This window comes from Antechinus flavipes, chromosome 4, assembly GCF_016432865.1.
Source record: "Antechinus flavipes isolate AdamAnt ecotype Samford, QLD, Australia chromosome 4, AdamAnt_v2, whole genome shotgun sequence".
Lineage (NCBI taxonomy): Eukaryota > Metazoa > Chordata > Mammalia > Dasyuromorphia > Dasyuridae > Antechinus > Antechinus flavipes.
The window spans coordinates 367,547,078-367,619,166 of record NC_067401.1 but is presented as its reverse complement, the minus strand read 5'-3'; the positions used below and the strand labels follow the sequence as shown (position 1 = coordinate 367,619,166).

The 72,089-nt window shown below is 33.6% G+C and overlaps 1 protein-coding gene across 1 annotated transcript; it reads left to right on the top strand.

Moving 5' to 3' along the window:
- Window positions 1-22,098: 22,098 nt before the first annotated feature.
- RRP15 (ribosomal RNA processing 15 homolog) lies at window positions 22,099-70,950 on the top strand. The gene is made up of 5 exons (XM_051998287.1): window positions 22,099-22,264; window positions 41,710-41,978; window positions 44,909-45,006; window positions 50,422-50,623; window positions 67,547-70,950. The coding sequence occupies exons 1-5, from the start codon at window positions 22,117-22,119 to the stop codon at window positions 67,661-67,663; spliced, it is 834 nt and encodes a 277-aa protein (XP_051854247.1). The 5' UTR covers window positions 22,099-22,116; the 3' UTR covers window positions 67,664-70,950.
- The last annotated feature ends 1,139 nt before the right edge of the window (window positions 70,951-72,089 follow it).

The window sequence follows — 72,089 nt, the reverse complement described above, 5'->3', positions numbered from 1 at the left end:
AAAGTACAACAAAAATGTCTTAAAAGTTACACATGTGGCAGTCTTTTTTGTAGTGGCTAGAAACTGGAAACTGAGTGGATGCCCATCAATTGGAGAATGGTTGGGTAAATTGTGGTATATGAATGTTATGGAATATTATTGTTCTGTAAGAAATGACCAGCACGATGGTTTCAGAAAGGCCTGAAGAGACTTACATTAAATGATGCTGAGTGAAATGAGCAGGACCAGGAGATCATTATATACTTCAAAAACAATACTATATGATGATCAGTTCTGATGAACATGTATCTCTTTAACAATGAGATGAACCAAATCAGTTCCATTTGTTCAATAATGAAGAGAACCAGCTACACCCAGTGAAAGAACTCTGGGAAAAGAGTATGAACCACAATAGAGTATTTCCAATTCCTCTGTTTTTGTCTGCTTGTATTTTTGATCTCCTTCTCAGGCTAATTTTACTTTATTTCTAAGTTTGAGTTTTCTTGTGCAGCAAAATAACTGTATGGATATGGATAATATATATACATATACATACATATATATACATTATATATAGTATTTAATATATAACTTTAACATATTTAATATATATTGGTCTACTTGCCATCTAGGGGAGGGGATGGGGGGAAGGAGGGGAAAAGTTGGAACAGAAGGTTTTGCTGAAGGTCAATGCTGAAAAATTACGCATGCATATATCTTGTAAATAAAAAGCTATAATAATAATAATAATAAAGTTACACATGTTTTAAGCATAACAAAACAAGGCAGAAAATATATAGAATCATTCACTTAGAGCTAAAAAAGAATATTTGACAACATGGCTGAAAACATCATTCTTTCAAAAAGCATGAGAGCAAGTATACAACTTTGTTTCACTCCATTGGTGAATAGGAAAAAGCATTGTCCATTATCCAGCCCTGGGCAAGTATGCCATCATGCAATTGACGTACTATACTAATAAACTTCTCTGGGCAACCAAATTTTGACATAATCTTGTATAAGACTTCACGACTGATGACAGCATCAAAGTCCTTAATCAGATCTATAAATGTATTCAGATCTCTGTTCTGCTCTTGACATTTCTCCTGGAGTTATCAGGAAGTAAACACCATATTAACTGTTTCTTGGCCCTTTTTGAAGCCATACTGTCTCTCAGGTAAATTACCTTTCTCCAGGTATAGGATCAGATTATCTTGCCAACAATGACTAAAAGGACTTCCTCCCCTTCCCCCATGATTGTCATAGGAGAATTTATTCCCTTTATCTTTATAAAGATGGACAACGGAGGCATCCTTGAACTCCTGAGGCATAAACTCTTCTTGCCATATTATCTAGAAAATTTCAGTCAGCTTTTGTATGAGCAATGGACCTTCCCATACACACATACCTTGTAAATCTCACCTGGAGTAGAATCAGTACCTAGTACTTACACAAAAGTAACTTACTAGCACTCAAAAGCTCTTCTTAACTCAGCTACAGCACTGATGGTAAAATTTTCAACTTGAAAAGGCTACAAGCCAAAACTAGAGTGAGTGAATGGAGTGGTGGTGCATGATTTTTTGTTTGCAGATAATTGTATACTCAATTCAGCCTCCAAAGCTGAGATGCAACAAAATATGGATTGATTCTCTGCTGCTTGTGCTAATTTCAGTCTAACAATTAACACTAAGAAAACACAGGTCTCCATCCGTCAGAACACCATCCATATGTGAAACCATCAGTTATAGCAAATGGTGATGTTTTGAATGGTGTGGATAAGTTTTCTAACCTTGGCAGTATGCTTTCCAGGGATGTCCATGTTGATAATGAGATTGACAGACACATTGTCAAAGCTAGCTCAGTGTTTGGGAAACTCCAAAGGAAAGTGTGATAGAAGAGAGATAATTAGATTGAATACTAAACTGAAAGTCTATGGAGCCATTGTGCTGATCTTATTGTTGAATGCCTGTGAAACTTAGGCACTACACCATCACCATGCCAAGAAACTGAATTGCTTCCATTTGAATTGTCTTAGGAAGATTCTGAAAATCACCTGGCAGGATAAGCTTTCAGACACTGAGGACCTTTCTTGAACTAAACCACCAAGCACTCAAACTCTACTGTGGAGAGCACAACTCCACTGGACTGGTCATTTACCAAATGTACGTACTTGCCAAAAAGATTATTTTATGGAGAACTCACACATGGCAAGTGCTTATGAGGTGGTCATAGGGACAATTTGTGTCTGACCAGTGGCAGAGCATTGTAAGTTCCTATTGGTCTGATCAGCCACAGTTGGACACTATAACTTGACTCTAAAGTGGTGATGTCATTTGGGTCTTCTTCAAGAATGAAGGACAACAACCTGACCTGATCTGAATGTGAAAAAAGAGCTCAATCTAGCCCAACCCCTTAATTTTACAATGAAGAAAACTCAGATCTAGAGAGGTTAAGTAAATTTTACAAGGTCACACAAGTAGTAGACCTTACAGATTGGTTCTGGAATGCTCCTGACTAGCCCATTCTCAAGAATTCTTGGAATCAGAGTACCACCTGCCTCAACAAAACATTTTAAATGCATTGTGGGCAGCTAGAACTGGAAAAGACCTTAGATACCATGTCCTAGAAGTCCTTAATCTGAGCATCTATGAATTTGTGTGTGTTTACACATATTCACACATGTACATATATGTATATATAGATATGTATACACATGCACACACACACATATACACATATAACTTTTAGTATAATTAGGTTTTTCTGCTAATTTATGTATTTTATTTTATGCTTACAAAAACATTATTTTGAGATGGGGTTGCAGAGGAAAAACAGGAACCACAATCATTTCAAAACATTTTGATGGATTAATGATATAGAAAGCTTCTGACTAACTAGTGGCCTGATAATGGAAACTGAGGTGAAATAAAATATAACTGTGCAAGGACCTAATAAAATAAATGATCATGTTTGCTATTTGTTTTCATTGTAATGTTGTCTGCTTGTTGTATGGCAAATGTTCCTCCAGAAGCCCTCCCTTTTTCCTTAACTGATTCCTCCCCATACCCAATCCTTCCTCTCCTGTGAAAGTATCTCTGTCCCAAGTTGCTTCATAATGCTGTTGATCAGCTTTTCCTGACAAGTTCTAAAAATCAAATGTGTATTCTAGAAAACTGATACTACCATTGTGATAACTGGATGAGGGGTAATTGATACCTAAGAAATGCAGAACAAGGAAATAAAAACTTATAGAAGGAAAATGTAATGGGGTGGGGACTCAGACTTGCAAATAGAGGGAAATTATAGTCAGAGGTGGGAACTTAAAATAAGAAACAAAATAAGAAATTGTAAAATGTAATTAGAAATGGAGATTTTCTAGTGAAAGGGAATAAGTAATTAAGAATTTATTGGTGGGGGAAGGAAAGATGTAATGATGTAATTGGGGGGGAGACCTGGGAGGGATAAGCAGCATTAGGCACATTGAATAGTCTGTAACCTCTGTAATACTTAGTCAATGGGGAATCAGGGGAGGGATATGTGGTTCAGGATAGGGAATAAAACACTGTGCCTTGTGCTTTAAGTATGCCTATTCTGCAGTTATATAATAAAATGGATTTTTAACTTCACTCTTTCCATAACCAATGGAGTTATTTCTCACATAGTCAATTTCAGCAAAAACAGCCTTCCTTAGCATGCTAATTATTATTATTATTATTATGATTTTGCTTTCAGTTTGGTCTTCTATCTTTGATCCACAATTTTTGGAATCCCTCTCTAACTGACAGGTATGACTCCCAAAGGTCCCATTGCTCTTGGTCAAGAGATTTCCCCACCAGAATTCCTAAACTTCACTTCACCGCCATAAAGAGTCTATAATCTGAAAAAGGTGAAAGAACCCATCAGGGAGATTAACTGATTTGTTCAAATAACTTTTCCACATTGGAGTTGGGATAACTGTTTCATGCTGCCAATTTCAACAGATTATTTTTTAGAGTAATTCTTATCCCTAAACACTAAGAAAGCTTGCATGAGAAAATGCAGTCAAGATTCAATGTTATCTATCTATGAAAAGATGGTGTCGGATTCTCCTTGGGAAGGAGTTTGGAATAGAATGGTGTTGTGAGCTTTTTTTTTTTTTTTTAAATGTTTTTGTTTTTAAATTAAATGTTAATGTGATCCATACTTTCATTGGAATGCATCTATTTTAAGTGATAAGAAGGGGAAAAAATTTGAAAACAAATTAGAAAAACAAGTAGGCTATAAGTTGTAGTTACTTTAGATAGCTTTGCTGTGATATTAGTTCTTTTCCATTTACTATCATTAAATTAGATCAAACACAAGTTCATTCTCATTTTTCTTAAATAAGAGTCTATCTGTCAACTCGGAAAAGTTATATTACTGATAAAACTGACAAGTCTTCTTGTTTTCTTTTAGCTTTCAATAATTACACAAAATGCAGGCCACAAAGTGGGGCAGACTGTTGAACTCTCTGTCCTTTTAAGACACAATGTTGCCAAATCATTTCCCATGTTTTTTGCAACGTTTGCTTCTGCTACTCAAATAACAAGCCTTTCAGAGGAGATCATGGGATTGATACATCTCTGCCTTGTCTTTGACGGCCTCAAGTTCCTTGTTATTACTTGCCTATCTCTCAGTTTTCCTTTCATTGGTATGTTAGAATCTTCAGGCAGAATAGGTCTTGATCTCATAGTATAGGGACCCTAGTCTATACTTAGCTTGTAAAAGCAGAATATTTTACTCTATAAGCATATCAATAACCAAATATGTTTATAAAAATAATCCTTTGAGGCTCAGTGAAATATCCTCCTAAGCTTGGAGAGGAAACAAGTTAGCTTTGACCACCAATTTTCCTGATTTTCCTGAATCCTGAGTCCTCTTATTTCAGATCAGTCCAGAGAGTGAAGGAACAATAGCAGTTGACTGATTATTCGGAAAGTGGATTGCTACCTTAGGAAACAGATATATTCAACTTGAGGCTAATATATGCATTTCAAGCCAAGGATCTTGGCATTAGGGAAAGAAAAGAATAGACTTCCTATGGTATTTAATTTTAATGGCTTCATTGATGTCTTCTTTCATGGCAAAGATAATTACTTTTAACAGAGAAAAGGTGATCAAAGGACTCTGCCCCCACTCTCTCACCACAGAGATTCATCCATCCTCTACTCTCCCACGAAAAAGAAAAAGTTTATTGGTTGGTTGTTGTCCTTCATTCTTGAAGAGGACCAAAATGACATCAATTTGTTCGACTTTGGGTATAACATATATGGCTATGGCTGATCGGACTAACATGAACTCAGAATGCTCTACCACAAGACAGACACAAATAGTCCATATGAATGTTTGGAGGGGAGATGTCTCTAAATTTTGCAGATAGCATGTTTCTTTTGAGCTACTGCAATGCTGCTTCACCCATAGAGTACAATAATTTCATGTTTTTGTATTCTCTTTAGCAAGCTCATCCATTCTCAGCTACTTGTCAGAAATGATTGTTTTAACCTTTGTACCTATACTCTTGGAGCACAGAAATACTACCTGGCACATTGTAGGCACTTAACAAATATGTATTGATTGAGTGATTGAACGATCAAGACAAAAATGAACCCTTTATATTGTAATGAGCACATCTATAGCAGTTTAGTGTACAGATGGTAAACACATAGATAGACATTGCCACTGGGGCCTATATTTAAAAACTTTCCAGCCTGGTTTAACATGTCAGAGTTTGAAATCAACTGATATAGCCTTTAAGAATCCATGACATCAGAATTAGACTTTTCTGAAGGAATAATAAAATAAGCATATGTTTTAATATGTCAAAATTGTAAATGACACATAATTTCTGTATTCTTTTTATTTAATTTTATTGTAAAGAATGTATGCATTTCTTGTATGTTAAGAAAAATGTATTTCTGAGGTATAGCAAACTTGAGATTATGTGGAATGATAGTTGAGAGCATCACAGATATTCCAAAATAGTGAAAAATATGAGCATTCAAAGCCTCTTAGCTTTGAAACATAGAGATGTGTACTCAAATATGTGAATACTTGCTTCATGACTGTGACCAAATAGCTTACCCTCTCTAGATTTCAATTTTCTCAGCTGTAAAATAAGGGATTTAGGTTAATTGACCTTTTGGGTCCCTTCATATTGACATCTATAATTGTATGATCCTATTAACTTCTTGTATATTCTTAGGTTTAAAAAGGGAGAGGGGAGAAACCATAGATATCATATAGCCAAGTTCTTTCATTTTACAAATAAGGAAATCGAGGCTAAGAAAGGTTAGGTGATTAGTTCAAGATGGCACAGGAAATTTAAAAAAAGCAAACTGAGAATTCCAGTCCTGGTCCTCTGATTCTATTCTACCAATTATAATCGACAATGTTAGTACTAGGCACTGGAAATATAAAAATTAAACTAAGATAGAAAAATAGGAAGTTTCAGCCCTTAAAGAATGTATAATACAATACAGATAAAATAAACATATAGTTGTAATACAGCTACCAACTTGATATCCTTAAAACACAAATTTAGCCTTGTTACAACCTTAATAAAAAATATTTAATGACTGTTGTCTCCTGGATAAAATAAAAATCCTCACCTGGCTCTCCACAATATGGTTCCTACTTATCTTTCTAATCTTATTTCAAATTATTCCTTTTCTGCACAATCTTCATTCCTACCAAATTGAATATTTTCCTTGTTTATGACTCTTCACCTTTTACCTCTTTACCTTTGAATATTGTTCCCCCTTGTCTTGATTGCACCCCTTTCTCACACTAGTCTCATAGATTGCTTAGCTCTTTTTGTAGCAAAACTTAATTGTCATGCCGTTACATGAAATAATCAGATAGTCAAATGGTACAATAGATAGAATGCCAGACCTGTAGTTAAGAAAATCCTAAATTCAAATCCTGTTTCTGACACTCAGTAATTGGATGAACCTGAGGGAGTTAACCTCTATTTGCCTCAATACCCTTAATCTGTAAAATGGAGGTAATAATCTATCTCCCAGAGTTGTGAGAATCGAATGAGATATTTTTAAAGCACTTAGCACAGTGCTTATTTTATGATAGGAACACTATAAATGTTAACTATCATAATTGTGGTGATGATGATGATAACTTTTTGATCTCCTCCTCTAACCAAACAGTTCTCTTCTTGAAATTACTGTGTACTATTTTGCATAGATCCTGTTTTATGTATCAATGTTCATGTTATACATTTGTAATTAGTAATACTTTTTGAGAGAAGAGATTGTTTTAATTTTTTGTTTTTGTATTTTCATTGCCTAGTACAGTAACTAGTATATGATAGGCACTTAAATGTTTATTGAATTGAACAAATATAGATAATGTGATATGTGCACAGTAAAGTCCAAATATGAAAATTTTCAGAAAGAAAAGATCCTTTATAGCTGCAGGTCTTATTCAACCCAAATTGGGCCTTGAAGAAAGAAAAACACTTCAAAAGGTGGAGAAGTAAAAAGAAACTATTCCAGGAACTGGAAGGGCATATTAGAACATGGCAAGTGTTCTGATTCAGCTAGAATCTGAATGAAAATCCTGCAAAGGTGGCTCAGAAGAAGAGGTCAGAGAAAAAAAGTAGGAGAACCAGGAAACAATACTGTCATAAAAGCCAGATAGAAGAGAATATCAGTGTCAAGAGAATATTAGATCAAGAGTATCAAAGGTTGTATAGAGATAAAGAGGGATAATGATTGAAAAAAAGGCAATTATATTTTTCGATTAAGAGGTCTTTGGCAAATGAAAAGAATAATACAGTTGATTAGTGAGTTTGGAAGCTAAACAGCATAGAGTCAAGAAGAGAAAGGAAAGAAAGTAGAGATACCCATGACAGATGGCTTTTTTAAGAACATTAGCTACAGAAGACAAGAAAGATAGGGGATGAGAGTAGGTAAGGATTTTTTTAGAAAAAAGGTGAAATGTATTTTTGTAAGCAGTGGAGAAGTCATTAAGTAGACAGGGAGTGACTGAAGAGGGATAAGTAAAAATGGGGATCATGGAAGGAACAATATGCTGCAGAAGAAAAGGATAAGCTACAGTTACCCAGGTTTTTCATCAAAATACCCTTTTTATTTCTTATAATTGCAGAGAGACAGTAAAAGCTTTGCAGTCATGATGTGATCTACTCTCCATTCTTGCAAGATATATAGAGGATCCCTCAAGATGAATGCTTGCATGACTCTGTTGATCTAGTGATTTCTGATCCTGAAGTGTTGGGAACCTTCTTCTTTTGCACTCATGGAAGTCTGCTCACTGCACATGTCTATTTGTATCTCAGTTCTGAAAGTTTGTTTCATCTTGGTGATTTCTAGGAAGCCAGGGATCCTGATTTGGAGTGGATAACAATATTAATACATATAAAAATATATAAAATAATTTCTAAGCAGAGATACTGCTGGAGACATCAGGAAAAGCTTCATTTGGGGTGACATTTGAGCTAAGCATTGAAGGAAGCTGAGGATTCTAGGATGCAGAGGTAAGGGCATATTATATTCCATGTTTATAAAAGGATGGAACACTTAGTAAGGAAAACTCCTCTTCATTATGCAAATTTGCCACTGCTCTGAAGCATTTGCCATTTGCCTGAGGCACTGAGAGGACAGGTAGCAGTCATCTAGCCAGGATGTGTGAAAGATAGGCCAAATTATAATGTAACCATTTGAAAGAGCTGTATAGCAGGATTTGGAAGTTTGAGTTAGAAGGCAAAATTGTTTGGTCCCCAACTTTAGCTTACAAATATCTTTGCTTTCCCTGAACTATACTTTCCACTCCTTACCAGCCAAACGACTCCCTATCATTGCTCCATGGAGCATGCTCAAGAAAGAAAAACAAGGCTTATTTGTACCCATTTCCTTCACCATTCTGTGAATAGTTAATTAGTTTAGCCTGAGGGCATAAAAATCTCCATATTCGAGTTAATTCAGTTTTTTGGAATGTGTGCGTGAGGGGTAAGTTTATCCAAAACATATATCCTCTCATAAATTTTAAGCATAACACTGTAGGAATTCTCACTTAAGTAATCAGATAGAAAAGTTATCTTTTTTTTTTATTTCATATTTATCTTTGATAATGGCCCTTTTATTACACATAAATAAAAAAATAAATGGTATTTCACAAAGAAAAGACCTTCTGGTCATTTTCATGGATTTTAGACATTGTCCATCTTCTTTGAGTTGAATTTCACTTGAAAAGGAATGACTTTTCTTTTTAAAATAAAATTGTAATACAATATCACTATAATGCTTACCATTTCAATGCAGTAGATATTTATTAAGCTCTTTCTACATGGCAAGTATTGTGCAAGACTATGATAATGCCACAGTGAAATTTTTTTAAAGTCTTTATCTTCAAGAAGAGGAGAAAGGGAATAAGCATTTATATCATGTCTACATTGTCATGTCAGTCACTTGTTAAGTACATTACGTATACTATCTTATGTAATTCTCACAAGAAACCTGGAAATTAGATGTAATTATTTTCCCCTTTTTATAGTTAAGGAAACTGAGGCAGGGATTTATGTGACTTGACCAGGATCACATAGCTACTATCTGAGCCCTCTATTTAAAATCAGATCTTGATTTGGAGGGCTCACAAATAGAACAGAAAGAAGGAAATATTTTCCTGAAGTAACAGGACAATACTGTTATAAGAGTGGAAGAGCAAAGAGATTGTTTAAGTTGGAATTAATTGAATTGTGAACAATGAAAAACCAAGGGAGAAAAAGATGATTGTATAGATAGGAACCATCTGATATGGGGAGGGGTTGAGGGAGAAATTGAAAGGGAATAGATGATGGTGGGTGGGCACTCAGTTCACTTCACTTTACTGAAACCACGGAGGTTCTCATAAAACCATTAAAACATAGATTGGACTTTATAGAGAAAGAAACTACATCAGAAAGAAAAATGCAAGGACAGCAAAAACATTTGCAGGAAATCTCAAAAAGAAGGGGCTTGGAAATTTTTGTGGCACAAATCTCTATGACAGTTTTGTGAAATCCAGCGTTTTTAAATGCTTAAAATTGAATACATCAATTTATAAAAGAAATATTGTAATATATTGAAGCAGTTATCAAATAATATTGAAATAGCTATATAGGTGGATGGGTGAGTTCATGGACCCCAGTTTCAGAATACATTTTTAAAAATAACTTTTTATTGACAGAACCCATGCCAGGGTAATTTTTTTATAGCATTATCCCTTGCACTTGCTTCTGTTCCAATTTTTCCCCTCCCTTCCTCCACCCCCTCCCCCAGAGGGCAAGCAGTCCTTTACATGTTGAATAGGTTACAGTATATCCTAGATATAATATATGTGTGCAGAACCGAACAGTTTTCTTGTTGCACAGGGAGAATTGGATTCAGAAGGTATAAATAACCTGGGAAGAAAAACAAAAATGCAAGCAGTTTATATTCATCTCCCAGTGTTCTTTCTTTGGGTGTAGCTGCTTTTGTCCGTCATTTATCATTTGAAACTCAGTTAGGTCTCTTTGTCAAAGAAATCCACTTCCATCTAAATATGTCCTCATACAATATCGTTGTCGAAGTGTATAATGATCTCCTGGTTCTGCTCATTTCACTTAGCATCAGTTCATGTAAGTCTCTCCAAGCCTCTCTGTATTCATCCTGCTGGTCATTCTTTACAGAACAATAATATTCCATAACATTCATATACCACAATTTACCCAACCATTCTCCAATTGATGGGTATCCATTCATTTTCCAGCTTCTAGCCACTACAAACAGGGCTGCCACAAACATTTTGGCACATACAGATCCCATTCCCTTCTTTAGTATCTCTTTGGGGTATAAGCCCAGTAGAAACACTGCTGGATCAAAGGGTATGCACAGTTTGATAACTTTTTGAGCATAGTTCCAAATTGCTCTCCAGAATGGTTGGATGTGTTCACAATTCCACCAACAATGTATCAGTGTCCCTGTTTTCCCATATCCCCTCCAACATTCCGCATAATCTTTTCCTGTCACTCTAGCCAATCGGACAGGTGTGTAGTGGTATCTCAGAGTTGTCTTAATTTGCATTTCTCTGATTAATAATGATTTGGAGAATATTTTCATATGTCAATAAATAGTTTCAATTTCTTCATCTGAGAATTGTCTGTTCATATCCTTTGACCATTTATCGATTGGAGAATGGTTTGATTTCTTATAAATTAGAGTCAGTTCTCTATATATTTTGGAAATGAGGCCTTTATCAGAACCTTTGACTGTAAAAATGTTTTCCTAGTTTATTGTTTCCCTTCTAATCTTGTCTGCATTTGTTTTGTCTGTACAAAAACTTTTCAATTTCATATAATCAAAATTTTCTATTTTGTGGTCAATACTGATTTCTAGTTCTTCTTTGGTCATAAATTCCTCCCTCTTCCACAGGTCTGAGAGGTAAACTATCCTATGCTCTTCCAATTTATTTATAATCTCATTCTTTATGCCTAGGTCATGAACCCATTTTGACCTTATCTTGGTGTTCAGTGTTAAGTGTGGGTCAATGCCTAGTTTCTGCCATACTCATTTCCAATTTTCCCAGCAATTTTTGTCAAATAATGTGTTCTTATCCCCAAAACTGGGGTCTTTGGGTTTGTCAAACACTATATTATTAAAGTTATTGGCTGTTTTGTCCTTTGAACCTAACCTATTCCATTGATCAACTAGTCTATTACTTAGCCAATACCAGATGGTTTTAGTAACTGCTGCTTTATAATAGAATTTTAGATCTGGTACAAGAAAAGTTATCTTTTCACTTATGCAACTGGCTTTTTCTCTTATACTTGCTCTCTACCCCTGCGCTGAACCAAGTTTATAATTAAAGAAATATACAGTTCATAGAGAAGTTATAATTGTAAATTAAATTTGAGCTACCTTAGTGCTTAGTACAATGCCTAACAGTAGTGTAATGTGGGAGAAACTGAGGCAAGAAGAAATTAGGCTCTTAATATTTTAATAGTGGAGAATTTGGACTAGCAAAACCATACTAGCCATAGCCAGCTGGCTAGATTGGACTCTTGTCTCAAAGCATCCAGCATCTAACAATTAATTCCAGAGACTTTTACAGGGCTCCAACTATCAGGGAAACAAAGGCAAAGGACAAAGCAGAGCACTGGGTGAGTGGAAATTCCAGGAAGGACCGTAAATTCTGATAAGTTGAGAGTGAAGAAGGTGGTCAAGCGGGAGACAAGAAGTCTGGGACAGAAAGATAGAGAGTGCCATCTAGGTATTTGAGATAAACCATCTGGAGTTTTATGATCCTTTGGAATTCCAGAGTGGCCAGAGCTCCACAGCCCTAATTATCTCAGGCCTAATGGCCAGGAAGGAGAAGGGGTTGTCACCAGGTAAACTGGGCAGAAAAATTTAGGGAAATTGAGGCAGAACAATTCAGAGAAATCGAGGCATAACAGTAGAAGCTTAATAAATGTTTAGTGATTGATTTTGAAATAGTACATAAATTAGGAAACATGAATAATTTAAAGAGCAAAGGAAAATCTTAGAATAAATGCTTGTCATTTTCAGATAGATAGGAAAGAGAGCTAAAACACTTCACTGAATTTCACAGAGCTCCTGGACCAGCCATATCCCTAATTAGGGGTGTGACTAAGGGATGCAACAAAAATTGAAGTGAACAACACACGGCCTCTATTCTCCAGATTCCAATTGCAAAGCATTTGTTGGGTAGGTTAATTTTTACATCAAAAAGTATTATTATAATTACTATATTTATAGGAAGACTAGGATTTTTGTGCTGACAATAATAGTCAGCATTTTGTTTTTGGTAGATATGCCTCCTGTATCAGGAAACATCATAGAAAGAAGGTGGAAAGGGTCTCATTGTTTTTATCCCCAAAGAATTCTAGACAGGTTGTGTTGAGGGAGTCCGTGAAATGAGATTAAAGAATATAGATTGATGAATCTGGATTCAGCAGAAATTGAAAGAAATTTTCTAGTGCCAATTCAGACAATTGGCTAGGGTCATGGACTTTAAGTATCTAAGGAGTAGAACCCTTCAAAAGAAAAGATTTAATCTTAGTTGGGGGGGGGGAGGGGATTCTTGCCTTTTGCTGTTTATTGGGAGAAGTATGGAGACTCATAGGCCTCAGAAATGAGCTAATAGAATTTAGCTCTGTTTCCAGACTTACTAGGGACTATGTCCCTGGAAGATAGAAGAAAAAAAGTAGCAGATGGTCTCAAACAGGCTAAAGACAAGCAGATGGTATCAGAGTAGAGCTCAACAACCATAACACGGATATTGACAGCCAACAGAAAGCACAGATAGAATGCCAAGGACAGTGATAGTTTTATATTCTCCTTTATTGCTAATATTTGGGGCAGGTAGGTGGTACTGTGGCTAGATAACTAGGTCTAGAATCAAGAAGAGCTGAGTTCAAATCAATCTTTAGATACCAGTTGTGTGACTCTGGTTACTTCTATCTGTCTCAGGGGATAACAACAGAACCTAGTCTCCCTTCCACTGTTGTAAGGATATAATGAGATATTTATAAAGTATTTGCATATCATAAAGTACCATATAAATTCTGATTATTTCCCCAGTATTTGATACAATGCCAGGCCCATAGTAAGTGCTTATACATGTTTGTTAATGAGGCTTAACATTAATATTTATTGCTCTGAAGAAAAGTTTTTACTAGATAATTAGATTTCTTTTCTGGGGTATATGAGGTAATCAGGGAAGATTAGTTCTTCTAGAGGGGGCTTGCCTAACCCTTTTTAGGGATGTTCATTTATCTTTGGTGGTTACTTTTCACCCAAATCTCACCTGTGGCTCCAAGAAATTGTAACATACAGAGGCCACAGCCTGTTAAACCTTATCTCAGCAGATGATCTAAACCAGGATGAGGGTAAACAACAATCCTTAAACCCATTGGTGAGTTAGGGAAATGTCTCCCTCAAACATGTAAAGACTTTCCCCAGTGGAATGGGCAGAATATGGAACCCTTAGAGCTTGGTCAGCCATTGAAGATTCCAAGGCATTTTGGAGCTATGGCTAGTATTCTCGACTTTTGTCCTGCCACTGGACTTTAATGACTCAGGAAGAGAGGTGGAAAATGATAACTTTGTGTAACTCCATCTCACTAAAATCTAATTTGCTGCACAAGTCAAGACATCACCTGTCATTGGGTCATTGGTGTTCTTAAAAAATGAAGGATGAACAAGGATACTGAGAGATTAAGTGCTTTCCTCCAGGGTTACACAGCCAATATTCATGAAAGATAAAGATTTCATTTAGATCTTCCTGGTTCCGAGACTACTTCTCTATTCATTATATCTCATAGAACCCATGCTAAGTCATATGAAAAGAAAAAGAATAAAATTCTAGCATATGAGTTTCTGAGAATCAGGTGGCACAGAGCAGAGTATTAAACCTGGAGACAAGAAGATGTGAGTTTGAATCCAGTCTCAGTCACTTACTAGCCGTGTGAGCTTGGGTAAGTTATTTAACCTCTGTCTGCTTCAGTCTCCTTATCTGTAAAATGGAGCAATAATATATCTATCTGCCTGGGCTTTGTAAACTTTAAACTATCGTATAAATGCTAGCTATTATTATTTATAAATTAATCTTAGCACCATCAAGGAACGTTGTTTGACCTTCACCCAGAAAAGCCTTCACATAAAATAGCCATCTTTGTATGATTCACCTGCCTGAAGATAGGAGACTTGAAGTGGTAATCTCGTGAGATCCTTTCCAACTCTCAAAAATCTAGCCCTGTGGTAAATATGTGAGGTTGGAAAGGCTTATTGAACTACTATAAAAGAAGGGATGGTGGTGGGGAATCAATCAAGGGTAGCTAAGGAAGCTTGTTCTCCCTTAGCACAAATGAGAGTTTGGCGGGATCAAGTTACTCCTCTTTTCTCTTTTGTTTGCTTGATCTTTCTGAAGAGCTGGGCAAATCCTGTCATTCTTGATGAATTCTACCTAAGAGACTTTTAAGTCCCAGAGTGAGGTGAGTTTCTAAATGGAAAGGTTTTATGCAAGGTGGAATATGTCTCCTTGATGCATGATAGTACCTATCTCACTAATGTAGGCTCTGAGACCAGGAGTCCAAGAGTAATTTGTTCAAATGAAATAAAGCCTATTAGTCTTGCCAGCATTCATCTGCTCCTTTGCTTAACACCAGCTAGATGATGTAATCTGTATCTTTCTTGTTTACAGGGGTGTTTTCCGTTTCAAATAGGCAATAAAACCTAGAAGCTGTTGTTAGTTCAAAGGGCACAGTTTGGCCAGGGAAAATGAGGTAACTACCTGGGTTTTAGTTATAAAAGAAGACCAGAGCCCCATGAAAGAGGTAATGATGAAGACAGAAAAGCTGCTTTCTTAAGGAGTGTTCCAGAAAGACTGAGAGGCTTGCACTATCAAGAATGAAGGCTCCGGGATTCAGGACTAGCCTTATGAGAGCCTAAGACATTTTTCCCTCTTGTAAGTTTTATACTTTCCTTCAGAGTACAAAATTACCTTGTCTGTGAGAAAATGACTTTCTGGTGACTTGAGCCTTAATGGATCTCAAAAGCCTTTAGGTGACACACATGAAAGATTATTACAAGCAATTTCTTCTGTCCTAAGGGTTAATATCCAGAGGAGACACAGGACACCATATAGTGTGTCAAAATCCCATAAGTCCTTGTTTCTTTTAAGAAAGGTTATTTGCCAAGTTCAGAGCCATATTATCTAGACAGAATTTAGTTTTCATTTTAATTTCAACATTTTAAAAGTTATGTCTCTCAGGGAAAAAAAAGAGAAATACTATTTTTCTTTTTAAGTCAGATACTTTGAAGTGAATAGGTCTGTGTACTTCACTAAGGCTTAAGAGTGCCTGGCTTTGGAGGAGGTGGGCAACAGTAGAAATGCTTTAGTAATAAAAAGCTGTTGAGTTTATTTATTGTATAGAATCATAGATTTTAGAACTTAGTTTTAAAGATTATTTAGTCTAATATCTCATTTGCAAATGAAGAAACTGAGCCTCAGAGATCTTGAGTTTCTTTTGGGAAATAAGAGAGCTAATTAGCCACAGAGACTGGAGTCTAGGTCTCCCAACACACAGATTCTTGCTCTTTTCATGTCAATCAGAATGGCAGTTACGCCTCACTATTTCATGGAACTGTAATCATTTCACTGACAGAAATCACAACTCCTTTGTACCTCAGCACAGGGCCTTTGAGAACTACTATAATCAAAAGTACTCATCCTTTTTATCCCATAAAAAACTTGCTTTTTATATATTTGTTTGCATGTTGTCTCCTCCATTAGATTATAAGCTCTTTAAGGCAGGGACTATCTTTTGTCTCTTTTTGTATCCTGAGCACTTAGCACACTGCTGGCAAATAACAGGCACTTGATAAGTGTTTATTGATTGATGATTGATTTATCCTGGGACCAGAGTCTCAGAATTGATTTAGGTTAGTTCTCAAATGATTGTTACAGTGTTTTCCAGGTTTGTAGGACATGCCTGAACTTGTTCTTTTTTAGATGAGCCTCTGAGAACCCAGAGAATCTTCCATCCTATTATATGTCTTCAGAGGGAGTGGTGACAGTAATATGCAAGAAATTAGAAAGTAATACCAGAAAAACAAATGGGAAGCAGTGTGGAAAAATCCTGATTTGGAGTCAGAGAATCTGGGTTCAACTTCCAGCTTCCAGCTCTGTTATTTTCCTCTGTATGACTTTATAAATCACTTTACACCTCTTTAAACCTCAAATTCTCATCTACAAAATAAGAGATTTGGGCTAGATGGCCTTCACCTTTAAGTCTTTCACCTCTTTTACCTCTAAGTCTAAGACTTATGATCAGTGAGGTCTTTAATTTTCCCCCTTTCTACTTTATTGCCTTGGTCCCCCAAATTCTAATTGTGCCCCTAGACTTTCTTGAGTTTTTTTTCTTTGAATCCTTCTTTGTTGCCTAAATGGGGATAAATAGTTTAAATTCATTTTTTAGTTTACCTTACTATTCTCATCTGCCAAATTGTGTAGTTTCATATTATATCATATTGCACTTAGTGAAATAGACCTAAATGCATGGAGTTTTCTGATGAATATTATTAGAGAAGTAATATTGCTATTCAAACTTCTATTGAACAGAACTCTATGTTCTAAATCAACCTTTTTTTTCTTTCTAAAAGACAATCATTTTTTTCTTTTATTGATTGCCTTAAAAAAAATTGTTCAGTTATTGCCTTCACTTTTATTTATGTTATTACTAGTATATGGACTATGCTATTTCAGCAACTTGCTTAAAGGATTTCAAATCTGATTTTTAAATGTTAGATTTTTAAGCAGAAAAAAATATGTCTCATCTACCTCCTGTCATTAATAGCTAGAATTCTAATTCTTAGCATTTTAGAATCCCTAATGAGATTTCATATTCTTAAATGTTTAAATGTTATAAAGACATCTTAATATTTTGTTTTTCTGCATGGTTCAAAATCAAGTTTAGGAAACTATTTATTAGGTGCTAACTTATTGTTCTAAAGGCACTCTGTTAGGTGTTGGGGTTACACAGAGTATCCCAAATAGCTAGTTCTTACTTTTAAGGAGGTTACATTATGATGGAAAGGTCAACATGTACACAGATGAGTAAATAGTTACAAGGTTATTTAAAAAAGAAGAGAACACCATTACCTGGAAGGAAGGAGATATAGACCAAGGAAGGCTTGGAAGAACTGAGTCATGAATAATAATAAATATTCTGACAGTTTTTGGTAAGAAGTGAGTATGTTAATGGCATAGAAGAAAATCTTTGTGAATGCATAGATGCAGGAGATTCTTATCAAGTTTGAAGAATATCTAATGGCCTAGTTTGGCTATGATGTAAAGGTGTGAAGAGGATCAGTAAATTGAAATAAAATAAAATAGAAATAAAAACTAGAACCATGTTGTGGAGAGATTTAAATGACCATTTGAAGAGTCTATATCTTACTCCTGAAGCAATAGTGAGCCAATAGATGTTTTCAAGCAAGGGAGTGATATGGTCAAACAAATACCTAAGGGAGTTTATATTAATTGGTATATGGCAGATGAATTGAAGATGGATGGGGAAGAAAACAATTTGGAGGCTTATTCAGTAGTCAAACTGAGTGGTGAGGAGGATCTATACAAGGGTAATTACCTTGTGAATGTAGTGAAGGTGACAAATTTGGAAGTGTATTGGGGAGATAAATTAGTCAAGATTGGAAATGAATTAGATATGGCAATTGAAAGGGGAAGAAGAGTTAAACATGATTCTAAGTTTATGAACTTGGAAAACTGGGAGGAGAGTGTTGCTCTCAGCAGAAATAGGGAAATATTGAGAAGAAGGAGAGACCTGCTAGTGGAAGATGATATCTGAATTTTAGACATACTGAGTGTGGGATGTCTGAGACATTTAAGTAGATGGACAGGTAGATAATGTCATGGGACTGGAATTCAGGAAAGAGACAGATGCTGGAAATGTAGATTTCTGAATTATCTTCATAGACAGGACACTTGTTTTGCATTGTGATGGTAACCAACCCCAGGGTGGCAGAGAGCACACTGTCCCTCAAAACATTTTTGTGCCTCTATACTGATCTTTTGAACATTAGGAGGAGATGACCATTTTTATGACCATTTAAATCACTGACTGTGATAGCTTGCACCATTTTCTTATGCTTAACACAAGGAGAAGCCTATCCATCTTATGTGGAGACATTCCTTGTGTCACCCAACTTGTGACCCTGTTGACATATTGCTTATTTTAGTTTACAAATCACATGCCAATTAATGGAATTATTCTGTATTTGGTATAGCTATTCTGGAATGAATGACCATCTAATCCTATAAAAATAAGGCCATGAAAGGAGAAGGCATTTCAATGCATGAAGAAGATCTGAAGTTCATTTCATTAGAAGGAACATGAATGAACTCTTTAATAGAGTGCCATCAGTTCAGAATTCTGCCTATCCCTTTTATTGTAGGTGAAATAATTTTAATCCCCACAGCAGGAAGGGAATTATTAGACAGAGAAAAATTACAGATGGTGGGCATAATTGATGGGGAAAGCCTCCAGCCAAATGATAGGAAATGGGATTAAAGGCACAAATATGTGGGTTAGTCTGGGGAAACAGAAAGGCTACCTCTTCTTCAGAGTCTAAAACAAAAGAGAAAAACATAGGGAAAGATGAAAGGAATTTTAAAATCAAGAATGGGGAAAATAAGGGAATTTATAAAAAATGGTATTGTTTTACTATTATTATTAAAATAGCATGTAAAAGCTTCAGCTAAGAGACAAGGTGTTGGACATGGCATTGGGATTTTGAGGAAAGAGGATATTTAAAATACATATGTTGGGAAGTAGAGGGGTTTGAAATTAAGAAAACCTTCCTAACCAAGTTGAATGGGCTATCTCAGGAAAGAGAGGATTTTCCCTCATGGTGAAAACCTAAATTCAGGTGAAGGTTAGATGGCTATTTGTTGGATAGTTTTAGAAAGATTTGTTTTTAGGTATAGCTTGGACTAGATGGCCTCTGAATTCCTTTTCTAATCATGAGATTCTAAGATCTTTTAAATCTTATTAATGATAAATCTGGGACAGAACCTAGATCTTTGATTCTAGTAGGCAAACTGTGCATCTGGGTTTAGGTTATTAATATCTAGCTTTTTATCCTTTTTTTGTCATTTATTTAATCAATGTAGAAAGTCCAATGATGAGGGAATTTTGTCCATTTATGTAGATGAACCCCTGATCTCTCACTTATAGTCTTGAGCTTGTTGTTTTTGTTTGTTTGTTTGTTGTCATTTCTGCTCAGAGAATCAAAATAACATCACCATATCAGGATCAAGGTAAAGTGTGTCTGATTGGCTGATTAGATTAATATGAGCTCAGAAGTTCTACCAGAGGTCAGGCATAAATAGTCCATGGGAACATGGTGAACGGATTCTTTAAATACGCACATTGCTTTTTTCTTTTGAGCTACTTCAATTCTGTTTGCTCAGAGAATACAATACCTTTTCTGATGAGGGCACAATGCTATACATATAGCAAAAAATGGCTAGGCATTCTAGGCCATTACTGGAAAAAGTCATTTATTTCATCTAGGCAGGTAGATAGATAGAATAGTAGACTTGGAGTTAGGAAAAACTGAATTCAAATAAAGTCCAACACACTTTAACAAGGTGTGTGATACTATGTAAAGTCACTTTTCTACCTGCCTTTCCTCATCTATAAAATAGGTTTTCTTCTTAATAGAATCTACCTTAAAGAGGTTTTCTGAGGAACAATTGAGATAATCATTGTAACATTCTTTGTGAATCTTAAAGTGTCATATGACTTCTGGATATTAATATTATAAAGTGTATTATGATGGGGAGAAGAGATGAAATGAGAAGTGCTCAACTGTAATAAGGGAAATGGGTGTGTGTGAAGAAAATAAAGGTGGGAGTCTAAGGTGAATAAATAGAGAATGGAGGGAAAAGAGATAAGAATAGAGTGGAGAGATAAGAATAGAGTGGAGAAAAAAGAGAAGGGATAAGAAGTGATTCAGGGGACACAGAGAATAGGAAAGGCAAGCAAAAGAAGAGTGGAATAATAATAGTAATATTAACTACCACAGTATTAAGAGTTTTTATTTGTCTGATCAGCCACAGTCATTCACACTGTAACTTGACCCTAATATAGTGATGTTATTTTGATCCTCTTCAAGAAGGAAGGACAAAACAACCAATAATAACTAGCATTTATGTAGCACTTTAAAGTTTCCAAAACACTTTATATCTCCATGAGGTAGATAATAATTGAAGAAGGTAGAAAGGAGGGAGCCAAGAAAAGAGAATCAGTCATCCAAAAAGCACTTTATCAAGTGCTTGCCACCAACAAAGCATCCTATAGCTTACATTCTAATGGTGGAGAAAATAGGCAAATGATTTTGTATTTACAAGATAGTGTAAAATGGGAAGTAATCACAAAGGAAAGTTACTAGAAGAACTCTTCTTCATTTCCTCTTAAAGTCATAGCCTTCCCTCTGTTGATTATTTCCCATTTAAATATTATGGGTTGCTTCTCCCTTTTGACTGGGAGCTCCTTAAAAGTAGGGCCAGACTTTTTTTTTTTTTTTTTTTTTTTTTTTTAATCGTTCTTTTTGGGCAGCTAGGTAGTATAGTGGATAGAGCACCATCCCTGAAGTTAGGAGGACCTGAGTTCAAATCTTTCCTCTAGACACTTAACACTTCCTGGCTGTGTGATCCTGGGCAAGTCACTTAACCCCAAATGCCTCAGCAAATAAATAAATTGTTCTTTTGCCTTCCTTTATATCCTCAACACTTAACAAGCTCTCCTGGGAACAGTAAGACTTAGTCAATAGTCAAGAAATTTTTGTTAAGAACCTAATATATGCCATGCACTGTGATAATCACTGAGGGTACAAATATGAAGACAGCCTTTGCCTTCATAGACCTTACAATCTAACGGGGGAAGATAACACAACGGAAAAATGACAAGTAGTGGGAAGACAACTCAGTGAAGTCAAGAAAGGACAAAATGCTAAATGAATAAATATATATTTTTACAGAATCATAAAATTACAGAATTTACAGAAAAATATATTTACAGAAATTTACAGAATAAACCACTCCGGGAGATGGATTTATAAATTAAAACTAATAAGCGTTGGCTGACTTAAGTGTTAGTTGACTGATGGGGCAAGGGAAAAGGGAAAAGACCAGGGAAAGGTCTCCAGAATTGGGACAAAATAGAGTAGAGTAATAGGTGAGAAGGTAAGAGATAATAAAAAGAGAGAAGAGATGGTATTATTTGGTGGGATAAATATTCAGTTTGGCGAGAGGGACAAGAACAAGGGGGATGCTGGAGGGCGGGGGGGAGGAGGAGGCGAGGCAGAGGACGTACTCTCGTTTAGCTTCTTAGAGCCACAAATCTTTAAGTTAAAGCAGTGTATTAAGTTGACTTTGGGCGCAGCCGCACTTTTCTCCTTTCCTCCCCGCCGTCTCCGGAACCCAAGTCCTGAAGCCTGAGGTTCCACAGAGTCCGGAACGAGTAATTGCAGGCACTCACTTCCGCCGAGGGGGACTAATTCAAAGGAACTTCCGCTTGGGCAAAAAATGGCGGCTACTGTTTCAGACTCACGTGTTGGTGTTGGGAAGAAGCAGAAAAAGTTACGGAAGAGGAAGAGAATGAAGATGGTAGAGATGCCGTTGTCGTCTGAGTCGGAGCCGGAGCAGGAGGAAGACAGTGTCCCCGGCCGCCGCGGTAACGGGGCGGCTTGAAGGGAGCGGGGACAGGGGTCCGGGATACTGGGCAGAAAAGCTCAAAAGGGAACTATATCTGGGGGTCCCAGGCTTGGGGACCCCCGAAAGTGGAGAAAAGGAATAAGAATAGAAAAAAAAAAGAGGGAGGATAACCTGTTATCTTGGTTGGGAATACCAGCGGGAGGTCCTGGAAGAAATTATTTCGTCAGTTGGGGTAGTCCGACCGCTGTGGACCTGGCATTGGAAAGATCTGAGTTCAAATCCAACCTCAGACGCTTATTAGCTAGGTGACTCCAGAGGAATCGCTTAACCAGTTTCACAGTGTTGTATTTTAAATGGGAATTAATAATAATAGCTCCCGGCCCTAGAATGCATTCTTTCTTTTTTTCTCACAGAGTTCCTCTCTTTAAGGTATGGCTCTTGTGCTTGAAGTAATTTTTGATTTCTCCTCAACTGTGTGCACCTTTTCCCCAAATTATTTTGTATGGTTTTTGTTTGGTTTTTGCATGCAAACTATTTTTCGTGGTTCTTTTTTACATGCTTATATGTATTTCTATAACTAGATTACATTCTAATGGAGATGAGAACAGAAAACTATGTTTTTAAAAAACATTTTGTATGTTTTTACCCCAATCTCCATTATAATGTAATCTAATAGATATTCTATGGGGATGTAAGCACTTTCCTTGTATGTTTCCAGGAAAGTAATGGATACTTAAATACTTATTGATTGATGTTATGTTTAGGTACTTTGAAACCTTTAAGTGCTGTATAAATATTAGTGGTGGTTGTTATTAGCCACTAACACCCAGACAGCTCCTTCTTTATCACATAAGTTTTAACAGGAATATTAAGGGCAACTGAAAAGGATTGATGCTACTTTTAATAGCCTATGTAGGGAAGGATAAAAGCAGAGCCAGGGAAAAAGTTTTGGGCACCAGATAAACTTGTGCACGAGGTGCACACGCGCGTACACACACACACACACACACACACACACTCATATTCTCATATTCCTTTGCTCATGGTGTTCTATTCTTTGCTTATTTATATACTTGAGGTGATTTTTCTGTTATATGTCCTAATCTGAATGTTATGTTTAATGCGCATTTATTTTTATATAGAAAATAGGTGCTTTTATTATCCCCATTTTTACAAAGGAGGAAACCTAGACTGAGAAGTTAAGTGATTTAGCATTTATTAAATACCTTATATATAAAGAACAGTGTATCTAGGTTGTAGAGGGCTGAAACTCTGAATCGGACAAGATGGCACTTCAGGCTACCTATTGGATGTGAGATAAAAGCTCTGTTAGCATATGTTTAGATGATGACTCTCCTCACCATTGGTGCTTGCTGAATGTTTGTTGGTGAGATAATCTTAGTCAAGGATTGGAGGGCAGAGGGAGAGAAGTCAGAGACTTGGCAGCAGGAGGAGGAGGAGAGTGGCTGGAGACTCTGGACTCCAGAATCGAGGATTCAGCTTTGGCAAGCCACATGGCAGCTTGCCTGCCTCCTTCACTTCTCCCTCTAAAGACCAAGGACTTTAATTTATCCTGACTCTGGCTGATCCTGAGACCCTCTAGGGAGCTAGCCCAGTCATTATACTAGGTAAGTGATTGAATAAATGAAAATACGTTTATTAAGTTCTCACTTTATACCAGCACTGACACTGGAAATACAAATACAAAGAGCAAATTCAGTCCTTTTTCTCATGGAGTTTACTTTTTCATGGTAAAGAAATGGTAACCTAAGAGATACTTTGGTCTGGAGAATTATCTCTTTAGAGTGTTTTGACAAACCCCATCCTGCTTCAGTAGCAAAGTTGATTTGGTCATCTTTGTAGTTACAGTAGTAGTAGGCCTCTCAAACTCAACATGTATAAAGTAGAATTATGTTCTCCACATATAGTCAATTCTCAAATTTTGTTCTTATCTCCATATTTCTGATATGCATCTACTCTTTATTAAGTTACTGCTTTTCAGGCCCTTACGTTTCTTTCCTGAACCATAGCAGTAGCCTCCTCATTGGTCTTTCTGTTTCACTCCAATGCATCTTCTATATATTTGCCAAAATGATTTTCCTAAAGTACAAATTGGACCATGTTATCAAGGAACTCCAGAATCAAAGGTTAGAATCTCCTTCTCTGAGTGGAAAACTAAAGCACTTTGCTAAGCTCTAGAAATTCAAAATAAGATAGTCCCTTCTTTCACAGTCCACATTCAAATACTGAAAGGGCATATGGAAAATATCAACTGTAGCCCCAGTTGTCTTTAGGATACACTAGCAAGTAAGTCAGGTGACAAAACATCTTCATTTAGATCATTCAGTAAAACTATATTTGTTTAGCTTTTAAGACGCTTCACAAACTGACCCCATTCTATCTTTCCAGCTACTACCCAGCCAAATTGGCCTTGTTGCTGTTCCTGACCTGTTTTTTTCATCTGCCTTTTCCCTTCTAAAAATCTACAAAGTATATATGTTGTATCTTTTATGTATTAATAATGTGTCTCCAAAGTTTTCAGTTGCTAGACACATATCCTATTGAAGTCAGTGACAAAAGAGAAAGGCCTATTATACCCCAGAATATTAATAGCAGCACTTTTTTGTGCTTTGTGGCAAAGAACTGGAAACAAAATAGGTGCCTATTGATTGGGGAATTACTAAATGAGCTGTGATATGCAAATATAGTGGAATAGTTTCTGTGCTGTAAGAAATGATAAATGTTTATGAAAGGTAGAAAGAAGGGGTATGAAGTGAATTAAGCAGAACTAGTAAAATTGTAAACAATAACTCTTAATGATGTAAATGGAGAGATCAGTAAAGCATTTAAAACTGAATGACCCACAAAGTAGAAATGAGAAGGCATTTTTCCCTGCTTTTTTGTAGTGATGGGAGGATGGTGGAGAAGGATACTGCATGTGATGTCAGATCTTTTCAGTATATTGGTTAGTTTTGCTCAACATTTTCTTTTCTTTCTTTTTTTTTTTTTTGAATAATAGCTTTTTATTTTCAAAATAAATGTAAAGATAGTTTTCAACATTCACCTTTGCAAAATCTTTTGTTTCAAATTTTTCTCCCTCCACCATCCCTTTCCTAGACAGCAAATAATTCAATGTATGTTAAACATGTTCACTTCTTCTATATATATTTCCACATTTATCATGCTATACAAGAAAAATCAGATCAAAAAGGGAAAAAAACAAAAACAACAAAAAATACTGTGATCCACACTTAGTCCCCATAATCCTTTCTCTGAGTGCAGATGACTCTCTCCATTATTGGAATTGCCTGAATCACCTTATTGTTGAAAAGAGCCATGTCCAGAATTGGTCATCTCATAATTTTGTTGTTATATAGTGTTTTCTTGGTTCTACTCATTTCACTTAGCATTAGTTCATGTAAGTCTCTCCAGGTCTCTCTGAAATCATCCTGCTGTTTCTTATAGAACAATAATATTCCATAACATTCATATACCATAACTTATTTAGCCATTCCCTAACTGATGAACATCCACTCAGTTTCCATGAACTTTTTCTTTCTAAAAACAGTTTTTTAGTATAAGGAATGATTCCCTAGAATTGGATAGGGAAGAGATATATAGATGATATAAAACACACAAAGAAAAAAAATCATCGAAAAAAAAAATGTAATCTGTTTGAGGACAAGAAGCTATTTCACTTTTGTCTTTGTATCTGAAGACCTTAACAGTGCCTAGTACACATTTGGTACTTATTAAGTACTTATTGATTGATTGAATACTTCTGTTATGAGCTGTGAACTTAGACAAATACTTAGTTTCTCTGTTGGTTTCTTTATTTAAATTTAAAGAAGAATATGAATTTCCTATTATGTCTTATTTGAATGTTATGAGTAATATTCATTTATATGCATTTAAAAAAATGGAGATATATCAGCTAGAATTTTTTCCCCCTGAGGCAACTGAGGTTAAGTGACCTGCCCAGGGTAACACAGCTAGGAAATGCTAAGTGTCTGAGGTCAGATTTGAACTCAGGTCCTCCTGACTTCAGGAGATGCTCTATCTACTCACTGTGCCACCTAGCTGCTTCCACATTACCTAGAATTAAAAAAAAAAAAATTAATAAGAATGGAATCAAAATAACTTTTTACTGTATTTCATTTTTAGTTCATTCCAGATGTTAATTTTGGAACAATCAAAATCTTGCTTGCTGTTGTTTTCTAGTTTTTTGACTTTGCACCTTCTGATCTCTCCTTTATTTTCCTGTGAAAATTTGCAGTGATTTATCAAACATTTATTGAAAATAAGAAGAGTTTGTTAAAGTTGGTTGTAAAAGTGAACCTAAGTCTTGAAGCAGGTTCTTCAGTGAAATTCAACCTCTGGCAAGTCCAGTCATGCTGGAACTTTTTTCAAGTACAGGCCCAGTGATGGACTGTATTTCTGTTTTTCTAGGATCAGCATAGCTAAGTTTGAAGAGGCTTATCATCAGGTTGGCTGGAGAATGATAAATTTGAATTCTTGAAGATCATCTTCCTAAGCTGTATTGAGCTTGCAATTTATATTGCTAAAGGGGAGCACTACATTGACAAAACTTCGAATACCCGAAATGTTGAAGTATGAAGAGGTGGCAGAGGTGAGGCTTCTCCCCCTCCCACCACTCTCTAGACAGAATTGAAAACCAACACATACTTGAGGTCTTAAAAAAATGTGGGAACCATGGGTCTATTTGAGGGTCAAAACCCTAGCTCGTTAAGAATTACATCAAGTTTCATTATTGTAAAGTGTCTTCTCATATTTTATCCTTTAAACTTTTCTGATCCTAGTCTATTACTAGCAAGTCCCAGTACTTGTCTCATTATCAGGAGCAATTAGATTTTATTTTACTTTTTTTTTTTTGCTCTTGTTATTTTCCCTTTTGTCCTTGGCCCAAATTTTTTTTATAAAGTTTTTATTTTCAAAACACATGCATAGATAGTTTTCAACATTCACCCTTGGAAAACTTTGTGTTCCAAATTTTTTTTCCTTCCCTCTCTTCCCCTAAGTCCAGTAATCCAATATGTGTTGAACATGTGTAATTCTTCTATACATATTTCCACAATTATCATGCTGCACAAGAAAAATCAAATCAAAATGGGAAAAAAAATGAGAAAGAAAACAAAATGCAAGCAAATGATAACAAAAAAAAGTGAAAGTACTATGTTGTGATCCACACTCAGTCCCCACAGTCCTCTCCCTGGGTACAAATGGCTCTCTCCATCATAAAACCATTAGAACTAGCCTGAATCACCATGCTGTTGAAAAGAGCCAGGTCTATCAGAATTGATTATCGTATAATCTTGTTACTATAAACAGTATTCTCCTGGTTCTACTCACTTCACTTAGCATCAGTTCATGGAAGTCTCTCCAGACCTTTTTAAAATCATCCTGCTAATTGTTTCTTATAGAACAATAGTATTCCATAATATTCATATACCATAACTTATTTAGCCATTCTCCAATTGATGGTCATCCACTCAGTTTCCAACTCCTTGCCACTACAAAAAGGATTGCTACAAACATTTTTGCATATGTGCATCTTTTCCTCTTTTTTCATGATCCCTTTGGGGTACCGGCCCAGTAGAGGGACTGCTGGATTCAAAGGGGTGTACCATTTGATAGCCCTTTGGGCATAGTTCCATATAGCTCTCCAGAATGGTTGGATCAGTTCATAACTTCACCAGCATTGTATTAGTTTCCCAATTTTCCCACATCCCCTCCAACATTATCTTTTTTTGTCATCTTACTTGGCCCAAACTTTTGAGTTGAGATTCTTTCCTGGCATATTTCAGCAAATGACATGTAACCTTTTATTTTTTGAGGAGGAAGGGGGCTATAAGCTTTATAAATACACACTGTAGCAAAGAAAATAATTTATGTATTATAAAGATAAGTAATCCTGCTCTCATGCATATTATAGGAAACTAGGCTTCATTCTTAAGTTCCATTTCTTCGTTTTTAGAACTTTTCTTTGGTCAATCACTTCATTCTTGTCTGGGTTAGATTTCAGTTCTGTTTAAATTTTGTTTCTGATGGATTCACTTGGGCAAAGTTGTTGTTTCTTCTTTAGTTCTGAGTGTCTGTACATCAATATGGTACCCTGATATCTTTATAACTAATCCCTAGTGATCCCCTGGAAAAAATAATAATTAACATCTATATGTTTATATATCTTTCTATCTGTCTTGTCTGTCTATGACTGTTGTCCTCTCTAGACAAATGCCAGATTTGGAGTCAGAAAGGCCTAGATTCATATTTGATTTTTAATGTTATTCTCTCTGAATCTCAGTTTCCTCATGTATAAAAAGGAATAAAATACTAGTAGAACCAAACTCACAGGGTTGTTATAAGGTTCTGGAGAAAGAAAATACATTCATTTAAAGGTATATGAAAAGCTTTATATACATTCTCTTTTATACACCTTATAACAACTCTGTGAGGTAAAGAAACTGAAGCTCAGATTTCACTCCAGTCTAACATTCTGTCCTTTCAACCATACTGTTCCTTTACTGTCTGGCCTGCAAAAAATTCTATTGTTGTAGGAAAACCCAGGACATGGCCTATTTCATCTTCCCATGGAAATTTAGTGAACACTTTTAAAGCACCCAATAAGAGGAGGGTTATTTGTGTACCTCTTTGGTGCTGGATGTTATATAAAGAAAATAATTTTAGGAAAATTGTGATGCTTTTTCTTGGAAATTGCTTCTGGATTTTTTCAGTGAAGTAACCTTCTCCATCTATATTGTCCTGAACTTTAAGGAATATTTTTAAAGAGCTATGTGAGTCTAAGATCCAAATGGCCAAAACAAAACTCTTGATTTTTTTTCTGAAATTATTCCCTTCCAGACTTTTCTATTACTTTTCTATTTCCAGGGTATTCACCATCCTTCCAGTTACCTAGACTCAGAATTTAGATGTCATGCTTACTTTCTCATTCCACATAGTCTGTGTAGCTAAGCTCTTCATAACACCTCCTCTGTCAATACATTTCCCATCCAGCTGCCAAAGTGATCTTAAACTCAAAGTGAGTTCAAGTCTAATCATGTCATCATCTATTCAGTGAAGTTCAATGTCTCCTTTTTACCAAGATCAAATATATATTTAAAGCTTTTCACAATTATGTCCCTTCTAGCATTTCTAGTGTTACTATACTTTATGTTCTTCCATGCACTCTGCACTCTAGTGACCGACCTTTTCATTCCCTGTAAATGATAATTCCTTTTCCTGACTTTGACTCAGTCCTGCTTCATTGTCCTGTATATCTGGACTGCTTTCCCTCCTCTTCTATTCCTGGCTTCCTATAAGGCTCAGTTTAATTTCTACATGAATTTTTAGCTAGTTCCCCTTAATTCTAGTGCCTTCTCTCTGTGACAATGTTCCATTTAAATTGTGTGAGTTTAGAATGGACATATTTGTTTGCATGTTATCTCCCCTATGAGAATGTGAACTTCTTGCAGACATGAGCTGGGTTTGCCTTTCCTTGTATCCCCAGTTTTTAGCACAGTGCCTGGCATGGTGCTTAATGGATATTTGTGGATGTAAACTTGACTGGGAAGCCAGGTTTCAAGGCACCTTTTCTAGACTTGAGCTATGATGTTAGCTGTGTCCTTGCTTTACTTCCTTTAGTGTTCAGTTAGTTGGTCCTAGAATGTCTGGACACTATTTCTTTCTGGCCAGTGATGACTCAACTGATGTATGCTTTCAGGTTTGCTTCATTTTTCAGACAGCATTAATAACATTTTTTCACTCGGCCTGCCAGTGTACATTTTGTAACATATCACAATTAATGTTTTCTTAAAGAAATGATTGTCATTACCCTCCAAAGCCCCTAAAAATACTAGACATTTTTCAGGATCTTCCCCAGAATTAACTAGCATCTTTTCCTGCTCTTGTAATTAAAATGTGCTTTTCTGTCAATAAGTAGTATTGAAGAAAGCCTGCCTATCTATCTTTTGGTTTTCTGTTTAGTTTTTTCATAAGATACATACTTCTGAAAGAATTTTTAACAGCTTACAAAGTTAAAAAGCAAAGTATGAAAAGACAATTGAGGGTAAAAGTACAACAAAAATTAGTAAGAACATGGAATAACTTAGTAACTCCCTTGAAATGGATTAATTGCTATTGTTGGGAATTGAATTTGCTTAAGTTTCTTGGCCAAGGCAAAAAAGGGATACTTTTACTTGTATAATGTTTCTGCATGCTGCAGAAATAAACTTTTTTCCAGAACCAAATTCAAAGAAAAATTTGAGTCCTTGTATAAATGGTGAGAACAGAGTAAACAGTATCTGCTGGTTTTATAAAAGACATGCAGAAAGTTCTTGAATTTATAATCTTGTATTCAGCTAATATAAAATCTGAGGGAATAACATTAAATTAATAAGCTGTCAGTAAACTCAGAAACAAAAAGTTTCAGAGGTCTATCTTTTTGGGTATACAATTTGTAACGAGGTCTTAGAGTCATTAAGTGCTGTGCTTTTCTGGAAGATTATGGTTAGACTAGAGAAATGCATTGCCTCTGAGAACAGTAGATTGGGAGATGAGAAAACTTTGGGTTCTAGGTCCAGCACAGCCCTAACTCATGCTATGACTGTAGGCTACTTGCTTTACTTTCAGGGGTCTCTTTTCTAATTTGAAAAATGAAGTGATGAAATGATTTTAGAAATTCTGTAAGTCTTTAGACCTTGAGGTCAATGGAGAGTAGTTGGGTAGTATCTAGATGTTAGTCTAATAGAAACAAAGTTATTGTTTTATATTAATTTAAGAGTTGGACTCATGTTCTTGTTTCCCAGCCATGGCCGGGAAAAATAGTGCTAACATTGTCCTCAGAAAAATTTTTATCTTTCAAAATACTTATGTAAATATCTGTCAAAGACTGCCCATATATTTTGACTTTTAGCCTGAAAAAATTAGAGAGGGGTTGGGATATGTGCTACCACCTGACCACTTTGTCCATAGAAGAGTCTTAGTATGCTTCCGATGGAATGCCTGGTTTTTAAATAAGACTATATCTTGCTGGGACAGAACAGTACAACCTGAATTAGAAAGACCCAAGACAAATAAGTTCAAATAAGCTTCAAGCACTTCAAGCTGACTTTGGGCATCCCTTAACTTGTGTCTAATTCAGTTTGCTCATTTGTAAAATGGGAATAATAACAGCACCCACCTTGAAGTGTTATGAGAGTGAAATTCGTTAATTTTTATATAGCTGCTATATAAATGCTGACTATTATTATTCCTAAAGTGAAATTACTTCATCCCCAATTAGATGACTAGAATGACTTATTCGTGATTGATCATTTGCATATTGGAAGATTTCTACCATATACCACTATTTCAGTTTGGGAGCAAATGAAATGCTCCTTTTGAAATAGTCAACTTCTATAACTACTGCTTTAAACCTGTGACTAACAGACAATTAAACTCCATTATCAAGGCAGAGGAGATTATTTGTCTTCATAAATAATAGTAATGACTGACATAGAATATTTAAAATTTGCAAAGCACTTTGCATGCATTATTTCATATATTCTATGAGATTTTCCCAATTGCTCTTTTGCAGAAAGACATCTTAAATTCATACAGTCTCTGTACAGTGTTGCTTGGATATCAAAATGGATATCTCTAGTTTATACCATGTAAATTCAGGATTGAATATCTCCTTCCTTCTCAACTCTTATTTTGCAATTGTATTATTCTGGAAATCTTAATACATACTTTTAGACTATATTGAGATTGTGGAGTTTGATCCATATGAAAAATTTAATAGTTGGGATATAGTTAATTAAATCTAAGGGGATAATATTTTTGAGTTATGAATAACTCATATCTCAGATGTAGGGAATTGATAACTTTCTAAAGTTTTAGGCACAAGATAAACAATTTTAAGAGTATACTTTCAGCAAAAATTCCACCATTAAACCAGGTGAACTAAAATAGTGGTTATATAATGTCATGCTGTAATTGTTCTTAACCATAAGTGTAACCTCTATGGAGAAATTAGGAAATAGTAATTCCATATGCTATGGATAATTAAAAGACTGATGTATTCTGGGTGTACATATGAAAAATGACCATATGCAGTTGACATAGCATTTGATAATCATTCACTTAACTGTGTCCCTGTTAGACATGTCTTTGTTTTTGATAAACTTCAAAGCTGTATTTAAAATGTAAAATACTAGCACATAAATGTGCTTCTTATTTAACTGTGGCTTTCATATTTTTTTCATATTTTGTGTTGCTTAAAATAGCAACAAAACATGCCCAAGATATGAGTATATCACTATCCTGTTTGAAAGATATAGAGGTTTCTAGGACAGGCTCCAAGAAACAGACTACTTATGCTATATCTTCTGTAGCTCTGCTCAAACAACATATGTTATGACATCTGAATTTAACATTGTTATCCCTTGGTTTATATTTCTGGTTAATTCAATGGGATCTGAATGACTTCATACCCTTCCAAAGAACAAGCTGAAAATTTAAAGCAGTTATTAACTTTAAACATTTTGACTTCATCAGTAATTGATAGAAAAGACCACATAACAAGAATGGAACAATTTGCTGTTGTGATGGTGGGAGGGGGACTATAGAATTGTAGTTATCACTATAGATGCTTGTAAGTATTGATGTTGTAAAATATCAATTAGAATATACTTGAATGGAGTAGTATTGAAGAGGTTATTTTGATTATTTAATTAATCTTATTTGAATCTCTTAACTGCAGGTTTTTTTAACCCCCTGTTGAAATGCCTTTTTTTTGAAGGTTTGATAAACTTTCCTGACTTAGTAAAGGAATTATTGTGAAATAATAGAATCAAAATGAGCTGAGTTTGAATCCCACCTCAGACAATTACTAGCTGTCATCCCTAACAAGTCTCTAACCCTGGCCAGATACAGTTGCTTTATCTTTAGGCTCCTTTGCAGTACTAAAGGGTTACAGAAGCTCAGAATTGTGAGGGTCCTCAGAGGAGTATCTTATACTCCTGAAACTAACAATTTGATTTTCTTTTTACTTTTTTAAATTAAATTAACTAAAGGTTTATCTATTTTGTTGGTTTTTTCACAAAACCAACTCTTAGTTTTATTAATTCAGTAGTTTCTTATTTTCAGTTTTATTAATTCTCTTGGATGAAGTTATTGTGTCTATGATTTGTTGTTTTGCCCATTCATTCTTTAGGATTAGATTATTTAGTTTCCAATTAATTTTTGGTCTATTGTTCCCTGGCCTTTTATTGCATGTAATTTTTATTGCATCATGATCTTAAAAAAATGTATTTACTATTTCTGTCTTTTTGCATTTGATTTTGAGGTTTTTGTGCCCTAATACATAGTCAATTTTTGTATAGGTTCCATGAACTGCCGGGAAAAAAGTCTCCATTCACATTTCTCCAGAGATCTATCATACCTAACTTTTCCAACATTTTGTTTATCTCCTTAACTTCTTTCTTATTTATTTTGTGGTTCAATTTTTCCAGTTCTGAGAGAGCTAGGTTGAGATCGCCACTAGTATAGTTTTGCTGTCTATTTCTTCTTGCATCTCTCTTCATTTCTTCCCTAGGAATTTGGATACTATATCACTTGGTGCATATATGTTTAATATTGATATTGCTTCATTATCTATGGTACCCTTTAGCAAAATATCTGAGGCAACTCCTAACTGAACAGGAATCCCTTGAAGAAGGCCAAATTGCCTTGCTTAAAACCCAGAGCTAACATTTAACAGTGTTTTAAGATTTACAAAGCTCTTTATAAATATTATTTCATTTAAAGGATCAAATCACAACCCTGAAGGGAATCTCAGAGGAAGAGTTAAATAGAGAGTGCACTAAGTGGGATGAGGAGTGTGTCCTGGATCAAAGCATCAAAGACTGAAGATGGGGAATATCAAACAAGCTAGTTTGTATTTTGTCCTTGAGGCAAGAGGGAGCCACTGGAACTTCTCAATCAGAGGAGTGACATAATCAGATCTGTTTTTAGGAATATAAATTTGGTAGCTTTGTGGGAAAGTGAATGCTGGGAGACAAATTATACCAATTCTAGTTTTACTATCTGTGGACAAGTTAATTCTGTGATAATCCTTCAGATACTTGAATACCACCATCATCTATACTTAGTTTCTCTTCTAGACTAAGCTTTCCTAATTTATTTTTTAAAAGTCTTTGGTATGATCCTATAGCCTTTCACTATTTTTACTTCTCTGATACATACTTTTCAGTTTATTAACTTCCTTAAAATGTGCTAAAAAACTGGGCAATATGTTTTAGATGTGGTATGTTGGAAATGAGACCAGCAGTTGGGACACTATTTCTCTCTTTATGACTATGAGAACATTAGTTTTTTTCACTGCCATTTCACATTGTTGACTCATTGATCTTGTGTTCCCCTAATCTTTTTTTATAGGAACTCTCATGCCTTCCCCAACTTATGAAGTTTTTTTTTTAAACCAAGTATAAGTTTTTAAATTTTTTCTCATTAAATTTAGTTTAGTTCAGTGCTTCAGACTGTCAGAATATTTTAAAGTGACTTTATCATTCAAAGGGTTAATCAGCCCCTCCTGGTTTTGTATCATTTCTAAATTTGATAACGATGTGCTGGGTAATGGGTGTCTGTCATTTAGTGCTTTGTCTTGCCACTTCTTTTCTTTCCTTATATTCTCTCATTGTTTGTCTGATTAGATCCCATAGATATAATTATCATCTCAGTTCAATTGACTCCAATATTGCTATGTCTAGCCCTACATTCTTCTGAGTTCCATTTGCTAGTCTCCAGTTGCTTTTTTGGCTAGTTCCAATTGGATGTCCCCAAAACACAACTTAGCACAACCAAAATTTAACTCATTATTTCTGTCTAGGATGCCCACCATTCTTTTGGGTCCCCAGGTTCTCAAATTTGTCTTTTCCTTCTTTCCTTGCTCAGTATCATGCCACTTATGAAATCTTTTGATTAATTTTGTCATTTTTACTTGCAGCCTTTTACATTCATCTCCTTTTCTCTGCTCAAAAGCATTCTAATTCACACCTTCATTATTTCTCAGCTTGACTATTGTGGTAGCCTTCTAATTGGTCTCCCTGCCAGACTTTTGCTAAAGATAGCTGAGAAAGTGGTTACTTTAAGTGCAGGTCTGATCAAATTACTTTTCTACTCAGTAAATTGAGTGGCTCCTTGTTCCCTTTACTGTCAAATACAAATTCTTCTGTTTGGTTCTAAAGCCTTTTACAACTCTGACCCTCTGTTTTTCTAATCATGTCATACATTATTCACCTTCCTGGATTTTGTATTCTGACAAAACTGGCATCTTGCTATTCATCATAAAGATTTTCTATCTCCTTTCTCTAGCACTTTGTACTATCTCTTTTTCCTAGAGTGTATACCTTCCCCTTGGTCTTGTAGGATTTTTTTTTTTTTATTTGTCAAAGTTTTGCTTATGTGCCACCTTCTCCATGAAGCCTCTCTTGATCCGTTTAACTGCTAGTGACCTCACCATCCTAAATTCACTATGTGTTTGTGTGCCTGTCATGCCAATAATATGTTAGCTTTTTTGGGTTGGGGACTGTTTTCATTTATTATATTTGGATTCCCATTGATGAGTCCACTGTTTCACACATTAATAAATACTTATTGATAAGTTAGTATCTTATTTGTTTTTTTTTTCATTGATAAATTTATTGAACACTTATCAACTACTTCTGAATTTTAATTAGTTGTATAATGGTCTAGTCTATATTTCTTTATATTTTAACAAGAATTAGTTGTCAAATGCTTTGGTAATATCCAGACAAACTTTATTTATGTCATTCCCCTGATGTTCCAGTTTAGTTACCCTGTTATGTGTTTTTTTTGTTTGTTTGTTTGTTAATGAAGCCATTCTTGGTTCTTAGTGACCACTGCTTCTTTTCCTATATGTTTATTAATTTATTTTGATTATTATATTCTAGAATCTTACTGGAGGTATAATTCAACCTCATTGGTTCCTATATTCCCTTTTCCTTTATTTATTTAATTTGAAGGAGGGAACCCAAAAACTCATTCACCCTTTTCTAGTTCTTCAGTAACTCTCTTATTCTCTATGATCTTTTCGAGGATTAGAGAAGGGATGTATAATAGTCATTTTTAAAAATTGAATTAATTCTTTTTGTTAATTTAATCTTCAGTAACCACAAATGCATCAACAGGAAAAGAATGAAAAAGGATTACATGTGAACCTCCAACTTCTATCAAAATTTTTGTTTGTCTCGAGAAATTTTAAAAATTCTTTTTTTTTTTTAAGTTGGGATCAGACATTGTTTTGATCAAAGATCTGAAGTCTAATTATTCTACTGGTTTTACTCAGTTTCCTCTGCATCAGTTTGTATAAGTTCTCAAGTTTTTGCATCATTTTTTGTTTGTTGTTTCTTTTACATTTACATTATTACATTTAGTTTATATATATATATTAGCTATTTCCCAATTGGTGGACACTGATTCCCTTTTATTTTTCCACTATAGCAAAAATTGCTGCTATAAATATGGGGCCTTTCCATTTTGTTTTGACCTCTTTGGACTGTATGCTTAATAGTAATACCAAGTTAAAGAATATGTATAAGTTAGAGCATGGAGCAAATAGTAAAAAGTTAAAGAAAATCAGATTGTTGACTCATATAAAGATAAACTTCTTAACAGAGCTGTCCAAAATTAGAATGGGCCACATTGAAAAGTTTAGATGCTGATTATCATTTAATGTGGTGGGAGTATTATTATAGAAAGGATTCCTGATTAGGTATAAGTTGAAAACTGAGTGACCTCAAAGGTCTTTTCAAACACTTAAGTTTTTTGAAACCTTTTTCTTAGTGTAAAAATAAAAGTCTTTTACCTTTAGTTTTTCTAGTTTAGTTTTGTTCAGAGCTGTATTTAAATAGAACATAGTGGTAAACTGGTTTTTAAAAAAAATATGTAAGTTAGCAAAATACTGAGTCTTAAATTGAAGGTTTATATGCCTCTTTTCCAGTACAGTGAAGATGGCTTATGACATAATTTTAAAGAAAAGTAGAATGAAATTCTTTTTGCTTTCTGAATTGTTTTCTCTAAAAAGTGTCTTCCCTTTTATTAGTCTGGGACTATTTCTCTCTTTTTCCCCTTGCTGTTCATTCCAGAAAGAGCTTAAAGAAAGTTTCCTAAGCACCCAAATAAATAAGGCCAGGACTGTGAGGAGGTGATTGGCTCTTTTACTCTTTAAACAAACAAATAAAAACAAAAAAAGTGCAAATTTTTTTTCAGTTTTATTCTTATTGTCAATGTTTGCTCAGAGTCTGAGAGTAACCTATGATAGAAATAGTTCTTCAGGAAATGAGCTTAAGTACAAGATAGGCATTTTCTTTTCCCTTTTCATCCTTTCACCTCTTCTCTTCCCCTTCCCCACTTCATTTGCAAATAAATGTAATTTTTATGTAGGGAATTTCCAGGAATGGATGGCAACAGGTTGCTCTTTTCATCTAAATACATTATTAAGGAAAAAAAATATTTAGAAAGCAATGATGTAGTCATTGTATACAATGTATATTGTAATTCAATGGCAGTTTAGTTATCATATACTTTTAGGATATGAGGCAATGGAATTAGAAAATGGGCTTCTGAAAATTTTGAAATAGTTCAAGGAACTATGATTTCCATAGCCTTTCTGTGTCTTTGTAGACTATAAGTTGCCCTGGTTGAAAACTGTATGACTGATTTTTCTCTTCCCTAGTAGGGACTTCTCCAAATATATAACTATCCTGGCCCTTAGATGACTGGGTTTTTTTTTAACTTTGTATCTTCATGACCACACACTAGGATTTTAGTTTAGAAATATTGGTCAGTGACATAAGACTGTAGGGCTTGGAATCCGGAAGACCTAGGTTCAAAATAGGTCTCAGACACTTATTAGGTACATGCCCATGGCAAGTCCCTTTACTTCTGTTTGCCTCAGTTTCCTTACCTGTAAAATGGTTATAATAATAGTACCTACTTATCAAGGTTGTGAGGATCAAATGAGAAAGTTATAAAAAGCTTAGCATAATGTCTGGCACATGGTAAGTGCTATATAAATGTTAGCTATTATTATCATTATCGTTATTTGATCTGTTGAGTGATCATAAAGTGGGGTGTATTGTGCACAATGTTTGAAACATTGTCCCAAAAGTAAATAACTGATTTGGAAGAAAAAAGGGAGATTGAGTAGAAAAGGGGGAAAATATAAGGGAGGGGAAAGGTGGAAGAAAGAAGTTAAGCATTAGGTGAAATATAATTGAGTATTAAACAACTTCTGCAGTATATCTGGAAAAGGTTAATTTTCTTAGAGTCCACTTATGAATTAAACAGAACAAAAACACTAGGTGTCAGTGTTGTAGTTTTTAACATTTTGCAAGAAACTGTCAGTTTTTTTTTTTACTCTCAGACACCAGAATATACTTTAAAATGATAGACATAATCTCTTATTGGGTCACTAGACCTTTGAAAACATCCTTCATGATTGTGGGAAGTAAATATTAGCGGATTAGTTAGCCTTGTGTTTATCCTTAAACTGATGTCCTTTAGTTTACTATACTCATAAGTACTCAATAAAAAGTTAGTGTTTGAATTTCATGTTTGTGAATTAAGAGTCATTGTAGAAACATTTCTTATTAGTGGGCTTCCCCCTAGATAATTAATTTTCAACCCAGACTTACAATGAAACAGAAGAAATCAGGTTGAAGTTGTTAAATGGCTGCTTCTCACCCTTGTTCTTTCTCCTAATTTCATGCTGATCTTGACCATTGCCCTTACCAATTGATAGTCTACCTATAGATTGCTAATTCTGTTACGACTTTCACATCAATAACAGTTTCTTTCTTATCTCTTGAGACATAGTCAGATCCATGCATTGGGATGCTTGGTGCTCACAGAGCCCACCACTTTCCAACTTTCTTTTGTTAGATTATTGTCTGCATAAGTAATAAGCAGAGAGATGTATATTCCCCACATGTGTTAACTGTTGTGTAAAATGTCTTTTTCTTTGTTCTTAATAATTTATGTCCCTCTGTAAAGGATGAAGTCCTCAGGATATCCCTGTTTTAGGGTAATGGATGTTGATCGCATCAATCCTCAAAATATCTCAGAGCTCCTTTAGTGAGATCTGTAATTATACAAAGGAAATTAATCTAATGATCTCTTTGAGAAAAACTAAATGGAGTAAAAAATGCTTATTTTCCAGGATATGACATGTGGTTTTAGAGTTGGTCCATTGAATTGTACCTTTGGGAATAGTGCAATACTTGGACAGCAAACTGGACCCCAAATTGAATGGTAGAAGGGAAGGAACATACTAACCCAAACTTGAGAAATTACACAGTCTTTTCAATGATACCCTACTACTATCCATCTATCTTTAAAAAGTATATGTATGTGTGTGCATATATATATATATATATATATATGTCATATATATAATATATATAAAATGATAAAATTTATAATCATATAAAACATAAAATTTAAAATTATATATAAATATATAAATTAAAGAATAAAATTTTAAAATTATATAACATTTTAAAATATATAAAAAATTTTTTAAAAAATCTTAGAATAGCATTGCAGTAGAGAGAGATACACAATGGATGCATGATTCACAGTTCATTTTCAGTGATAACCCATGTGCAAAAAAGTATTAAATGTTAGAAGTGAAAAAAATTATGAAAGGATCTAGGCTGATCAAGTAATTTGATAGAGAATATGCAGATGAACAGTTCATGTTACATGTGGCATTCTCAAATGAGGATATATTGGTAAGAGCCTTTGTGGAAAATTTGTAGTACAGTGTAATATTGTGCTGTTCTAAAGAGTGAATGGTGATATTTACTCTTATTTCTAAATAAGATCAAAACTTATTGTTTTCATTTTATTGGGAACTACATGATGCCAAAAGCTTTCTGTCTAAAAGTTGATAGATGAATATCTTTTATCACAGAACTTAAAAGTAAAACCTAGTTAATGGGATTTATTCTCATTTTAGTTACTCTCTGTATTTAGCTATTAGTTAGTATGCTTATAGATACTACTTATATATATGTATGTAGCTTTATAATTTATATAGCTTTTAAGATAGATAACTTTAGCTTTATAAATTAGATATTACAGTTAGATACTGCATCACCACTTTATTATAGATGATGAAAATATGGATCAGAGATACTCTACTGATTTTTATACACATATATGGTGGTAAAGCCCAGATTCAGAAACATAAAAAAACCTGGAATGGATTTTAGAAATTCTCAGATGAAGGAATTGAGTCCCCAAATTAGGTAACTTGCCCAAAGTAGAACAGTTACTAAGTGTCAAAGCTTAGAGGCAGGTTTTTGATTCTCAAATCCAGTATTTCTTCTGCTACTAACATATTTTTAGGATTGGGATTGGGATTCTGGGTAATTTTCTTATAAAAAGTAGTAGTAGTAGTAGTAGTAGTAGTAATAGTAGTAGTAGTAGTAGTAGTAGTAGTAGTAGTAGTAGTAGTAGTAGTAGTAGTAGTAGTAGTAGTAGTAGTAGAAGTAAAGCAAAACTGAAAGGTTTTATAAAAGAAAGAAGTTAACTAATATTCATATAGGAGGTTCAGAGTAATACCACAGAAAAATCTTTTAAGATGTCCTTTCTGTTTTAGAGGAAAAAAAAGAACAAAACTTACTGGATTGAGTATAATTTATTGATTGAAAACTGTACAAGAGAGTTTAGATCTGGCTAGTGATATGGAAGGTTTGGAAAAAGGCCTGACTTACCTTTCATTTATGTCAGTTTTCTTTTCAGCTCCAAGATGACAACCAAAATGTTAATGAGCATTAGCATAGTGTATTTCCAATTTGTTACCAGAATTCATTTCAGAATAAAATTCTTAGGCAAATGTAAGTAGAATATTTTCCAACTAGGAGCAATTTTTGCCTCATCTGATCTCAAAGTATTTATGCTTATCTTAAGTGGTTGCTAGACATTGTTATTTGTTTTATATATATATCTGCATACCAAGCTGAAAACTCCTCAAGGGCAGAAACTAAAGAGGTGTGTTTTTTTTTTCTTTTATTTCCCTTGATGTTTATTAAAAGATGAATAAGATTAATATCTGAAATACCTCTTTTAACAAACATGATGAGAATAATATAAACCAACAAATTCAAGCAAATATATTTCCTCTAAAATATTTTCTTTCTCTTTTCAGTTCAGTTTCCTCATCTAATAAATTTAGCATCTCACTATTTTCAGTTGTGCATTATGATTTCATGACTAGACAACTTCAAGGGGCATAAAATTTCCTACATCTACTCAGATTCCTGATTTTGAACTCAAGACTATCTAATTTCCATTGCATAGCCTTTCGTAATAGATAGACTATATTTCCTGAATCTTCACCTAGCATAACAATGTTAATATATTTTCTTTTCTTTTAAGATTCTCTAGGAAGCTTGGGAGTTTCCAAAGACCATTTTTCTTCTGATGAAGCAATTGAAGGTGATAATGAAGATGATACAGCTTATGACAAAGAAAATGAGAGTGCAGCAGAATCTAATGTTGGGACTAATGCAGGCTGGGCAGATGCCATGGCTAAAATTCTTAACAAAAAAATTCCTAAAAGCAAGCCTACTATCCTCATCAAAAACAAAGAGCTGGAGAAGGAAAAAGAGAAAGAAAAACAAGAGAGATTGGAGAAAAGAAAACAGGTGTGTCTTAACAGTTATCTTGTAGATTAAATTATGGCTATTTCATTTCTTATCAGTGCCTAATTATTTCTTTCAGTGTCCATTTACATAGTTTTTTGTGGGGTTTTGTTTTCACAGTTTTGTTCCTTCTGTTAATCATATTCCAGATTTTAAAAATTAAATTCTGAGGAAACTTCACATTTATCAGTTTAAAATTTAAACATATAAATCACCTAATTTAGAGTTAAAATTTTAGTTCCTAGCAATAAATAAGTTATTCATTGAATTGTGCATATGTTTCCTGAACTTGATTCTAAAATGGCCTTTTGAATACATTGTATATTCTTAGGATTAGCAGATTGGTTTCTCTCTTGAGTTGAAAATGCAATTTGTAAAGTTAGTATAGAAGGTCCCATAAATGAGAGATGGCTTGCAATTTTGTAAACTTTACTTATTCATTGCTAGATAAACTTGAATAGTCTGCCTTTCATTACATCAGTGTCAGTAGAATTTTTAAAAATGTAGTTCTTTGATCAGAGACCAAAACTAGGTCATAAAATCATGAATTTATATTCTGGTGGTTATTATAAAAACACTATAGTTTTATGAAGGCTTTTAAAAATCTCTTTCATATTTGATAATGAAAGTTGATTATGTAAGAAATTGAATTTTCAGGAGATAGTATCAACTATCTGTTGGAGAAAGACAGCTTTGCTTGTATGCATTGAAATTATATAAAGAATCCCCTTATGCTAATATAAAAGGCTATTACCAAAAAAACCTCTGTTTTAAAAACAAAAGAAAATGAGAAAATTCACAGAGTCACTGAGGACCTCCATGCTATAATAAAGCATTGGGCTTTTGCCATGTTATGTTTATAATAATGATTATTGTATTTAAGACTGTATGATGGCAAAAATTTTCCATCTTACATGTAAAGGCTATTCTGAATTTGTTATTTTGTTAGCTATGACTATGGGCCCATCTTCACTGCATTTTTAAAGCAAATTTTGCTTTTACATTCTTGTTCTTGGGAATAAAATTTGAATTTGTCAATTGGTAAAACATTATATTCGTTTTTCTTTTTTTATTGTCAGAATCTCATTATTTCAAATTTCATTGAGGGTGAGAATAACTTGAAAGTTTTCAAAGTTAATGGGATAAAAGGCAACGTTTCTTTTGTGATGTGCTTTGTATTAAAGTTAAAAGTTTTGTTTTATTCTCATCATGGAAATAGAAGAATTGATCTCCAAAATTGGGAAGAGATTGGAGAAGCCTGAAAGTGCTTTCTATTTTTGTCTTAGTTTAATTTAGGAAGGTTGGCTTAATTTTAAATGTAAAGTATCTTAAGTTTACAGAATTTTACCCATTTGAAAAACAGTGCAAAGTAAATACATTTTATTTTTGATATAAACAGGTCTTTGTTTGAAATTTGGTTATGTATTTCACACTGTATTTCAGTTAAGATGGATACTATGTGGTTGGAGGGGGTGTGGATTACTTTAGAGAGAAGTCAGGCAAGTAGAGAGGTATATGCTTGCTAAAAATGTTTGTCATTTCAATGCTGCAATGGAAATCTAGTGTAGGATTCTAATTTGAAAAGGATTTTGCTGTGAATTATGACAACCTCCAAATGTTTCCATTATGAATAACTTTGTGCTGGTTGCATCAACAAACACTGGAATACTACAAATTTTCCTGAAAGAGATGAATAACTTTTCAAAAGAGTTAGGCCTCACTATCCACATAGGAAAGACTAAGTGGATGAAGAAATTTTATTGACTAGATTTTGATAAAAATTTAGATGGACAACTTATAGAGAACTGTGACAGACAATACTGATGGACAGCAAGGTAGGGCCAGCATTGAAGAAGAGGAAGCTAGATTACCTATGCGAAATTGCAGACTCTTTTAGTGAATCCAAGTTTTCATAGTAACAAAATTTCATATTTTAATACTAGCATTCTATCTGTATTTCTGTATTATAAGACAGAATATAGTAGGTCACAAAGAATTTTTAAGTGAATGTCACATAGGACAATAGGGAGTTGAACAGACTGAAATATATGAGTACAGAAGAAAAAACAAACCAATATATGAGAGGAAGAGAAGATTGATTTTTCATCTTGTGATGAAGGCAAGAGAGGACATTTAGACAACCAGAAGTTTCCAATGGCATCCTTGTGGTGTCAAAAAGAATCAGTAAAAGTTTCTATAACATAGAAGGATTTCCCTGTGGAAAACTAATAGGAATTTACAGAAGTCCCAAAGGATGAACAAGTGTGGATGGGCTGTGATTTGCATTGTTGATATGAACTTCCAAGTCACAAAAACAACAGATCCACTTCAGGTTTTCAAAATTGTAAAGTAGTTATGGTTCTGAATTTTATGAATATCTAGGCTGGAGTTCCTAATCTATTTTTGTATTTTGAACCTTTTGAGCAGTCTGGTGAAAATAATGTTTTTAAATGCACATAATAAAATAGTATTAAAAAGGAAACCAATTATATTAAAATATAGTTATCAAAATATTGGGTTTAAAGAATGCTCAGGTTAAGTATCCTTGACTCAAATCCTTTTTGTACATATTCATAATGATGTTTTAAAACTTTGATGAAGAAGATGACCTGTTCTCATATCATCCTTCCTGTTCTCAGATCATCCACAGGGCTACCGAGTTGATGTGGGGTTCTTTACCTCATATCCTTGCATGGCTAAGTATACTGGCAGTCATCCAAGCTCCTGCTGTGCAAGGAAGTAAAGATCCTGACAGAAATTCATTTGGGGGTTTTTGTATGACACAGCTGAGTGCTAAACATAGACTCTGTGAGCTGAACCCCTAAAAATATAATTTTTGAAAACCCCAACAACTAAGCCAGAATAATTATCATTGTATGCTATATTTTCAAAAATGTCTAACGTTCTTTCACATGATAATATTTATAACACAGCTTGATAAGAAGCGGGAGTGGGAAATGATGTGCAGAGTAAAGCCAGATGTTGTCAAAGACAAAGAAGTAGAGAGGAATCTTCAAAGAATTGCTACGAGGTAAGAAAATGTTTTTTTGCTTTTTAAAATAGATATATAAAAACTAGCATAGGTAACATGTTTCTAATTAATTTTAACTCTTAATAAGGAGCCAAATGATTTATACATATCTGTTTATTTGATTTGGCTTTATCCAAAGATTTAAGTCTTATGAAAATATTAGAGTTTAGATAAGAATAATTTCCTTAGTGCTCGGTCACATAAATGATGCTTCACCTTTTATCATGTTTTTATATTTCTCTTGAAATGATTCAACAAATTTATACTACTCAGCTATTTTCTGTGGATTAAATCCATAGCAAGCACATACTATAATGATTTTCTCGAGGATGTAATAACAATTATTTTAATACTAGTGAGAGTCACCCTTCTCATGGGCCCTTAAAAACTGTTTGGAACCTTAAAGTTGATCTCTTTCAAACTCTTCATTTTATAGCCAAAGAAAGTTGAGTTCCAGAAAGTTTCAGCAATTTGTTTAAGGTTAGTAGAGAACCAAGATTCTCTCCCTTATTTTGTGTGTAGAACACCCACATTAACACTTGCTCTCAATCTAGCCAGAAGATTTGAAGTTGCAGTGAAATCAAATAGCTACTCACAGACTCTTCTTGAATAGGCGGCTTATTTGGCAGAGTCTGTTTTATTGTGTATTCAGAAACTAAAGAAACATCTTTTAGTGGGATAATTATTAGATCGGTTTGCCTTTGGGTAATAGTTTAGTATTTTTAATTTTACAAAATTACAGACTTTTCTTAAAACATACCTGCTTGGAAGATAATGGATTATTATTAGCTTTGTTTTATAGAAGAGAAAATTGAGATTCATATCTAATAAGTGTCAGAGCTGTGAATCAAACCTTGGTCTGCTTACTCAGACCTTTTGTCAGTGATATATTATATTGCCTTTTTTTATGAAGTGCTTAAAAACAAGAGGTCATCCTAAATATTATTTTAACTTACACATCAAAAGTTAAGCAAAAAATTCTATGAAGAATTCAAAATTATTAAAAAATAAAAATAACAGACATATGGTAACTCAGTAATAATTTCAGAATCGATTGTCTATGGATAGTCAAACTACTTACTAGTTAAAGCAGATTTCAAAATCAATAACAAAACAGAGGAAAAAAAGATAAAAATAAGGTATTGATAACTCATAGAATCAGATTAGATTGTACCCAATCTGATTAAACCAACTGTCAGTTGAGGATTATGAAATGGATGAAAAAAGATGACTGTTGACCACATTTCAGTTTCTTAGAGAAGTTTAACAATGCCATACAAAAACCACAATAGGGAGGTTGTTCTCAAAAACTTTTTCATTCAGGAAACATGTTTCCTTTCCAAACAGAGATACATGGCAGGTGAGTACAAATTTAGAAACTAATTTTTTTTTTTTTTTTGTAACACATTGCAGAAGATACCAGTAAATTCTACTTTTCTCATGCTTTTTACAAAAGGTAAAAATGTGGTTGAGTGGACTATGAGTCTGCCAAGAGGTTGAAGACCTTCCTAAGACATCATGAAAAGAATTTTGATTGAGGATAAGGAAGAGACAGTAATTGGGACAGATATGCCAATATTTCTTATCAATAATAGTACAATCACTACCTTATTTATTCTATTGTCTTTGTACAGTACAGTGCAGTACAGTAAGTCAGGAAGACTTGTTCATAACACCTAAAATGAATGACTGAAGAGGGATAACCATATGCCAAAGAAATCTTTTTTGTAAAAGACCCCATTTTAAGAACATGGTTTTCTAGAGTTCTGAAGTTCCATGTTAAGATTGAAAAAGATGACAGAAAGTGTGCTTTCTCTTTACCCTTCTTCCCCCAAATGTCAACAAAGAAATCAGAACCTACTAAACAAGCTTTATGTATACTCTCTCATCCTTAAAAAATCTTTTAAAGTGATCTATACATACATTAAGCATATCCTCAACAAAAACATAAGGGAATAGAAAGGCTTCTGCAGACAGAGTCACATAGCTAAGAGGTTTATTTGATTTTTATCTTTAAAGAATTGATTTGGTAGAACCAAGTACATCTTTAAAGTATCTCCTCAACCAGAGTATCTCTCATGCATTAATTTAAGTAAAAAATGATTTTATGACAACTGTTGTAGTGAAATATGTAGTCACATAGAATATCTTTAGTAGATTATGATGTGTAGTTGATGATATGTAGTTGGATGGATAACCATTAGTACATATGTTCTATAAGTTGTTAGATTGGTGGGCCAGAAATTAAATAGAAGCGGGAAGAAAAGCTTAGGTTGCATTATATTGGGGAAAGTTTCATTAATCCCAATCTTTTCTAATTCATGTTCGTAATTGTTATGAATTATGTTTATGACAAAAGGGGGCAGGATGAAGAGAAGAAAATCACTTTTGTAACATCTGTTATGTATTAAGCACTTAGAAATACTATTTTATTTTAATTTTACAACAACAAGGCAAGTTTAGTACTATTATTAACACCCTTTTACAGATTAGAAAACTAAGACACCAGAGGTTAAGTGACTTGCTCCTGGTCTCATAGCTTGTAAATTCCTGAGGCTAGATTTTTTTTTGTAGTTGTTGTTCTAAATTCCTGAGGCTAGATTTAAATGCAGCTCTTCTTGACTCTAGGTCTAGACCTCTATTCATAGCTACCTCTATAACACATGATAATACATGCCACTTGGTTTGCCAACTGCTGCAGAAATACCATTTTTAACTCTTATATTTCCTTTGTTAATTCTTTAAATCATATTAAATCTGCAGATGACTGATAATTGCAGGTTCTAGGAAACTAAATGATATAAAAGATAAATATAAGTCATTTATAGCATGATACCAACAGTGGCTTATACATGAAAACCGAGGCATATCTACTTAATGAGTAGATATGACTACAAAAGGGGGTGGGCTGGTTGTATAGAATGGATGAATGGATGGATAAATGATGAATCAAGAATAACAAATGAATGAGCTCTAGGGCTGTCCATGTACCTTCGAATTACTATTAAATAAGCATAGTGTATTCTTTGGGACATTAGAATCAGCCTTTGAAGAATTTATATGATGACATGAATGATAATGACACAAGATAAGAGTGGTTGTGGAAGACATGATTTGTGCTAGAGTAGAGCTAGAATCTATATTGAGGTGCTTTTCCCCCCCTTCATGCCTGTTTTGTAAATTGATTTTTTTTTTAAATCATCACTCAACCAGCAAGTATTTGTTAAACCCTATTTGTGAGTCTGGAGAAACAGCAACCACAAAAGAAGATAGTCTCTGACCCTCTAGGAACTTAATTTTTATGCAGAAGACAACATGTAAGAAATATAAATAAAATAAACACCCAAACAGTATGCAAATGAAGGGAAGATGTTATTAGTTGGAAGAATCAGGGAAAACCTCACAGCAAGTTCTGCTGAAGCTGTGAAGTTATAAAGAAACTAGTGATTTTGAGAAATAGACGTGAACAAGGAATTCCCTCTAGTTATGGTGGATATTCTATGCAAAGGCACAAAGATGAGAAGATGGGATGTAGAATGGTGTGTATGAATTGAAAGAAGGTTAGAGTATTATCTAGACTATTACATATATGAATAGAATAATACATAATTATCCTGCTTTGCCTCTGAATCCCTGAAATCCTCTCCCTGCCTGACAGCTTTCTCACCTTAGAAGATTCTTGTGTCTCTTTCTTCTAGTAAATTCCTTATAAAATCTCCCTGTTGAACAAGTTGCCTGACCAGTAATTTTCATTTACAACAGGGAAGATCATAAGGACATAAATAATATAGACAAAATAAATGTAAAGAATAAATACAGATATATGTAAAGTTGTTAAATATAAAGTAGTATGAGGGAGAGGGCATGAATGGGGGTGGGGGAAGCTTCCAGAAAAATCTTCACATAGAAGAACTTGAAGGAAGAGATCATTGAGGGGTGAGTTCATTCCAAGAAATAGATGTAATTGGGAGAGAGTTTTCTGAAAAGGAGAGAGTGGTATTTTGGAAGTTGTGTGGAATATTGGAGGAGGCAATATGAAACAGTAAAACCAATTAGGAAACTGTTATAACAATTCAAGTGAGAGATGATAAGAGCCCAAACTAGAGTACTAATTAGTAGTAACTAGTAGAGAGAAGGCAGTGAATGCAAGATTTATTGTGGATATTGAATTGGTGACATATACATTATATCTGGGGTGATCTATTGTATTGCCCCAGTGTCTGCTCATTTCCCTTGGACACAGATTTTCTCAGCCAGAAGAATTCTCAGAAATGGTTTCCAAAACCATTCACTTCAGAAAAAGAAACAAATAACAAAACACCCAAGTGAGTAAAAACATTTAAAATAAAATAAGCACTTTAAATTATAAACCAGATTTATTTCTTTATAACTGTAAAAACTGATCTTTTTGAAACATATATCTTCTAGAATGCTCTAAAGTTGTGAATTTTATATTACTACAACTCCAAAGGATTAAAATTAGGAATGACTAAAGGACAATGCAGAAATTAATGGTTGACGTAAAATAAGCTACAGTACATATGTAATAAATACTTTTGCTCAACAAGTTCTGAAGAACCACAGTGAAAAAATGTATTTTACTCCATGTGTTATAACTTCTTACTTCTGCAGTACTAGAACTCTAATATAAAAGTCCAAGGACTATAAAGAATATTGAAAGAGTCCCAAATAGAAAAGTTTAGAGACAACAGAGAGAAGAGGTTCCTTTAATAAGATTTCAATTGTCAGTCATCTTCAGGGGAGCCCTCATTACTGAGGACCACTAAGGAATTTGCATTATTCTCCTAATAAGGGGCTAATAGCATGTCTGGTTAAATGAGAGATATCCCCTTCTGACAAAGGTCTAAGCTCTGTATTTATAATAAGTAGATGGGAAAGACTCATCAAATTGAACATGGATTCTCCTGAGCAACCCTACTTTAGAATATTGGAATAGTAGATTGCAGATGTGGTATGACCATGTAAACAGATAGACAGCCCTTTTTGCCATAAAATATAAAAAGACCTAGATAAAGGCCCTAAACACAATGGAAAAATATTGGCAAGAATCACATAAGATGACATAGGGTTTATGATTGATGTTGTTAGTATGTGGAATCTCCACATCTAGAAAGAAACAAACCCATTGAAATATTCCATAACTCTTCAGTTACTATTTATGATAATGTCATGTTAACATACAACTTGGATTCTAGCATTCTGTTTATACCTTGAAAACCACATAATTCATCCTACTAGTGATTTTCATTTTTAATAGCATCAGATTGTGACTTGGAAAAAATGGTAGCTAGAAATTTTTTAAAAATGCACCCAAGTACAGTTTTCTGGCTGTAATTGTCTTTTATTATTACTTAATTAGAATGGGGGGGGGGGGGTTTGTTGCCTAATCTGCAGAGGTGTGGTGCAGTTATTCAATGCTGTTCGGAAGCACCAGAAGAATGTTGATGAAAAACTGAAAGAAGTTGGAGGTTCTGTGAGAAAACGTGCAAAGTTGATGTCAACAGTCACCAAGAAAGATTTCATTAGTGTTCTCAGAGGAGTAGATGAAAGCAAAGACAGCAGGAGTTCCACAGGCCAAAATTCAAAAGACAAACAGGTAAGAAGAACTTGCTCTCTAAGGTGAATGTTTTTGTACTAATGAATAAGATTTATTATGCCTTTTGTCTTGTGTCACTCCAAATAAGTACATGTTGCCTAGAAACATCAGTGTAGTAATAAGTATGAGAACTTCAAAAACAATGGAAAATGTAACATTATTATCATTAATAATACTGTAACAGTTATGTAGTCTCTTTCCAGTTGTGCTTAGTGGACAGAAGGGAAGACTAAGAAATGTAAACCTCACAGCATTGAATTTTTAAAGCCTCTCCTTGCTCTTCATCATCCCTATAAGTATAAATTCATGGTACATATGCTAGCAATTATTCTTGATAAGCAGAAACTGTATAACATGATATTAATAATTTTTTTTTGGCAGTTTTGGGGATTCTGGTCCCATAGTAATTTGTATACCCTTTCATTGACTTTTTAGGAAGTAGCAGTGTAGAAGTAGCCAGCAACATTTATCTGATTTTTGGAACCATGAATTACAGGACAACTTTATTTCTCATTGCTCTATAATTTAAAAGTTAAATGACAACATTTAGACAACATGTAGACTCATGCAATTTGCTCATTTGGGCATACAGAAGCAAATCCACAGTACAGCCTCATATTTCTTAGGAGATAACTTGGCCTATGTTTAGAAAAATAAAAGGAGTTGAGTTCTTGGAGAGCATGATGATATGTTGTCCTATATTGTTTATCAGTTAGTTTTATGCTTTAAGGTATTTTTATATGTATTCAACAGAGAGAAAAGAGTTATAAGGTTTTATTCATTACCTTAATATCACAAACTAGATTCTCTAAGTTTGTTGAACTAAAGTCATAATATATATAATTTTGATTATTATAAAAATATTTAATCCTCAGTAGTTTGCTTTAAGTTATATGAAATGAATGCTTCAGATACATGTTCCTATCTTAGATATTAAACTTTAAAAAAAATACATTTTAAATACATATTTGCATTTATATTCTGACTTTGATGTGCTTGGTAGTAGTGCAACAATTCTTTTGTCATTAATCCACTGTTGTAGCTAAATGCTTTCTAATGCCAAAGAGAAGTATTTTAATCAGTCAGGACACTGTCATGTGTTTTTTGTTTATGTTTTGATGAAGCTTGCTGAAAAACTCTGTGGCACAAAGAACATTTAGAAATTTCATGCAAGCATACTGTTGAAGTGTTTTTAAAGTTCTTTGATTAAATTACCATTTGGCTTAATTTTGACATGCATTTCTCAACTTTTAAAGTGTGTCAATCTTTTTAATTTTGAAAAGAACAAACTTGTATGTTTATGTACTAAAGGTGCCCACTAGTACTGTTATTGTAGCGTGACTGTCAACAGTAATTATAAACCTCACATTTGGGAATTTGTGCTTTTCATTAACCAAAATGACAACATGTTGAAGATTTGCCAGTGATATTTTTATTGAAAGACGTTAAAAAACAAATTTGGGAGTTGTAAAGAAAGGAGAGAGCAAGGAGAAGAGATTTCTAAGTGTTTGGCTTCTTTCCCTTATTTCAGAATAATTTAAAAGAAACTTATTTCTGCTTTGATATTCAGTTTTTTAAAAAAATAATATATGAAATAGAAATTTCCCTCCTGCTGATATTTTGAATTATATTATACCATGAACCTTTGAACTTAGTTCCCATTATACCTACACCATACTTTCTCCAAGTTATCACAAGTATGGCATGGTATGATATGGTTTGGTTTGGTTTGATTTGATATAAAGGGTCAGGGCAAGGTTGAAATGAAGGAATATTGATCTTGTACTAAGTGGGTCATTTGTTTGCAGTTTCTTTCTCATTTCTTCCTCAAATATTTTAATTTTTATTTAATATTTATAATGTAGAAGTTTTACTTATGTTTTCTGTATCATTTTAGAAGTAGGATGATACTTTTATGATGATATCACAGTATTCATTTAAAAAGTTAATTTCCTTATCAACAAATCTTTATACCAATCCAGTCTTTGGCATTTATCCCTCTCTAACTTCATCCACTCCCACTGCCCCCATTTAAAAAAAAGTTAAGTAAAGTCATGAGAAGAATGAGCTTCAGAAGCTGATATGGTTTAGAAGAGGAGGATCGTTCAGCATCATAGAATTGTAGGATCATAAATTTAAAACTGGAAGGAATTTGAAAGGTGATAGGTTCCAACTCTCATTTTATAGAAAAGGAAGCTGAAGCTCAGACATTAAATGATTTGGCCAAGGACATAAAGTTATTAAGTAGCCAAGATGGAATTTGAATTCATGTCTACATGACATCAAATCTAGTAATCTAGCATCACATTGATAAATGACCTCAGTTGAAGTTAATATATCGAGAACTTGTCCTAAGCAAAACTGACCTGATTTTTCCGGCAACTCTCAGAGACTATTTAGCAATGGAAACATTAAATTGTAGGGATTTTCCAGGGATGAGAATATAGCTCATGAACCTGGCAGTATGTGTAAAAGAGGAGTTGAGGGAGGAAAGGGGAATGTCAAGGTCAAAGAACTTTAGGGTAGTAAGTAGTGAATGTTTGAATGATTTACCAGATTATCTGAGGTCAAAAATGGTGATATAAGCAAATGAAGCTTTTTGAGAATAGGAAAGTGGATTGGGAAAAGAGAAATTGAACATAGTATTGAAAGGTAAACAGTAGGAGGTTGTAATCAGGGAGTAGAATTAGGGATCAAAAACTATAGATCAGATGAATGCAACTTTTACAAATAAAAGAATACATAAATATAAGGAAATGGGTCTTTAACTCTGGTCCAGGAAAGAGAATGACCCACCATTATGGGTCTTCCCTGGAGCCTTCTCTTTCCTGTATTGTATTTAACTTTGTGAATCTCAATAATGCTTGGTTCACCATGCCACTGAGACCATAATAATACCTGAATCCTTTCCTCTTCCTGCTGCCATTATTTATAAAGAAATATGGTGAACTGCTATTGTTGCTTTATGATATGCAAAACACTTTCCTTAAAGTAACCATATGTATATATAGTGAAAGTATGATTCTCCCCATTTTATAGATAAGCTACCTAAGGCTCACAGAGATTAAGTGAAATTAGCTTTTAAAGGCTGGGTCACCCAGTTCCTGTACTCTTTGCATTATATTGTAGAATCTGTTCTGAATAGGGATAGATAAAAGATGATAATAAACCATTTCTGAATTTTCTGAAGTTTGTTCCTGGACAATAGCTAATGTGATATAATTATTATAATTGTATATGATAAAAACTATAATTACTCAGGCAGCTTTTATATTAAATTTATTTGTGGTGTGGAAAAGTTCTGTGCCTATTTCAATGAGGGGGAATACTTTGAAATATGTTGCTCATCATACAGGTTAACTTTCTTGCAGTCCTGGTCAGAATACTCCTTTGTGAAATATCCAGAAGTATGTTACCTGGATAATATTGGAGTAGAAAAACTGGTTTTCTCACCTGTGGCAGTCCTCTTGATTGGTTAGTATAAAAACCCCTCATAAGAGTTACAGTTCATTCCTTTCTTTTGTTTCCTTTGGCTGCCTACATTCCATGGAGCACCAGGCAGGAAGATTGCTGCTCACACTGCTTGGATAAGCCAGGGATCACTAAAGAGCCTTGATATTCATTGCACTGCCAAGCAAGAATGTCACCATCTATTCTACTGCCCCAAACCTCTAAGGAATCTCATCTAAGTTTCTGTGGTACTTAAAGGATCCCTGGGCATTGCCATCTGTCCCATCCTTAGGATTTTTGGATCTTTCCATCCACCCATTTGAACTCTATCATGTGTTGTCTTCTCTGAGAACAAGGGCTGTCATGTGTTTCCTTCTATCATCAGCATTTAGCAGAGTGCTGGGCACATAAAAGTGTTTAATGAATGTTTTGATATTTACTTATTAACTTGTATCAGTTCTTATGAGTCATTTTATACTTCTCTATAGTTATTGTTATAAGTTTCTTAAAACATATATTGTAATACATTTATTACCACATTTAGTACTGAAGTGGGTTGGGTCCATTTAAGAAACTGTATTTCCTATTGATCTGTGATTCCTTTCAGATTCCCAGCCCCTTCTGACTGAGGCATATCCTCCCCAGACAAGTTGCCTTTCCAGGATGCCAGAGCGTTTGATTCAATTACAAATCCCGGTCAAAAAGCATCTCTTTGAATTCCAATAGGAGATATGGGCTTTTTCCAGCCCCCATTCTGACTTGCTCGGGCTTCCCAGCTCCCACTAAGATACCCAATATAATAAGCTTCCATCAACTAAAGTCTTTACAGATGGACCTTGGCAGCTCCCTTTTCTGTCAGGATGTTCTGTCCACTGAGAACTGCATTCTCAATGCAAAACTCCATTTTCCATAGATCTTCCACTATAGTAATCAGCCTCTGGTTAAACTGATTTCTATCTAACAATACTTTAATTTTGCAACTAATATTCGGGAATGAGTGAATTCTTTCACTCCTAAAACCTGCAGCCAATTTAAAGGGCATTCTTAATAACTCTCTTATAGCTGCTAACCTCTAGACCACCAGGAATCTAGACCACTCAAAACAGCATCAGTACCACAGTTTTTTTAGCCATTCCAAGTTCTATGGGCATCACCTAACTACTTTTGTTTCCAGTACTTTGCTGCCCAAAAAAGTACTGCAATGTTTTGATGACTATAGGACCTTTCCCCCCTCTGTTATTCTTAGTATATATGTCTAACTTTGAAATCTTGGATTATGGGCTAAGAATATTTTAGTTGCTTTCTTTGTGTAATTCCACATTACCTTTCAAAATGTTTGGACCAATTTGTAGCTCCATCAATAGGTCATTATTGTGCCTTTCTTTCTACAACTTCCAACATATATTATTCCTGTCTTATCCTCTGCATGTTTTCTGGGTGTAAAGTAAAACCTCATAGTTGTGGTGATCTGCATTTCTCTTATTATTAGGGACTTTGAGCATTCTTTCATATTAATTTCATGTTAATAGTTGAGAACTTTTTTTCATATCCTTTGACTTGTTTATCTATGAGGGAAATGGCCAAGATTGATTTTGCTACTTATCACAGATATCTACTCTCCATGCATGTGTTCCTGGGCTTAGATCATATGTATTTGTATTATATATTTGTTTTTAATTTCTTCACTTTTACTTTATTGTCCATGCTGCGACAACAAACAGAAGAGTTTCTATTAAATATTGACTTGTTTCATTTGAAATCAGAGACTCTTTGCAAGTTTTTGGGTTCCAGATGGGAGTAATTACTTTGCCGGCAAGGTGCCAAAAGCTTTTTATTTCATAAAATTAACTTTTTATCAAGGTATTTCTTAATCTTCTTGAGACCAGGATAATATGTTCTGTGTGTGTGTGCGTGTGTGTGTGTGTGTGTGTGTGTGTGTGTTTCATACTACTGTATGAAGATTTTTCTTCAATATTATCATGAATTCATAACATTAGAAAGTTTTCTTTAGTGGCAGAAAAATAGAGTATTAACTTTTTTAAAGTAATATTTTATAAAAGTATACTGTTTTTTTAAAAGAAGTATCTGGTATGTTTTGTTACTCAGAAGCAGTTGGAAAAGGTACTAAGCTTATTATCAGAACAAGTTGTAGCTCCTAAATTGAGTCGTCCTTAAACCTCTTAATTCTGTTCTATAATATCTTCCTTTGTAATAATGGAATATTAATGTGTTATTTCCATGGAAATGTTTTGAGGATAAAAGTTTCTTGAAACTTAGAATTTTAGAGTAGAATATTAGTTTTGATGACGGTAACAAAAGATTGATTGATTGATTGATTTAGTATTTTTTTTTTTAACTTTTTATTGACAGAACCCATGCAGGGTAATTTTTTACAACATTATCCCTTGAACTCACTTCTGTTCCGATTTTTCCCCTCCCTCCCTCCAATCCTTCCCCCAGATGGCAAGCAGTCCTTTACATGTTAAATAGGTTGCAGTATATCCTAATACAGTATATGTGTGCAGAACCAAACAGTTCTCTTGTTGCACAGGGAGAATTGGATTCAGAAGGTATAAATAACCCAAGAAGAAAAACAAAAATGCAAGCAGTTTATATTTGTTTCCCAGTGTTCTTTCTTTGAGTGTAGCTGCTTCTAACAGAAGATTGATATGAACTTTTGTGAAAAGAGATGGTGGGTCAAGATTGTAATAAAAGTAATAATGAAAGTACTCTTTGAAAGAGTAGTAAATGTTCATTTGAGTATGGATTTTCCCTTTTAACTTTCAGATATTGGTAAGTTACTTATCAGGTAGAATAAATGTGATGTACATTGGAAAAAATTCCTTGATTTGGATTTAGAAAATTGGTTACTAATTGTGTAACTCTGGGCACATCACTTAATTTTATTGAGCCTTAGTTAAATGAGAGGATTGAACTAGATAGTTCCAAGGGTCCTTTCAAACTTTAAATCTTTGATCCAATGATTGATCATGACTAAAGAATATTTACTTCATTTTCTCATGCATAAAATTGCAAGCAAGTTATTACATAGAAAATAATTTGTGTTGTTTGTGTCTATATTTAAATTGCCAACAGGCTAATCTTCAAGAAAAAGTCTTAGTAGGTTTTTATTTTGTTTCATTTGATATTCATCTATAAATAAACACTGTGTTTTGGGGTATTTGGATACAGTGGAGTATGTGGAATACCATTCATCTATTGAGACAAGCCAAAAGGTTTATATACAAGATTTAAACATCACAAAAGTTGATGGGTATGGACTAGAATTTTTAAATTTAAAACTTTTGGGAACAAGAAACTAGAGTTAAAATAAATAGGCAGTCAGAGAGACACTGAAATTACCCCCAGTCTTAAAATATCAGTTTGACTTTGAACTTAAAATCATTAATGGCATTAAAATCATTAAAAAAAATGGTTTATTATATTAATCTTGGCATGTCTTTTCCACTTTTTTGTTTGTTGCCCTCCTGATATCATCCTTAAATATTCTTGGGGTTATCTAGGCCTAATTTGGCTCCTGATTACAGTCAGAGTTTGAAGGGACTTCATAAATTATTTGGAGTTGGGATTGATTGAGGCTAACAAGTGAAGAATAGCTTATATGTTTGTTTGTTTCTTAAAAGATTTATTTTATTTAAAAATGTAAAAATTATTCCTGGCAGGCCACATTTGGCCACATTAGGCCATTGGTCTACTACATATAGTTTGATGATCCTCTGATCAAGATCAGTGAATGTCTTAAACACAATTCTAGCTATAGCATCTCTGGCAAGTAGCTGTTGAGCCTCCTGAAGAAGCCCATTCTCCTCTTACCATCACTTCTTGCAATGAGTTGCATACTTGCCCATGATATTTTATAAATGAATTTATATCCAAAACCATTGTTGATCTTGACTGACAAATTTGTCTGTTAAGACTAAGTGTTTTTTAGGCTTTTGACCTCTTTTGCGATTATTTCTTTGTTTCATTTAAACTTCTTAGGAAATAGTAATAGTTTATGATTCTTATCTACCTTTTCCATTGTACTTGAATATGTAACCACAAAATATTAAAGAGCTAAAAAAATTATTACAGCATATTAAAATTACTTAATATGTGTTATTAATAATAGTAAACATAGATATCTATATGTGTATGTGTAATACATATACATGTATGTATGTGCATATCTACATATAATTTTTTTACTTAAAATATTCTTTACAGTATTATGGTATTTTGAGTAACCAGTGTTCCCATCAGTCAGCTTGCTTGATTCCTCTTTACCTGTTGAGAAACTCAAGCTGAAATCATCAAATAATGAAAAAGTATCTTATTATTTCTTCTCAGAACTAGTCACTTACTATAGGTTTCCCTTCAGTAAATTCAGGATTCCCCCCCCCCCCCACCTCAAAATCTGGCCTCAAACACTTAATACTTCCTAGCTATGTGACCCTGGGCAAGTCTCTTAACCACTGAAGTTTCCTGAGAACATCATTGTCATGTTGCATACAGTATCAGTTCATTTTAAGCATACTCCTACCTTAACACTATGAAAAACTGTATAAACATTCCCCAGGCCATCTAGTAGTTAGGGCTTTTGCTTGGCTTTGTTTAGCATTCACCCAATCTTCCTTTTGCCTAGGACTTCCCTATCTCCTGTTCCATCTAACTCTGAACTTGTCTACTGAGACTTTGATCTACTTATTTCATTCCTATTCCTTCACAGATACACTTGTCTTCTTAAGGTTGCCCTAATTTCTGAGTTCATTTTAGTCCTTTTGGGTCTTTCTGTTTTCATTTCAGTGAAGTTTTTGTTATCCTCCATTACCTTGGTTATACTTTCTGCTGATATTTAGGTACTTGAACAATATTTCTTTCCACTTACACTAAATATGTTTTCTCCTTATAAAATTGTTTCTGTGTATTAGCTGTCTCCTATAATGCTTTATCTAAGCATCTTTCTTTTTCTCAACCTAATTAACCACAGTTTGACATGGCTGTGTGTTAGATTCTTATACTTCTGAGAGTATTTGGCTTCATCTAGATTCCTTTAGAACAGGAGTCCACAAACTATGGCCCGCGGGCCAGATGCAGCAGCTGAGAACGATTATCCCCCTCGCCCAGGGCTATGAAGTTTCTTTATTTAAAGGCCCACAAAACAAAGTTTTTGTTTTTACTATAGTCGGACCCTCCAACAGTCTGAAGGACAGTGAACTGGCTCCCTATTTAAAAAGTTTGAGGACCCCTGCTTTAGAATCTAAGTCAGCCAAAACTTAGGATATTTATTACATTACACTTAAATATGTCTTTTCTGATGATACAGGATGGAGGAGATATGGCCTGTTACTGATCTGTCATGCTAAATTAAGTAACACACACACACACACCCACACACACACACCCACACCCACACCCACACACACACCCACATACACCCACCCCTCTGGATAGTTTCTTAGTATAAACAAAATTGATTAACTGGGAGGTGCTGTTCCCAACTACCTATGCATATGACCATAAGATTAATTAGTGCTTTCTTCATAACTCAGGGAGCTTAGCTGTCCTATTGCTGTCACCATAATACTGATGAAAAAAAAAAAAAGAATCATATAAGTTGTTTTCATAGTAGCTTATGATTCTGGGCTAATAACAGCATTAGTGAAGTGCTTCAAATGCTTTAAAAAACCACTTTGTAACAACTTTTTGAAGTTGGTAATAGAAACATTTTCATTTTTCCATAAAAGGCTCAGAGAATGTTATTTACTTACTGTCAAATAGGAACTATGAGAACAAAAATTCAAACCTTAATCTCTTAATTACAATTCAAGCACTCTTTCTTCTCCCTAATTAGTAAGTAATTGTCAAAACTTAAATGAAAAAATCAGATGTGTCCCTGAGGCCAACAGAGGCCAACTATTATTTGTCCTATAGCATATTGACTTTGAACATCATTTTTAAATAAAATTAGAAGGAAAGGGAAATGAAATTGCCCTGAGGCATAGGTAAAAAAACTTAGTGATTCTGAAAATTTTTATGCAGTGGAGGAAAATGATTTTGGACCCTTCTTTTGGATGGCCTCAACTTCAATGAACAGGGTAGTCAATGAATAGTATCCTCTAGTCTGGGAGATAGTTGAAATGTGCCCCATTCTGAATAGGGGCAAGGAAGGAGGAGAAGTTGCCAAGAAGCAAGATTTGTCTATCATTAATTACTAAGTCTTATCTTTCATTGAGACATAACACAAAAAGAGCTGTCTCAAAAGGTTTTTCCCATTTATGAGAGATCTTTTAAAGGACATTTGATGACTACTTATTAGCGATGTTGAAGATGAGATTCTTTTCAACTAACATGTCCTAGGTATTCTCTGAATTGTCTTCTGATTTTTGTTTCTGTGTCCAAATAGCATTAATGAACCTTTTTAATGTTCGATGAATCCAGTTAACTCTAGTAGAAGAAATCTTTAAGAAAATATTTTGTGTGTGTGTGTGTTTCTATTTAAATTTATATCTTTAACAAATAAGGATTTGTAGTTACTGGGTTTTGGTAAAAGAGCATGCGGTGATGCTTTTATTGCATCTTTTTTAGGTCTCAATTTTTCTTATAATTACATGTGTACACATTGTATCCTCTTACTAAAATGTAAGCTTGAAATTAAGGTTATTTTTATTTTTGTATTTCCAGTGCCTTGCATGTTACTTTACATGTATTACACAGTAAGTATTTAATAAATTGAATAAGAGAAGAGATATTTAATAATTGCTTATTGTGTGGCAAACATGATGTTAAACACTGGGGATACAAATTAAAAAAAAATAAATGAAACAATTTAGCTGTAGGATAGAAGGAAAGGCCCAAACAGCAAGTCAAATGACTGTTGTAGTGTTAAATCTTTGTAGACTTCCATTCACTGAAAGGTTTGAAATTGGTGATTTCCAGTTTTTCTAGGTGGCATCAACTAGGAATATTAAGGGAGAGGCAGAGAGAAGACAAGGGAAAAGAAGGCTATCTCTGAGGGTAGTTTTTCCTTCCTAGCTGCTCTTACCTATCATTGGATAAAATAGCCACTCCAAGGAGGCTGATGGGGAAGTGCATTACCAGTATAACGTCAGATTTAAGATTTATAAGGTATTTATGACATTTAAAGTTTTATTTGGCAATATACTTAACCTGTCTCAGTGTCTATTTCATTTGACTTTGGAAAGGCATCTTGATCACTTTAACTTATATATACTCATTCTTATTAAGAAAATATCTCATCAGGTATAGGTTAAAGTGATGTCCTTTGAATGTGGAAAGCTGGGCTTTCTTCTTAGGATCCACTCAATGATAACCTGAACTTTGAACCTTTGAACAAGAGAAAGAAAGGGCAACAATAGAAATTAGTTTTTTTTTTTTCCTTTTAAACATAATGTTAAGAGATGAGTGTCACAGGGTTTTTTAGAACTGGAAGGGGCTTCTTGTCCAACTTCCTCTCCTTGCAGATGCAGAAGCCAAGCCCTCAGAGAGGCAGTGAGTAAGATACAATAGCATGACCATGACTATAATTTTGATCTCCTAATTTGTAGTCCTGTGTTATTTCTATTTCATCATCTTGAATCTGTCTATACTTCTGTTGTTAAGATAATGCTAAAATTAATATAACTTAGAGGTGTGTTTCTCATCTGGTCTGCCCTGTGTTGCCTTCCCACCCCCTAGTATCATCTATTGAAGTCTTTGGTAGCTTTCTTGGTACCTTAGTCAATTTAAAAATAGAATCTGGGGAGTTATACAAACAGTAAACGAAAAATGAAGCCAAAATAGGCTTATTTCCCAGAAAGCCATCTAAGTGCAACAGGAGGGCAAAAATTAAAAGTAGATAGAGGGGAGAAAAGGGCAGGAGAAAAAGATCTAAGATAACTGAAAAACCATCACAAAGAAGTCTTTGATTTTGTTAGATCTGCAATAAGGATAAGATCTGCTTGTGGTATCACAGAAACAAGAAAAATCCCCTCATAATAATTACCACATAATTCAAATCTGTATCCCCTACATATTTTAAAGTAAAGGAATTTTGTACTATGTTGCTCATATTCATTGATGTTCATATTCTTGAATATAAGTGTTGTTCATCCTATTTTTTTTATGAGTATGTGGAATAAAGGGGGTACCATTCCCTCAAGGGAAGTTTTAAAAGCAGGCTCCAAATTCTGATGCCAAATTTGACAGTAGCTGTAAAGGACTTAGTAAAATCTTATAACGGGAATTAAAGCTGATTTAGCAAGTATTAAGGCCAGTTTTTTTTTTTATTTTTAATGTAGATCAAACCAGATTATACATTAAAAAATGAAAAACATGAGCATTTTTTGTGGAGTGAAAACGTAATGAAATTAACTCATGATAATTGCTAAATATAGAAAATCATTTATTGTTTCTTGTCCAATATTTAGTTTTATTTCTCCATTCATAGTAATGAATTTCTTGTTTTATAAAAGATGAATAAATTAAGCCCAAATTTGTGTTTTCAATTTAATTTGTCAATCTATGTGTATGAACAAAAAACTTTTGTACTGTGAAATAGAATATTATTTTGGGTGTCATTGATGAATATTTTTACAAAGAAGGGTAAGCTTCATCTTTTCAATAGATATAAATTGCTTGTATTATTCTAATCAAATATTTTCATAAAGCCACGGCTAGTAGAAAGGGTATTATTTTGTGGTCTTTTAGCATCTGACTTTCATTTAAGTTCTGCTTGGGTTTGCTTTTCAGTTGGTGTTACAGCAGAATTATATCAGTTGCTTGAGGTCACTGACAATCCATGTAGTGTTTTTGTTGTTTGTTTATTTGTTTATTTTTTAAGCAAAACTCAAGTTTACTTCATTGTGCCTACTAAATTTTCACTATACCCTTCTATACTTAGTTGTTAGGACAATTTTACATCTGATGGAAACAAAGACCATTGTGATCTAAAGTTTTAATATGTCATTTTTCTTAGAATTACTAGATTGAGTAACTATCATATAATAATTATCTTGATTTTTTTTAGGTCCTACCTCTAACTTTAAGATTTTATGATTTTCAGTGTTAGAATCAATATCTTGAGTCTATCTTTTCCCTTAAAAATGAAAAGGAGGGATAAAAGAAATTTTCACCAAATTGTAAACTATTAAATGATAAAGTACAAAGATCTTTTTATGATTTTATTATTTCAGTCTTTATGAACATTTTGTGGTATAAGATATGACATTAACTATCCAACATCTATTAGGGGAGGAAGTATCCTTTTCACTTACGTAGTTCTCTTTTTGTTGATTATCTTTTCCCAAAAAACCCCTTAATTTTGGGGTGAGGAAGGGATTCTATTCTGGAAATTTTACTATGAGTCAAATTCATTTTTTTCTGATGGAAATTGATATAATTTGCATTATTGCATTCCTGATCAAATGACTAAGCTGATCAATTTTTTATTGAAATAACCTTTAGACATCAGGTTAAATTAAATGTCTATCTAGTATAAGCTCTCTAAATATATATGTATACACACATATACACACAATTTAATCAAGTTACAGTAACTTACAATAATAGAATATACAACATAAAATTTTTTACTTTTTTTATCTTCCCCATATTTTTTGTTCTTTCTGTTTTTATTATGTAAACACCAAATGAAATGGACATTTATATGTACTTTGTAGAACACAAATGTAGAAGTGTACATCAAACTTGAAAAATATAAAATTTGCAAGTTGACTTCTTTTTTATAAAAAGATCAACATATAATTTTCTTAGCTAATTTGCTTTTCATGGCTTCTTTCTGACTTTTCTTTTTTCAATATTAAAAATGATCTTTCAGTGGCCCTCATTTTGGGGGAGGGGGAATTTATGGAATTCTACCTTATCCCCTTTTTTTTCACATTCTCTATTTCTCCCTACCATCCAAATCATAAAAAGAAAAACAACTTTTAAAAAATATATATGACTGAGTAAAAACAAATTTCCACATCGTCTGGGTCCAAAAATATGTCACATTTTGCTTCTTGAGTTTATTACTTTTTTATCATAAAGCAAGTAGCAAGCTTCATCCATTTTTTCCAATCTTATTTGATCATAGCATTGACCAGAGTTCTTAAGTCTTTCAGAGTTGTTTTTCTTTATAATGGTGTTAGTGTTTAAATTGTTCTTGATTCTAGTCACTTCATTTTGTATCAGTTCACACAGGTCCTTCTAAGTTTTTCTGAAACTGTTGATTTCATCCTTTCTTATTGTATAATAGAATTTCATTAATTGGTGGCTTCTGCCTTAGTTTACAGTTTTTTTTTCCTACCATAAAAATGTTCTATAAATATTTTTTGCATGTATGGATTCTTTCTTTTATTGCTTTGGAATAGAGGCCTAATATTTAAAAGATTTGGGAACATAGTTTTGAATTGTTTTCTTTTTTAATTTATTTTTTAAAAAATGAATTTTTTTTTGAATGCATAAGTTGATTCAAAGCTCCACCAATAGTTCATTATTGGGCTTATTTCCCTGCTGTCTCTCCAAAAATTGCCAATTTTTTTTTTTTGGGGGGGTCATCTTAAGGCCAGTTGATTGGTGAGTTGGAAATACAAAGTTGTCTCTGTTTACATTACTCTAATTCTTAATGAATTGGTGCATTTTTTTCATATGACTATTGATAGCGTAAATTTCTTATACTGAAAACTTTTTGGGTTATATCATTTGGCCTTCTGCCTTTTAATGATGGCTCTTGTTGTTACAGAATTGAACCACTTATTTATAAGGTTCTTAAAATCTTAAGTTTTAATAACCTAATAACATTGTCTTTTGAAACCCCCTGTATATTGTGGATATGAGATCTTAATTGGAGAAAAGTGCTACAAAGATTTCTCCCCCTTATCTATCTTCTGTCTAATTTTAATTGCCACATCTCCTTCCCCCCCCCAAAAAAAGAAAAACAAACAAATAAAAAAGGAATCCTTTTAAATAATCACATTCATACCTTTTGTCTTCTGTGATTTTCAGTTTCTTGTTTGGTTCTGAATTCTACCCAGAATCTTTTTTTTTTTTTTTTTTTTTTTTTTTGCTTATCTAATTTGTTTATAATATTATTTTGTCTAAGTCATGTATCTGTTTGGGCTTTATCTTGGTGTATGATATGAGATGTTAGATTATATTTAAATTCTGTTAGGCTGATTTCCATTTTTCTCAGCATATTTTTCAAAGTCCTTATTGCAGTAGCTTTTAGGTTTGTTGAACTTTAGACATTCTTGTTCATTAATTATCAGTTCTTATTAGAAAGATCTTCATCATTTCAGCATTATAAATAATGTTTCTCATGTTTTTAGATAGATTCTGTCAAGTTAAAGAAAAGTTTGTATTTTCATTTTTCCAAGGTTTTTATTTTTGATAGAAATGATCATTGGATTTTGTCAGAAAGATTTTTTTTAAGCAACTATTTGTCAGTTTTGTTACCAGTAACATTTTAATTTGTTTATAATTACTGTATTAAACCAGCTATGCATATGTTGATTGTAACCCATTCTTGAATATTTTATCTGAATTTTTTTTTGCATCAATGTTCGTTAGGCATATGAGACTATAATTTTTTTCTAGCCCTCATTTAGGTTTTAAGACCATATATATCTATCTATGTATCTATTTGTCTATCGGTCTGTTTTAGAGTTTTTTTTCCCAAACAGTTTGTTTAATATTTCAACTACTTGCTTTTTGAATGTTTAATAAATTGAACTAGTAAATCCCTCTGGCTTCCATCATCCTCCTCCCTCCCCCATCTTCCTCTCTTTCCTTTGAGAGTTAATATTGCTTATTCAGTTTCTTTTTCTGTTACAGGTTATTTCTGATAATTTTTTTTTTATTTCTTTTTTATTCTATTGTTTCTTTTCATGTTTTATAGTAATAATTTGATTTTCCTTTTTTAAAAAATAAGACTTTTTTCTTTTATTAATTTAACAAATAATATGTGGGGGAAGGGTTCAGATCTTTGTTTTTATCAATGCCAGGAGATCCAAATTTAGAGGAAAACTTGTTCTGTTCCTAGTAGATGCTTGTTCTGAAACTTGTTTTTAGAAAATATCTTGGAAGCACTGTGAAAAAAAGAAGAGACTTTCCTAGTGAGCAGCATATCAGGGATAGCTGTTGAATCCAGGCCTTCCTGACTTCTGACTCTCTCATCACTGCCTTCAAATCATAATATTATTTTTGTTTTAATCATGGCATTGTCTGTTAGGCATTTAGAGTTTTCATATTTGGTTTGGAGAAATTGGTATTTGGAATAACAAATATCCTCTTTAAAATCTTCTAGATTTAATAGAATCTAATGAATTTAAATAAATACATTGTATTTCATTGGATGTATCTTTACATAGGAAGAGTATATAAAAAGGGAGTTAGTTTGAATTTTTTCTTATTTGCCAGTCTTCACATTTTCTGTCAGATTAGTAATATGGAACTAAACAAAATTTTAGAATATATAAATGAGCTTCATTCATATTATAATTGCCACAAAAAAAAGTCTTTTAGTAACTGTTTTGGATATAAAGGTAACACTAATTAAGAGGACCATATATTTTTAAAGATATTTATCAATATATTTGCATGCCCAGAAATTGTTTGCATCTTCTTTATACCTAATATAAAATGTAGTCTTAGAACTTTATAGACTTCCTTTCTTTTTTACTAAGTTCTTGATAGATTGTATTTCATAAATAACACCACAAGGTGGTACTATTGTATCACTAAATGGTTCATTTGATTTCTTGGCTTCTGTAATAAGGTGTCCTTTGAATGTTAGAGACAAGATGAGGAATTGCCCTCATTTATTATATTGCCATTGTTCATCTTAGATTGATGTAGTCTCCAAATTTCTTCATCATTGATCAGAAGCAAGTTTAAAACATCCTGATATTGATATGTAGAATTTTTTTTTTAAAGTATAATTCCCCAATTCCTTTGGAAACATCTTTGATTCATATAGTTCTATGGTTGGCCTAGGTAGTAAGGTTATAATTTACAAAAGATTTAATTCACAAATCAAAAAAATATGTAAATATTTAATGTGAGCCAGATTAAAAAGACTTTATTAACTCCATATTTTTGTTTAAATAATATGCCAGAATTTTTTTTCCCTAATGAATTAGCACCTGGGGATTAATAAATGATATCACAAGTCTATTTTGATTGCCAAAAAAAGAGGCTTTAATAAAGGAAGCCATGACTAGGTCTGACTCTTTAGTTCATGAAAAATAAGTGTTTTGTTTCCATCTGTCTTTTATTGGATAATTAAAAATAAGCTTTACTAGCATGTGGGCTTTTTTTTTTTTTATTCTTTTGCACATATGTGATCATAGAATACAAATAAGGCAAATTTCAACAATTTGTCTACGTTCACTTCTAGTGTAAAAACTGTAAGTTTGTTTTGCGGTTTGGATTTAATGTTTTTCAGTTATGATTCTTTTTTTATTTTTCCAGGCCAAAGGGAAATCAGAGCAGGGCTCAGGCTGGAATATATTGCGTGATGACTTTATGATGGGAGCAACAATGAAAGACTGGGATAAAGAAAGTGATGAACCAGATAACACAGAATGAAGTTCCAGAAATGACTAACAAATGACACCATGAAGATTGGGATTCTTGATAAATTTATTTTTCTGGATAAAATTGTTTATCATCTCATTGAATTTTGCAATATGGAGGTGGTAATGCAGATGCTGTTTAAAGAAAAAACAACAAACTTCACGTTTGTTCTTTCACTTAATTTTTTCTTTGCATCAAAATCCAAAACTATTTTCCAAAAGTTATAATTTTTAGTGGTACCTACAAAGGGTAGTTCAACAAAATTCAAAAATTACTGCCTCTTGGCATGTTTTGTCAAGTTTGTTATAAGTTTAAATATTAGTTATAAGTTTTGATCTGTTCTTGCATTTCCAAATTAGTAATATACCAAAAAATATTGTTACCTGCTGGTAATGAAGATGTTTTATATTTAATTTTTTATTAATGTTTACTACATAAATTCTATGATTCTGCAAGTTAGTGTGTATGCTTATTTTGAATAAATGTCTTTTGTATACAGTATCATTCTTCATCTAGAGGGTTTGAGGGGAAAATACAGATAATAAAACATAGTTAGAATTATAGTTCTGATTTTGATTGATTCAATTTGAGTGCCATGGAAATTTAATTTTTAAAAATGAGGGTGAAGAATTCTTTCTCGTATTCTCTAGGTTTATTTTAAATATGAAATTAATTTGGAGACAGGACTTCCATTGTTTCATTTTGCAAAAAAATAAATCAAACATCTTAAAGAGTAGGTGAGAGGTTTGGGATTTTTTGTTGTTTTTTGGAGGGAAGGAATATACTTTTTTTTTTCTTAATCTGGTTTAGTTTGGAGGAAGGAAGGATAGTTTTGACTTATAACAATGTACATTATAAAACTGGCAATGTTGATGTAATTCACTGTACGTAGTTACTACAAAGATTAGTAATTTGGATGATGTTGACTAACAAGTAGTAGTGATGAAAAATAAATTAACTTACAGGCCAAACAGGGCTACTCTAAGTTGATATTGATGCTAAATTATTAAAATTAAAGCTCATATCTTTCATATCTTTCTTAACAAAGTAAAATACAAGAGTGTAAGCTTCAATAATGACTCTTTCATACTATTTTGCTTAACATTTGTGCAAGAGTGTACTTTGTGAATAGTTTAGTGGGAGTTTGAATCCTCTTATTTAATTTTTTTTATTGACACAACTAATTTTTTTTTTTTAAAGAAAAGAAATTAAATCAGAGGATTCAAAGTTCTCTGATGAAGTATTTAGCAACTTTGGTCAAGCTTTTAAAATCCATCCTATTCTCTATCTTTGCCCATTAAGAATAGTTCCATTGTTTTCCATAGTAAACTTGGATCTAGAATATACTGTATCTTAATTTTTCCAAAAAATCCTTCAAACGTAGGGGAGCAGAAATTTGTTTTCAAGCTCATTTGAGTGTTAAAGATAATAAATATCTAAAGACACATTAGCACACATCTTGATATTTATTATCATAAAGTAACATACACACCCAGAATATCCAAAGCTCAAGATGCATTAATCCTCACTTCTGATCACTTAAAATATTATTAAATTGTGGAACTGGTATCTTGGTAGTATAGCATAAGCAAACATTGTCACTATTAACATAATTAGAACTTAATGAGTAAAATTATGAAGTCCTAATACAGATTCACATGTCAGTCAATTGTGTGTTACATTCTTTATAGCACCCAGGGTTTTGATTTTTGCTTTTTAATTAACCTGTTTTAATTCTTGAAGTACATAGATTCTCTTGCCACTAAACTCTTAAAGTAAGTTTGCAAGCAAGGGAGAGAGGATTAGTATTTGGAAATTGTATTCTCTCAAATTTGAAACAGATCCTAATTCTTAGAAACTTGGAGATAATTCAGCAAAACATGCTATGGTGCTAACTTTATCTTAAGTTCTTAATTACTTTTTTAGAGAATTGATAGGCCACTTAAACATATACTGTCCTAAATGAGATGAAACAGGCATTCCAAATACATAAACAGGTTTTACCTGAAAAACTGAGTTTTCTGTATTTGTATAGATTTATCAAAAGATTGCTTGGTATGAATATGAACCTAACAATGTCATAAAAGAAATGAAAATAGAACCAAAGTTCTTTTTAGCTATTCCCATCTACATCCATGTTACAAAATTGTATGTATTAGGAATTCAAATTCATCATTAATCATATTGATGGGGAGGAAGAATCAAATGGCTGCATTTCTTTTTTCCATAGGAAATGCTTTAGTTACCTTCTTATACAACCATTTTCTCACATTTCAGTGGCAGATTGTTAACAATTATTTATTCATCTGAATATCATAATGTTAGAACCATATTTTGCATTTATTTAGATCTGTATGAGAGTAGAAGCTGATTTCTTTTGTTATTACAAAACTTGAAGAAAGCGTAACCATAACTTTCAAATTATTCTTGTTTTTTATTCCTTTGCTTACATATTTACAGAGAAGCATTCTCAGCATAAAGTGTTACTTGATTATTGTTAACTTATTAAACAATAATCCAGAAGTCCAAATAGTTTTGCCTTTTTGGGACATGAAATATGTTTCGAATAAGTCATTTTGACGGTCTAGTGTGGTAGATTAGCCAGTTATATTTATAGAGGCAGTGTTGCATAATGGTTAGAGGATTAAGGATTTAGAATTAAGACCTGTGTTCTCTCTTTGGCACATAACTAATTATATGACCTTAGGCAAGTCACTTAATTTTTAGTACCCTAGGCATTTCTCTAATACTTGCAGTTACTTATAAATTGTATGGCTTCATTAAGATGGAGTCTCCATATTGTGAAATCTCTGTATAGATGAAATTCATTTCTCTACTTCCCTATCAAAAAAAGGCAAAAACTTCACAATACAATTTATATTACTGGTGTAATAAATTTAGTTTCAAATTTCTTACAAATCTAATGTTAATCGAATTTTTAACTAAAAGTATATTAGGAACAGCTTCATTAGCATGAAGTAGAACATTAAAACAGGAGACACATTGATAGGTTGGCGTATATGAAGGTAAGGCTATCTATAAAGATAGCTAGTTTGTAGCCATATGCCATGGCTGTAAATTCAGCCACCATACTTAACCAGTCACTTTACAACAGTATGGTTGGTCTTGAGAAGACTGAGCTAAATTTTATGGATGATCAAAAAGGCATTAACCAACCTAAGTAATATTTAAAATAGTCTCACGTTTTTATAGATATTTTTCTTCATTGCATATATTAACTTATTTTGTATAAAACTTTTCTTTCCAAATAACAGTAACAATAAATTTCTTGAAATTTAGACATGCGTACTGAGTGAATTGTACTTTGTTTCTGTTTTCTAAAAATGTGCTTATTTGGATCCCTAATCATCCTCTTGAGTGAGCCATTCTTTGGGGAGATAAAAGAACCGGTTTGCTTGATGTGTAGTTCCTCTCCATCCAGAAGATAGAAAATCTGATTTAGGTAAGAGGTTTAGGAATAAGAACTCTTATCAGATACTGTTTCCTGAAATCATTTACAAAAATAATTGGGATATACAACGTACACACATGTATGCATTTATATGTGTGTGTAGAACAAAATTTAAGGTCACCATCTAGATCCTCAGTAGTAACTTATAACAGTATCTGTCCCTGAAAACAGATTTCACAAATATAAATTCAAAATTTCATAAAAGACTTCCAGATGTTTAGATTGGATATAATTAACAAAAAATTCTTTGTAAATATGTGCTAGAAAATAAATTCAGTATTAATGTTTCTTTCATGGAAAACTAAGACATTGGTTATGATTTCCTGTATTTGCCTCACTTAATCCTATATGATTGTCATTGTTTCATAAAGTATTTAAAAGTAGTTCTTTTACACTCCCTAACAATTGTCATGTATATTGTGTATATTGATAAAGTAGCAAATATCTGAGAATATATGTGGCTGAATTTTTGCCACTTTTGTTTTCACCATTTTAAGTTACAAATTAAATAGGTTATTTTAAACTATATACATACATATATATGTATGTATATATATATATATTTAAGGAAAGTAAGTTTCATACTAAGTAATTTCTTTGAATTTTGGCAAGCATGTTGCATCTCCTTATTGAAACCTGTTAGTAAAATAATGAAGGTTATTACAGTATCTCTACTGGGCTTTTTAAGCTAAGCACCTTTTTTTTTTTTAATTCACCTTTGTATCCAGACTATCCTTGAGAATATATAAATTACTCATTACACATCTAATTGACTCTCTGTTCTGTCTTTACAAGTCTTTTTTTTTCCCCCCTGAGGCAATTGGGGTTAAGTGACTTGCCCAGGGTTACACAGTTAGGAAGTGGTAAGTGTCTGAGGCTAGATTTGAACTCGGGGTTGTCTTGACTTCAGGGTTGGTGCTCTAACGAGTGCACCACCTAGTTGTCCCTTTACAAGTCGATTTACAA

Bases quoted from the DNA above. Each gene is read 5' to 3' on its own strand.
- RRP15 (XM_051998287.1), top strand. From the start codon at position 22,117: ATGGCGGCTACTGTTTCAGACTCACGTGTTGGTGTTGGGAAGAAGCAG. The intron at 22,265-41,709 runs GTAACGGGGCGG...TTTTCTTTTAAG, and splicing joins CAGTGTCCCCGGCCGCCGCG to ATTCTCTAGGAAGCTTGGGA. The intron at 50,624-67,546 runs GTAAGAAGAACT...TTATTTTTCCAG, and splicing joins AAAATTCAAAAGACAAACAG to GCCAAAGGGAAATCAGAGCA.